Raw genomic sequence first — 72,089 nt, 5'->3', positions numbered from 1 at the left:
CTTTTTTTATTTCAAAAATATACTTTATTCATAAAATTAATTGGATCTCTTTACAATTGGTCATGCCATTCTTGTGCACACATTACATTTTTTATATACAGACATCGAAATTTATTTTTCCTATATACAAGTCTGTACATTTACTATCCAGCTCTTCTGCTGAGGCGTCAGCAGAGCCCAAATGACTGGGTGAACCCCCTGTTCTTCTTAGGCAGGCAGATGTTACACGGTGGCCTTTCCCCACCTAGCCTTGGCGGCAGCTGCCCCAAGCTTCAGCACGTCCCTCAACACGTAGTCCTGGACCTTGGAATTGGTCGGGGTCAACTCCTTCAGCTGGAAAATCAACAGGTTTCGCAGACATGATGGACCAAACACTGTCCTTCTATGCTGTAAATATCGATCAGTCTGTTTGATCAGGTGAGGCTGTAAATTGGGAACCCCCCTCTCTTTCCACCTACCCTAAAATCAAATCCGGAGATACAGAGCAGAGGGCAACCTTCCCTCCCACAGTGCCATTGTGGCCCTTAAGTGAACCAGTTCTGCGTTTCATCCCATCAGTGTTGACACACATTTTTGTTCTGTCAGTCTTTACATTTGGTGATCAAACAACCATGTAGAAATGGAGTCTATGGTAACAAACCAGAAGTGTTCCAACAGAAAGTCATATCACAGAATTGTGGAAAAGAATTACTGAAAGACATTCCATTCACTGGACATCATAAAGTGGGTTTTGCAAAGGAACATCTGCTTGAACATATGGGTAGACTCATTGTAACATGTATAATCTGGTGAGTTTTTCTTTTATTGTCGCAGGTTTCTGTGAGGCTCCATGACTGGAAAATATTTTGCAGTGCTCATACTGGACCAGACATTCTCAGCCTTTTTATTATAAGTTGTAATAAAACAGAAAGGAGAACATATCCCAATGAAATTATAAGCATATGGACCAAAATTAGCCATGGCTCCAATGGTAACACCCCTACTTCTGAATCAAGCAGATCATTACTTCAAGTCCTACTCCAGAAACCCAAGTATAAATGCTTGACTTTAGTGATGGTGAACTTTAGTGTTTGCTACATTACTCCATTAAAAATGACAGCAACGTCTGGAGTTCACACATGCACAGAATAATTTGAGGATATTTTGAAACTGCTGCCAATGTCTTCACTGTTTAGGCTGGGTGCAAATGTGAAATGCCCAGACTGCAAGCAGTGGGAATTTTCTGTTCTTCTGCTATTAGCCTCATTATAGAAACCCTTAAAAAAGTTACATTTTGAATGAGATGGAAGTGGGACTTTAACTGAGTATTAACTTCATAATTAATGTTTAACACGCTGACCTCAAAACTAATTTTATAAAGAAGAATGATATATTTATCCATTTGAACACAAATTCCACATTTTTAAAAATAAATTTACCTCTATTTTAGCTTTTATATTTATACAATCGTAATCATTTGCTCTGCTATCTGAAAATTTAAATTAAAAGTGAAGGATAAATAAATGTTTTACAATTCTTTTTCCTCTGTGTGTGAATACATCAATATGATTAATTTCTTCCCTGCTTGCTACCAGACAGCAAGACATCCCCTATTCGTACCAGATTTAAATTGCCTTTGGGAAAAGTGAAGGCTACTCCACAGAGATCTGCGTGGGCAGTATTGCCTTGAGGTCACTGCTGAATGTCTTGCTTCATCATTGATCTTAAAATCTGGGGCATAACCTTCTTTGCCTCTCATAACAAACCAAAATGAGATGGTATTTCTGTCCCCTGTTATGAATGTGGGAAATGCAACATCAGACAGAAAACACAGCCACTTAATGTCTTGCCCATGATATCTTGCTGGAGTCGTTCACTGGAAATCAAACCCAGCTACACCCAGAGTCATTCCAATAATTAAAGATTTCTTAAAAGTACGCAGAATTCCCCAATTTACCTTATATTCAGACCTAGGTTGAAAGAAAGAATGGACCGGGTTTCTGTACTTAAGAAGAATTACTACTTATACACAGATACAAAAAAGAACATGGCTTTTATGAGCAGAGGGAAATACTGGGAAAGCATTCTGTTGTACCCATCTGCAGGGCTCATTGAAATGATCCTAGTGGTGATCAAATGCTGCTTCTCAATCTCCCTTCTCTAGATACTTTTCACTTGTTTGGAGGAGGCATAGGGTGACTGGACCATACTTAGAAAAGGTCTTTGAACTTATCAGTTTAAAGGCAAAGCTAACAGCAACCAGAAAAGGGAAATAAAACTAAAACTAGCGATCCTCAGGCATAACATGGTTTTTACTGCAGAGAAAAAAGAGACAGATTCTACCCTTGCAGGGAACTAATAGATTCTCCCAAACATTTACAACTGCATGATGTTCAACTACCTGGGAGACTCCCCAGTTTTTCTTTGTCATCAATGACTGGTCAGTAGTCCACGGATTAATCAATCACTTGGTGTTGGCCAAGTCTCCACTCGTACAAACCCCAAGGCTCTAAGACATCTGCAACCTTCCCTCCCACCAATACTTTAACAGAGCAATTGAAACAATAATTATAATGAGTGTCAGGTAACTAGCTTTGAAAAAGTGTATCAATCCTTATTTTTTTAAAAAATCAGTCCTTTTTCTAACTCAGTCCACAAATAAAAATGACATGGTCTTTACTCCAGCCCATGTCAGTAACAAAATCATTTATTTAATTGTGTAATTTTACTGTGTGCAAATTGTTTCCTACATTGAAACAATGGCTACATTCCCAAAATTGTACACCATTGACTGTAAAGCATTTTGGGATGCCCATAAATTGTTATAGAATTCCTACAGTGCAGATAGAGGTCATTTGGCTCATCGAGTCCGCAATGAGCCGCTAAACAGCAGCCCATCCTATCCTTGCGACCCAACATTTATCATGGCCAGTCCACTGAACCTGCACATCTTTGAACTGTGGGAGGAAACCAGAGCACTCAGAGGTAAGCCATGCAGACACAGGGAGAATGTGCAAACTCCAGAGAGTCACCCAAGACTGGAATCAAACCTGGATCCCTGGCAATGTGAGGCAGCAGTCGAGAGTGTGGTACTGAAAAAGCACCACACTCTTGACTCTGATCTGCAGTCCTCACTTTCTCCCAATATAAGGCAGCAGTGCTAACCATTGAGCCACTGTGCCATCTTGCAGACATAATTGTGAAAAAACAATATAAATCTAAGTATTATTTCCTGTTTATTTTTAAATCACCTCAACTGTCAAATTATATAATCATAGAATACCTACAGTTTGTAAGCAGGCCATTTGACCCAATGAGTCCATACTGACCCTCTGAAGAGCATTCCATCCAGACCTACCTGCTTGCACTAATCTTGAAACCCTGCATTTCCCATGGCTAATCCACCTCGCCTGTACATCCCTGCACACTATGGGTAATTTAGCGTGGCCAATCCGCCTAACTGGCACATTGTTGGACTGTGGGAGGAAACTGGAGTGCGAGGAGGAAACCCACTGACATAAGGAGAATGCTACAAACTCCACACAGTCACCCAAGTTTGGAATTGAATCGGGTCTCTGGTGCTGTGAGGCACCATGCCACCCTAAATTTGATTATGGAAACAAATATACCAGTGAAGTTCAAGAGCTTGGAAGAAAAGCTAACAACCTCAAGAGAAATTTCCACACAAAACCATAGTGCTGTGCTGGCGTGTCAGCCTTCAGAATAGGAAGAATGACACTTCTATTTAAAAGACTTTTAAACTAGATGTTAGATGTGTGCCAGTTAGGGGAGGAATAAATGTAAATTGAAAGGTCAAATTAAAACTGCTTTTCTAGAGTCATTTGCTTTAAAGAGATAAAGCAATAGTTCAGTTGAGGACTTCCATTTAACAAATGATCTGACCATTGCTAATACAGAATGCAAAGAGAAAGAATATTCACATGGTATTTCAATCAACAGGTAGTACAACTAAATCAGAAAAATTCATGAGAAGCAGATGGAGCTGAATGTTTTTTTCTCGACAGACATCACAATTATTGATGTCAGACAGACTGAGGATTAGACTAAAGCCTGCATGTAGCTGAGCATGTGTCACAGCATCAAGTATTCTTGTAACAATTAGTTAGGGAGAATCTCTGAGGCAGCAATTTAATACTATTTCAACAATAAAGGCAATGCTTAAAGTATACAATGGGCCAGATATTTTGGTCAACGAAAGCAGTCTTTGTGCATAATGTTTACAGCTGCTCATTTTTTTATGACCTATTGCACGGCAATTTACAGCAAATACAGATCCATTTCAGCATAATGCCCTTTGCTGGGGAAATCAAGCCTTTTCCCATTGAGCAGTGAAGGCAGCAGAGTCTCACTTCAACAAATCAGATTGAAGAATCGTTGCTGAGCAAATCTGCTGTTAAATCAAAAGTTATTAGTTAATATACTGAAACAATGTAAAGTCATATGTAGAAAGCAAAACAGTGAGAAAGAAAAAGAATTTGAATAAAGAAATAGAAACCGAAACAGAAAGAAATTTAACATTGAATGTATTTACTTCTGGAAGTGCTCCAGCAACCATGTAAATCAAACAGAATGAGTATCTGTACATATTAGGTACATTTTCAGTGCTGTAAATGTTGTTTATCAGTAATTGGGGCTAACCATAGGAATAAAAAAAAATATGTTTAAAACAGGCAATAGCTAACTTCTCCTAGTTTGTTTGGTGGGTAAGTATCGCCCATGAATTACAAAGATAATGATGAAGCAAATCCTCAGGAGGAACAGGGCAATATAGAAGCTTCTTTCTGATATTACTGGCTTTTATTGGTAGAGGAATTGAGTTCCGGAGCCCTGAGGTCATGTTGCAGTTGTATAAGACTCTGGTGCGGCCGCATCTGGAGTATTGTGTGCAGTTTTGGTCCCCATACTATAGCTTTTTCTATGTATGGAGTCAGCTATTACGAGGGGGCATAGCTTTAAATTAGGGGGTGGTAGGTATAGGACAGATGTTAGGGGTAGATTCTTTACTCAGCGAGTCGTGAGTTCATGGAATGCCCTGCCAGTAGCAGTGGTGGACTCTCCCTCTTTATGGGCATTTAAACGGGCATTGGATAGGCATATGGAGGATAGCGGGCTAGTGTAGGTTAGGTGGGCTTGGATCGGCGCAACATCGAGGGCCAAAGGGCTGTATTTTCTATGTTCTATGTTCTATGTCCTGTTTAGCTGAGCACATGCAGACATCAGACATCAAGTTGATTTGATTTACTCAGAATAATAGTGACTCCTAATGGCCTTATTGTTATACTTGCTTCAAAATCTGGACCAACAGAATAGCAACAGACCTTTAGGAGAAAATGCAAATACAGGTAAGCCAGTTCTCAGATTATGACACTACCTGACACAGAAAAGGAAGAAATATAAAGGTGTCACAAAACATGTGAACACTTCAAGCAGCAGGAAAACTAATGCAAATGAACGTCAAAATTTTTATTTAAAAAGATCATGATAAAGTGTTTGGGAATTATGGAGGTACAGATTGTGAAAGACCATAAGACTCAGGAACAAGAATAGGCCATTTGGCCCATCGGCCCATCGAGTCTGTTCTGCCATTCAATGAGATAATGGCTGATCTGGTATGAAATGGGAATGAAACACATCCATGGATTTTGGCACAGAATGTTCAGCAGTAACCAAGCAGTGTTTTAGAAATGTAGTGATTAAGGAACAATTCTGAAGAAAGCAATTCAACATTCCAGCCTGGTGTTAAATAAACTGCTGATAATTAGATTAGATTCCCTACAATGTGGAAACAGGCCCAACCAGTCCACACCAACCCTCCAAAGAGTAACCCACCCAGACCCATTTCCCTCTGACTAATTGACCTAACACTATGGGGCAATTTAGCATGGCCAATTCACCTGATCTGCACATCTTTGGACTGTGGGAGGAAACCAGAGCACCCAGAGGAAACCCACGCAGACACAGGGAGAATGTGCAAACACCACACAGAGAGTCACCCGAGGCTGGAATTGAAACTGGGACCCTGGTGCTGTGAGGCAGCAGTGCTAACCACTGAGCCACTGTGCTGACCCAATTCAAAGTGATCTTCACCAGCAGTTAAAATCAAGATCAGCAGAAATAAATACTGGCTAGTTAAACCATGCTTAATGAGTCAAGCTTAAATGGAATGCAATATGATATGTTATTTGAGGCAAATAAATAGCCAAAACCAGATTTTTTATTTTAAAAGCAGTAACACAATGGTTGCCTTCAGCCACAAGGAAATTGGTGCAGACAAGGTTTCTTTATAAATATTTTGGAATTATCACAATACTGTTAGAATATCATTGCAGATGCAAAACAAAAAGCAACTGAAAGTGCACGAAGCTGAAGTTGACAGGAAGTTGAAAGTGGCAGACATGTTTTATTTTGCTATCATGTTTGGAGTAGAAAAGATCATTTAAAAAGTATCAGCAGGAGCTAGAGTGGTGAGATGAAAGAGACTTAACTGAGTTAGATGATGTCTATGACATGCTGGTTGTTGAATAACTCCGAAAAGCTGCAAGTGGGAATATCAAACACAAGTGAATAAGCAACCTACATTGAGCTGAGTATCCATTTAAGGAAATGGAGTGCAGCACAATTGGCATCAAGAGCCTCACATAAAAGTTGCTAAGACACAGATTGAAGAGAGAGGTACAATTGCATATTTAACACATATAGCGACAAGTGATGAAGATGCTGGGAAGAAAACGAGCTGTAAATTTAAAAAATGTAAAGATATTGCAAAATAGTTTAAAATGAGGATAAACAAAACTGTTAATGTTAAAATCAGATTTAAAGAACGCTAGTATAAGAACATTCATAAGAAAGTAGGAAATATGAACAGAAGTAGCCATTCTGCCCCACAAGTCTGCTCTGCCTCCATTCAATATGATCAGGGCTAAACTTCTACCTCAGCTCCACTTTCCTGTTTGCTCTCCATATCCCATGATTTCCTAAGAAATATTCAATGATGGAGCACTCACAGCTCCAAAGATTAACAACCACTTGCATGAAGAAACTTCACCTCAGTCTCAAAAGATTGCCCCCCTTAACCTGAGAAAAACGAATGAAATTTTTCACATTTTCCGAGATGAACATTACTAAAACCTTGTGGTATTTGCCTCCTCTACCAGTCTATAGTACTGAGTAAGGATTGTTTAAGATACATCACTGCCACCAATTCTTCTTTACCTTTGCTTTCTCTTGGGCTTAGGATACGCCATTGTAGAATATCTAATGAATAGGCACTGTTCCTAAATAACAAAGATTTACTGCATGGTAACAATAAGTACAACCACATTTGATCAGTAAAAATTACTAGGACCTTAGAGACCTGGTATTTTTTCTGTCCAAAAGCTAGAGTTGAACTTCTCTCCCCAACTGACAGTGTGTGACATCGGTGCTACCAATGTAAAATGAACACTGACCCCTTCAGCAAACCTTATACAACATCTCTCCTAAGCTTTCTCCCCTCCACAGTTAACCCATTACACAATCATATATAACTATATTAAATTTACCACTATCCCCCACTTCACAAATGTAGAACATTTCACATTTTTCTCATAGCGCACTCTCTCTGGATTTGCAATAATTGTAATCATCTTACATGAGGACTGTTGACTCTGATTCTGCTCTGTGAATCATTTCTCTGCTGGAGGATATAGATCTTGTTGTTGGTCCAATACTTTTCCTGGCAGACACTTAGTCTCCTAAATTTCCTTCATGGAGGAACTCTTCTTTCCTTGCTCAGGGATTGCAACACCTGGTGAACCGTTAGCCTTGAATGAATCCATCATGGAAGACAGCTACTGTGATGAAACAAGTTCTTTCTTCCTAATAGTATGCTGAACTTTTCCATCAGGCAATATCTTTCAAATTGGAAATGGCAGTCCCTTCTACGCAATATCAAAACGTTTAGACCAGGCAATTACTTTCTACTTGATTACATCATGTATGTGCAGACATTGGTCTAGCTCCCATGGTGTCATATGCAGCTTATTTTCCTTGAGGTGGGATCAGAATCAATGTCTTCAGTTGGCCCTGCAGTTCTGTAACTGCTAAAGTAGGCTTTTATAGATTGTCAATCATGTTAGTGAAGGATTGCTGCTCACTTAGCACTAATTCTGTCACTTGCGTTGACCGTTCTGTAGAATTAATTTCTTCACCAGCTAGTTCTGCTGTTTGAACAGCAATAGTTAAAGATTTCTGAACGGTCTCAAGTGATATGTCTTCTCTGGTCACTGCAGCTCTCAGTGACCTCTGGCTGTTCACCTGCCACATATCCCAAGTGCATCTTTCCCAATAAATCTTTCCGAAGTGAAACTGGAATAATGAGCCTCAAGCTACTAAATCATCTATCATTATGAAAAGTTGTCACTGCTTAAAGTTTGTGTTCTGAACCAATCATTGTGTCGAAGGATGGCCAGACTTAAGCACCCTGTGTGGCACCCACAGCATTGGTCATTCTTTACTCTATACTGAATTTGTTTGAGTCGCTTTTTTGTTGGTAGCCATTAATTCTTCTCAGCCATATCGAACATGTCTTTTATTCCACCGAGAGGTTGTCTCAGCAGGTTCATTCTACTTGTTAGATTCTGCCATACGCTTAGAAAGCCAAATGAAATCTTCCATTGTCCTTTGGTTGTCAATGATTTGTTTTCGGATCGGTTATTCTCTGGGAAGTAGTAAAATTACTTCTCCTGTCCTAAGGAAGCTAAATTTGAAAGCTGCATGCAGGTTCAAAAGTGAAGTTGGTCGATTGTGAACAATATAAATATTTCCAACATGCCTATGTGCATAAAATTTCAGTGTAATATGGAGCATTCCTATCCTTTTGGCAGTTATTCCATCCATGATACATAGTTTCATTTCTGTAGGCTGTAGCTTATGATTCTTCAAAGATGTTAACTAGTCTGATAGGATAGTGATCTGTGTACTCCTATCGAGATTTACTTCAATTGAATGTCCATTATTGTAAACAAATTCTGTGAATTCCGGCTCTCTGGGATCATCAGTTCCCCCTAGAAATGTCTTAGTTACCTTTTCTAAAGAAGATGCCTAAGTGTTCCACATTAAAGTCTACCTGTTTGTAACATGCTTCTTTTCCACAACTCTGTAACAGTGTACCACTTCTGCAGCCAATGTTTGATTCTGAAACAATGCCATATCGTAAGACTTACATGAATTGTAATTTTGTGTGCTGTATGGTCCACCTCTGATCTCTAATCAACTAGGAAGTATATATTATTTTAAATTTTTCAGTCTGCTGATTAATCTTATTACTGTAAAGCTATTTTAAATGTCATATTTCATGTAAACAGATGGTCTTTAAATTGCGTTCCTGTATTCATGAATGGAGGAGACACCCCTATCTATATCAATGATGTTGAGGTAGAGATGGTTGAGAGTTTCAAGTAAGCAGGAGTAAATATCACCAACAATCTGTCCTGGTTTGCCCACGTTATACTGCAGTTAAGAAAGCACACCCATGTCTCCACTTCCTCAAAAGGTGAAGGAGATTTGACATGTCCACAATGACTCTTATCAATTTTTATTGATGCACCATAGAAAGCATCCGATCTGGATACCTTAGGCTTGGTATGGCAACTGCTCTGCCAAGACTGCAAAAAGTCAGAGACAGTTCAAAGTTTGTGAGAAGATTTGTAGCTCGGGTGCTCGTTGCTGTGGTTCTGTTCGCCGAGCTGAAAGTTTTTGTTGCAAACGTTTCATCCCCTGTCGTAACGACAAGCAACATGAATTTGACTGGGACAACACTACCATTATAGGGCAAGCCAAACAAAGAACAGCCAGGAAATTCCTAGAAGCATGGCACTCATCCACAAACTCCATCAACAAACACATCGACCTGGACCCAATATACCGGCCACTACAGCGGACAGCTGAAACTGACAACTGGAAGCGGCAGGGACAGGCCACTATAAATGCCGGAGGAAACACCACAGAAGCGCTTCACAGGAGGCTCCCAAGCACTGAGGATGTCACCTAGACAGGGGACGAAACGTTTGCAACAAAAACTTCCAGCTCGGCGAACAGAACCACAGCAGTCATAGACATTTGTGAACATAGACCAGTCCATCAGGAAAACCAACCTTCCTTCTGTTGACTCTGTCTACACTTCCCATTAGCCTTGGGAAAGACCCCTCCCACCCCAGTTATATTCTCTTCCACCAGGCAGAAGATACAAAAGTTTGAAAACACATACCAACAGATTCAAGAACAAAATCTTCCCCACTGTTATCAGACTTACGAACAGACATCTCACATTAGAATTGATCTTTCTCTGCACCTTCTTTGTAGCTGTAACACTATTATGCATTCTGTTCTATTACCTTGTTGTACTTATGGAAGGTATGATTTGTCTGGTTAGCATGCAAAACAAAACATCACTGTATCTCCATGAATGTGACAATAATAAATCAAATCAAACACCACTGTCTTATGAAGGGATATACTAAAAGTCCCACCAGGTAACAACCTAAGTGTTTGATCTGGCATTGGTATTGGTAGGAAGTATTCCACCCACATGGTGCCTGCTCCACTTCTTGAAAACAAATTAGAAAATCCCAGTTTATATTCTCATGGTCTATATTTCAAAGTCAATGGTAAAAAAAAAACCTCTGAAGCCCCTTCAGAGACTTATAAGTTTAAACATGACTTGTGTACAGATCTCAGTGAGGTACAGAGTTCAAGGTTTTTTGTATGTGTGCGTGAATGGGTTTGTTGAAATATACCACAATGTTGTGTCCAGCTCAGATCAATCCAAACATCACAAAGAAGGGTCAAGTCCTGTCATGAAACAGATAATTTTTGAGAGGTGAAAATGACCCACCATCCATCATATCCAGGTCATTCTGCTATAATGCACGTTTCATCAGTGCAAATTGGCAAGAACTTGATTGGCGAATTGTGAACATTGGATAACACAAACTTTCTACTGAATGGATATAGCAGTTTTCTATTAATGATCTGCTACAGCTTGGTTTTTGATTGTACAAGGTTGCAGAGGAACACAATCATCACGTTATAGCAGAATGACCTGTAGGATGATATCTCAGATGCTTAAAGTGTTATACCAGACAGCAACCACACCCACTCATGGTACACACAGTGACAGACAACATGCCACAGAGTGAAACTACAAAACCGAGTTGTGGTAAGTGTATAAGGTCAATTCTGGTCATACTGTACATCACAAAGTGCAGTCATAAAATATGCAGGCAATGTACTGATATGCATCCTTCTACATATCTATTTTTAAAAATCCTATTCTTTAAAGGAAAATGGGAGATGTTGCGTCATTGCAGAGGTGTCAGAGAAATAGAATACCTTTAAGATGACATCATGACATGTGACACTGAAAAGATCATAGAATTCTTAGTGCAGAAAGAGGCCATTTGGCCCATTAGTCTGCACCAACCCTCTGAAAAGCATCCCACCCAGACCCAGCACCCTCATCCTAATCCTTGGCTTATCCACCTATACATTCTTGGACACTACATGCAGCAATTTAGTATGGCCAATCAACCTAACCTGTAGGTACTTGGACTGAGGGAGGAAAACAGAGCGCCTGGTGGAAACCCACACAGACAGGAAGAATGTGCAAACTACACATAGATAATCATCCAAGGCTAAAAGGTTCTATCTTATCCTCTGTACAGTCAGTATCTGATGTAACAAATCGATAAGTAATCAGAGCACTCAGATCATATCTAAGTTTGAGATGTCACTTTAGAGTACATAATTATTTGTTAATAAGCTTCCAGATATCAGTCTGCAGAAGAACATAAGTCTCTGGTACATGTCACTTAGACTAATATGTGGAAATCAGCATTATGCCTCTTATTTTTTTAAACTCTAGGCCTAATTTCAGCCATGTCTCATCATAGGACTTCCCTCTTGTTCCATGAATCAATCTTTGCTGTACTATTGCCAAAGCCATGTTAAAGCATTTATGAAAGTGGAAACTGTTGTTGTTATTTGCAATAGTCATAATGATGATCATGGAAACAGGAGTATGAAAGCTTAAACTATTGTAACTATAAATCAGAAATCATACAGTCTACAGAAAAGGATACACACAAAGTTCATTAAAAAATCAATAATGACACCACTTCTTAACAGTGCCACGTGTTAGATGTGAACAACAACCATTGTTAGATAAATAAAAATGAGAAGCAAGGGTGACCAATAAGAATTAAAGAATGAACAATTCACCAGGTAATTGCTCTCCAGTGGATTCAAGATCTTCCATTTGATTAAGGTCCATTATATTGCAATGTGAAATGCAAACACATAGGCAGCCCAATGATCATGAAGCAAGACTTCTCATTACATTAACTTTATATCTTTACAAATACAAAGGCAATCTAAGTTAAATTTTTTAAAAGTTTTTACTTGAAATTAAGCCAGTTCATATCTAGTGAGGAAATCCCTTGTTTCTCTTTCCCACTCTTTTTGAGGCCTCCTATTGACAAAGATGCATCTTCCTCTAAACAGGGTCCATCAATTGCTCAGTGTCCCCACTCACCATCGCCACCTGCTGCTGGAGGCACCATTACAATATGAATCGAAGGATATCAGTTCATTTCTCAACAAACAGGATTTATGTAATACACAAAGGTGAATTGTCCCAAAATATATTGCAGAGGTTTTAAATAAAAGGATGTTAGACCAAAGAGTGAAATGTTAGAAAAGGTGATTGACAATTTGATCAAAAACATGTGTTCTAAAGAAAGCATAACAATAACAGTAGCAGGAGAGAGGCAGAGAGATTCAGGGAGAAAGTACCAGAATGTGTTATCTGAAGGCATGCCCAGCATGCTGGGACCTTGTACAAAAATCCAGAGAGGGGAACAGAGAGTTCAGAAACCAGTGTGGGTTTGCAGAAATAAGGAGTGACAAAACCTGTGCAGGAGGCCCATCTTAGCAAAGGCAAGGCCACTGAGCAACTGATATTTAGTGTAGAATTGTTTATGGGCAGCAAAACTTTAGATGAATTTACGTTTGACCAGAAATATAACTGCAAGGAAATTTATGAAATTGTAAAATCTGGAAATGACAAAAGTATTGATGAGGGTTTCAAATAGGGAAGCAGGGGAAAACTTCAATATGGAGGTAATGAAAACAATGTTCCACTGAGTCCGTTTAAAGTCACCTTTTATTTGCTTGTGCAGAGTACACTGGCTCTGGCCAGCCAGCTCAGAGTCAGTCACCTCAACTGAGGAGATTCTAATCTCCTGGCGATATTTTTTATAAAAACAAAATCAATAAAGAATACCAAAAGAACAAATACCTTCCCTTGAAAGGAGGGGGGAGGGGTGTGTGGTGAATTGGGGGGGAAGAGAAAGAAAACTCTCCTCCTCAAAACACAGAGCAACAATAGCAGGAACACACTGATTGTGGCCCAGCCAGCACAGTGTCAGTCCCCTAAACTGAGGAGATTCTAAATCTCCTGGTAATTTTTTTTTTATTTTATTAAACAGTACACAATTTACAAACAATTAAGATTAACAGCTGTTTATAGAGAAACAGCAATTTACAAGGGAGAGGAGCAGTAAAGCCAGGCCCCAAATCCCATCATTCAACTAGTTTCTAGGGAAATGAGGACAAACGTCAAATCCCGCTTTCAGTCATCACAAACGTAGCAGTAACAAATACATGTAAGACAGTCCAATTAGATAAGAAACAGTGCATAGAATACAGATTCCACCCCCCTACCCCCCGCCCAGCAACCCACACTCATCCCTCCCACCCTCCAGCCATACTAAGGCAGCCTGCCTCTACGATCTTTTTTTCCCAGTGTAGGGGAGTCCAAAATTAGAGGTGAGAGGGGAAAGATTTAAAAGGGACATAAGGGACAATTTTTTAGCACAGAGAGTGGTGTGTGTTGTGAAATGAGATGCCAGAGGAAGTGGTAGAGGTTGGTACAATTACAGCATTTAAAAGGCATCTGGATGGTTACATGAATAGGAAGGGTTTAGACAGATATGGGCCAAATGCTGGCAAATGGGACTAGATTAATTTAGGATATCTGGTTGGCATGGATGAGTTGGACTGAAGGGTCTGTTTCTGTACCGTACATCTCTATGACGCTATGACTCTAATTGGAAAGGTTGTGGACTACTGTCACATAAGTTGTGAGCTGTGGAAAGCTAAAGAATGTTATTTTACCAGATAGGATAACCATCAAAGTTATCAAAGCTGCTGCTTAAAAGCTTAATCGGTTCTTCAGGGAAGATACTTATTATTCTCACATCTGAGTGTCAATGCTATAGGGTGGTGAAGGATGTGCAATTAATATTGTTTTTAAAGTTGAAGGATGCCTTAAAGTATTTCACAAGAACAAAACCTAAGACAAATTCTTTCCTTGCAGTATGATGATCTGTGTGAAAATTTAGAGAATTTGTTTTGTTTCATCATGCCCTGCCAGTGGCAGGTAAAGGAACCCCACCTTCATTTTTTTTATGCTACTGTCAACATTTCAACAGCCTTTTACAATCTTTCAATCATTGGTCTATCAGAAAAAGTGTAAACAATGACAATACCATTAATCTACAAAACATCTGGGTTGATCTTTATTTGTACATTTTCATTGGTGTTTATTTCATTGACACTTTTCTTTAGATTGAATTTTCCAAACCACTTAATTTTGATTCTGCTGTTACCTCATTTGCATTAAATAGCTTAAATGTGAACAGTTTTTAACATTATTGTAACAGTTAACACAACTGATTGAAGCCTCTGTAGAGAGTTAATAGCCGATGCAGAGCGTGCAAGTGTTGAAATATTTAAGATATGTGAATATCGGCTTCAGTAAGAACACTCCTAACGCTTTCAGGCAGAATATAATTGCAACTCTTGTGAATTGCTTTCAATGTTTTAAGTATATATTTTTAAATGTCATCTTCTCTACTCAGATGTTTTATCATATCTGTATACAGAGACCTGCTCAACAATGATCTTTATGTGGGTTAAGGTTGAAAATTTCATCTGGTAACAGCTTTTGAAGCACATTTGGATATTTACATAATATTAAAATAACTGTGTAAATGCAAACTACTGTTGTCAATCGAAACATCTTGCTAAAAATGACCCAATCCCTCTCAAATTATAAACCAAAATCAAAATATAAAGTAATGTACTGAGCACTAAACGTGGCACAGTCAGGATAAGTTACAACTGCACCAACGTCTTACTCCATCAAGGCACCGGGATAAGGAAAAGAGATGATCTCACACCAGAAATAGTGTCAACAAAGAATAATACTTAAGATGGTTGGTGATGAGACCAAAAATAAAATAAAACTGATGCTGGAAATCATCAGAACATGAAGGGTTGTTGACCTGGTACATTGGGCCAAATCGTCCTGGCCCCTGAAAGTTGTGTGCAATGGCAGACCAGTTGGGAAAACATGTCAATTTTGGAAAATGGTGTTTCTCAGCATTGAGACAGAAAAAGTCAGATGCTGCAAACATGTTTTGAACAGCAAGAAGAGAATCTTGCCAGTGAGCAGCAAAAGGCCTGTGTGCATGTGTTTACATGTCATTAGTAACTAATCTCATCTCATCGATATTAAGTTTCACATTCTCCCATGCATTGGAGGGGAACTAGATAGTGACAGTTCCTGACATGAAGTCAGAGTGGTTACCTTCACCTCCCACTCATTTCATGCTCCTTGGGGCTTTCAGCTTGGACAGCAATCCCCAATGGCTTAGGTTACACTATATCAGCAGTGACCAGCTGCAACCCATCCACATGGTACATCTCCAACTCATTTAGTATACAGACCTCCACATCAATACTGCATTTGGGAGCACTCCAGCATCTTACATTGCAATGCTGTTGTCAGGACACTTTGCATGCAGTGACATGCATCTATCTCAGGGATTGGATGAGGGTCATCTCTTTTAGTGCTCACTCCTTTGTACTAACTTGGATGCTCACAACATCTCTGCCATGCCTTGCCTTGCTTCTTTGCATTTTGATACCCCATTCAGAACTTAAAGCCACACAGAACATTGGTCTTGCCTTTCTCTTCAACTGATTGCTGGCTATTGTGGGGAACTCAATTACTAGGGGTCACGACTTCAATTTGAGAGGGGAAAAGTTTAAGGGAGATATGAGTGAAAAGTTCTTTATGAAAAGGGTGGTGTGTGTCTGGAATGTGTTGCCAGCAGAGGTGGTAGGGGCAGACAAGATAGAGTTATTTAAGATGTACCTGGACATGTATATGAATGGGCAGGGAGCAGAGGGATACAGTTCCTTAGAAAATAGGCAATAGCTTTGGATAGAGGTTCTGGATTGGCGAATACCTGGAGGGTCGAAGGGCCTGTCCTTTGCTGTAATTTCCTTTGTTCTTTGTTCTTTGATTTGCCATGATCGATCCATCTCTTTTACTTCTGCCCTCACCCCTCTCTTCCCTCGCATTACAATGATAGGATCCCTCTGGATCTCAATTACTACCTCACCAGCCTCTACATCCAAAGGACAGTAAACCATCATTTCTATCATTTCTTTCGGAGGAGAAAGTGAGGACTGCAGATTCTGGAGATCAGAGTTGGGAGTGTGGTGCTGAAAAAGCACACCAGGTCAGGTAGCATTTGAGGAGCAGGAGAATTGACATTTCAGGCATAAGCCCTTCAATCAGGAATTTCTCATATGCTGCCTGACTTGCCGTGCTTTTCCAGCACCACACTCTCAACCAACATCATCTCCTACGAACACTTATTTTTTCTCTTCTTTGTCAGCATTCCACAGGGACTATTCCCTCTGGAACACTTTACCTCCATTCCCATCATCTCACACTTCAAAAGCACTGACCTATACAATTGTAGAAGGTGTAATACCTGTCTGTTTATCTCCTCTCTCCCCAATATTCAAGGCCTCAGACATACCTTCCAGGTGAGACAGCTTTATGGAGTCAGGAGATGAGTTAATCATCACAGTATTGCTCGCCTCTGAACTGCTTTTGTGACCATTGTGTTTATGTAGTGAGTCCAGTTGAATTTCTGGTCAATGATAACCCCTAGGATGTTGATAGTGGGGAATTCAGTGAAGGCAACACCACTGAATGTCAAGGGGCATTGGCTATATTCATAGCCTGGCATTTGTGTGGCAATGATTGTTACTTGCGACTTGTCAGCCCAAGCCTCGGTATTGTCTAAGTCTTGTGGTATTTGAACATGGACTGCTTCAGGTTTGAGGCACTCTCAGTGTTGTTATAGGTGGTGCCGATCTGGCCCATTCCCAGAATTTGTGCTGTTGCAGACCTGAGCCATCTATAACTTCATTTGGAGGTCCAAGATGGTCCGTGTTCACAAGGACACCATGAACAAAACTTTTAAGACGGGAATGAAGAATGTACAAAATACCGCCCTCATCCTGATGGCCACTTTCATGTGCGGCTGCATCAAGCTGTGCATATGTATTAAGGTTCTACATTTCCCTGGTGTTGTGAAGAATGGGACTGGCCTCGTTGCTGTGGAATGCTCCCAGTCGTTGGACCATTCTGTATCACCTGACCTTTGTGGAGAAATTTGAAATGAGGAGCACATTTGACCACAAGTCCATCAGGAAGTGGTCAGCAGATAGCATTTTTGAGACATTGTGGGAAAAGGAGAGGGTTGATCCTATTGGGTTGTTCTCAGAGCAGACTGTCAAAGTCATTTGGCAGAATGTCTCATTGCCAGAACTTTTCAACAAACACTAAAACATTATTTGGCTGATGGTGAGAGGGGCACTACCTATGAGATCCTCCATGTATGCCCAGACTCTTTGCACCACCGCATGCTGCCCTAGAACTGGCTGCGGGGGTAGAGTCTGTCACACATCTCCTTCTGGAATGTGCCTTTGCAAAGGAAATCTAGAGAGAGATGAAATGGCTTTTGTCAAGGTTCATCCTAAGCAGCTCCAGAATGCAGGATTGTGAGCTCTTTGGTCTGTTCCCCAAACATCAACTGTGTCTTGATCTTCCAGAGCAAGGAGTTGATCTCTACTGAATGTTATATACTGGCACATTCCAAGGTCCAGGACTATTCAAGAGAAAAAAATAAGTCTGTTGAGCCACCACACAAGCTTTAGCAATCATAGAGTGTTGATCTTTGAAAGAACTTGAATTTATATAGTGCTGTTCTTCACCTCAGGACATCCGACAGGACATCCCAAAGTGCTTTACTCCCAAATTATGTACTTTTGAAGCTGCTCACTGTTGTAATGGATGAATCCTATTAGAATCCACACACAGTATTCTGTTTTTTGTATAAACACATAAAGACATGCTTTCAGTAAAGATATACTTTATGTCAACTAATGATGTTGTTTCAGTACTGGGATCATGAATTGAACTTTGACAAACAGAGATTTGGTGAACAAAGAAACTGCAGGTAACCTGAGATTACAGGTGAGGATGGGTTCCTTCAGTTTGCATTACCATACATTACCAGTCCAATTTGTTGATTTGGAGACAGTATGTCTGTAGAACGCACCAAAATCAATTACCTGTTGGGTGTGGCAACCACAACGTATTAAGGCAATCACCGAGATTTTCTGAGCAATTGGAGTCAAATCACTTGGTCAATGAGTGCTCCCAGCCAAAATCTTTTGAAGGTTTTCTCAGAACTTGCAGACTGTGCCTGTATTTGGATGCCCTGTGCAATTGGCAAGCAAATCAATTGTATGTTTGAGTTGAGTCACCAGTTTTGAGTGCATATTATTTGTACCTTTTATCACCTATTTTGGTCAATTTATCGTTTCCCATTTCGGAGTCCAAATTTGCATGAATGTAAAACATATGTAAACCATATGCAATGTCAGATCATATTGTTTTATTTTATTATATTATTTTATTGTATTATTTTATTTTTTAATATTATTTATTGTATTATTTTACTGAAATCACTTTGACTACAACGATACCTCTTTCAATGGGAAATTCACGAAAACCTTTTTTTATGATCACAGCACATAAACAGTTAAGCACTCAAAGTATTGAAAGGAAAATGAAAAAATTCTAAGTGAAATGTGGGCAAAGCAGAGTGCCTTCTCATCTGATTGTAGCACAGTGATATAGTTAAAGTAAATGCAAACCCCTGTGCATACATCATTTCAAAATGATGCTCCTGTGCATCTGAACTCACCTCAGTCATCTGCCACATCTTTTTCTTATCTCTTTTAATTCACATCGAAACATGCCTGGATTACAGAACAAGAATTTATTACCAATCAGTCTAATCCGAGATAGTTTATGTAAGAGGTGAACCTTGGAATAATTGGATATATAAACATAATTGTTCATAATTTCTTATAATATTATGAACAACAGCAATGTATTTTATTGTGTACTCCTGTACACTTTATCCATTTCCACAGTTGGAATACAGTTAATGGTATTATCAGTTCTGGTATAGTACTTGGAACTGAAAAAATGCTATCAATATCAAGTTAAAAAGGTGTATTAACATTGTTATTTTGAAGCACTTAATTTAATTATTGCAGAACACTTGAAAAATGTACAGAATGTATTATAGATCTTTACAATTGTTCAGAGCCAAAAGAAGGAAAAACATAAATAGCATTTTGAGTTGTGTTTTTGCATTATTGCAGTTTTAGCTGCTTACGATTACTTGAAGATTTGTGTTGGTAAAGTATCATTTTAAAATAAGATGTGTGATTTATTTCAAATAGATTTGTGCATTTTAATTTAAACTGTTTGAGATATTATTCATTTAATAATGTATATTCAATACTGAATATTATGCTCATGATTTTCTGCCAATGTGTGGAAATAATTTACTATATCAGTATTTTGTGCATTATTTAAATTATTCACATTGAAGTGCTGTATTTACTAGCATATGGATATTCTTTCCCTGAAATATCTCATTTTGAAACATAATTGAATTACACAACACAGTCTGAATGTGCAGTAGTGGATTAAAACACCAAACTGAAAAACCTTAAGAAGTTAATCTGCAATGACTGAGATTTCTCCACACAATACTAACAGCTGCTGTATATAAGATACAACAATGCAACACTTCACATTTCTATACTCTGAGGCATCTCAGAAAGCTTTACAGTGTGGGGTGCAACATGTGGTTGCTAAATTGATGGAGTGAACTGTTCTGCGTGCTGCCATTTTGTATCTTATCGGTGGGATCTTTAGTGGCTTTGGTTGTCTAGTTTAGGAGAAGGGAGTAACCTACCAGTTGAACAAAAAGATTCTTATAGTGTAAACAAGTTGCATCCCTGGAACAATTTGCAGGATATAAAAATCATCTCTGCATGACTACAAAGACTGTTGGGAGAAATCAGACTTAGGTCTTTCTCTCATGAGATCCTACTTTAAACTCCCACGACCCATAGTGGCTTCATTAGACCTGGCGAATAAAACTGCAATGGATGACTGTGGGACCTTTGAAATGCCCATAGCCAATGACTGTTCTCTTTCCACTTCTGGATTTCCACACAATTCGTAGACCATTTCCTGGATTCTCCTACTTTTGCAGAAGATAGATGCATGTTGTGGATGTCCATTGAAAATTGTGTGCAGGATTGAGAAAAAGCTCACTTACCAGTCAGTTGACCAGAGTATTACTGAAGTGCTATCTTCTAACTAAAAAAAAAATAATTCTATGCACAGTGTCACTAATAAAGTTTGCCATAATGTTTATTCAAGTATTGAAAACAATATCCATCATTGCACAGATCTCAGAAAGGCACTATATTTAAAAATAATTAGATGGTATCACAAGATGTAATGCTCCTGAATAAAAAAGTCTCTATTTTACTCCCTGTACAGGCCAGCCAATAATTTATTGGCCAGTTAACTGGACGATCAGTCAACTATATATATAAAATGTAATAGTGTAAGAGTCACCATATAATCTACATTGATTGAGATCTTGTGATGCAAAGTCCCTATCTTGGGTCCAGAAGGCCTGGGTTCCAGCTCCATCTGCTCCAAAGGTGAGTCACAATATGTCTGAACAGGTTAATTAAAAATATCTATATCCCAGACTGTACATGCAAGTCTGACGTACCATAGTAGTGTACAATTAGCTGTTAATAAACTTCCAGATATATTCTCAATAAAAATCCAAGCCTGTTTGGTCTGCCTTATGCATTCTAGTATGTAGAAAACCAAACCACATCAATATCTGCGCAATTCTTTAATGAAGAGAATGAAAACCAGGTTAAACCTCCATTTTTGAAATGTTGGTCTCCCTTCCAAATTAAGTGGTAATAGTCAGTATTGAAAAAACAGTATTGAAAAAAACAGGATTGAAGATAGTCAGGAATTCAAGTAGTTGAACACTGACATACAAGGCATAAATTCAATTCCAACAGCTCCTTGACTCTTAAAGCTCCCTGCAGTCAGTCATCTGATGAAGCATTATGTTGTAGCAAAGTCCTTCAATCTGAGAGGAAAGAGATCATTTACATTCTTCTGCTTAATTTAACTGAATCATTCTTTTGGGTGTGGAAAATCCTTGTAGGGGTACTTGCAATTTACATCTGTGCCTAAACACCCCCACCCCCATCCCCACCCAAACAGAAAGATTAGAAAATAATCTGGAAAATCTGGAAAAGTGTAATTCTATCTGCAGCAAATTTAAATTTGCTAGAATTTAAACTTAAGATATTTACATTCTATTTTACTTCACTAAGCACATGCAGTTTAAGTTCTAAATAAGTCTAAATAAACAGTTGCTTCGCAAGCAAATCTCTGATACAAGGATTTTATGGCTCAAAGGTCAGTTTGTAATCTTTACCATGACGATATTGAGGAGGTGGATGATTATCCATTTGACAAAATGCCCTCTGGAATCCCACATTCAATCACAGCTGCTTGTGATAATCACAAGGTACAAACATTTTTAATACAAATGTTAAATCCATCAAACCTGTTGTGGTTTGTTTTAGCAACTAGAAAAAGGAGGTGTGCATTCTGTCTTTTGAGGGTGCAGATAGTCAGCAGTTCCAAAATGCCAAGTCTTGATAGAAACGGATTCATGTGTGGAACTGCAGACAACACATCCTGGTAGACTATGCAAGGCATAATAGTTTTGCCTGAAGGGAAAGAAAAAAACAAAAGAATCTTTTAAAAATACATGAAGCTGGCAAAGGAAGTGAGATGTTCATTTTGTGCTGTCTCACAAAAGGTGCATAACTCACTTTGTTTCTTTAAAGCCAAAAAATGTTTGCTTCACGTTACTTTATAATGTCACTCAAAATGTATCTTGCTATTCTTTAAAGTAGCGCAGTGAGTAGTGTTATGTGCAGTGTAACCTGAGGCTACACACTAAGAGATTTTCTACTTATACTCACAGTGTCACCAAATGACATTTAGCATCTGATCTGAAAGATGTCACCGACCGGAAAACAGTGCTTCTTTAGTACTGCACTGAAGTGTCAGTCAAGATTACACTTCTTACATGGATATTATTTATAAAGAAGCTAGGCTATCTGAATGAAAGAAAAATCCAAGGTTCCATCAAAGGGCTGCTCTAGCTGATTCTGACCAATACAAGATTAAGGGTACCAAAAATAAACTTGGTCAGTGCATTGAGCATAGGAGTTGGGAGGTCATGTTGCAACTGGACAGGACCTTGGTTAGACCACTATTGGAATACTGCAGGCAATTCTGGTCTCCCTGCTATAGGAAAGATGTTGTAAAACTTGAAAGGCTTCGGAAAAGATTTGCAACGATGTTGCCAGGGTTGGAGGGTTTCAGAAAAAGGGAGAGGCTGAATAGGCTGAGGCTATTTTCCCTTGAACATCAGAGGCTGAGAGGTGAGCTTATAATAAAGTTTGTTAAATCATGAGGAGCATGGATTGGGTAAATAGGCAAGGTCTTTTCTCCGGGGTGGGGGAGTCCAAAACTAGAAGGCATAATTTTAAGGTGAGAGGGGAAAGATCCTGCTCCTTGGATGCTGCCTGACCTGCTGCGCTTTTCCAGCAACACATTTTCAGTTCATGTACTGCTAAGGTCCAATCATTCAGTTGAGTTTCTCTCCAACCCTCCAACCACAAGGGATGAACTCAGATTTCTCCAGTTTCCTCATTTCCCCTCCCCCCACCTTGTCTCAGTCCCAATCCTTGAACTCAGCGCCACCTTCCTAACCTGTAATCTTCTTCCTGTTTTCCAGCAACACATTTTCAGCTCTGATCTCCAGCATCTGCAGTCCTCACTTTCTCCTTAGCAGTACATGATACAGGCCCACACATGGTGTCGAGAGTGAGTGATCTGGGCAATGCTCATTTACCTTGGCAATGGTGAATGTGCACTCTGGGCCATAAAACAAATGAGCTTTGCTTATAGGAGTGACCATGGGTGCTATTGTCTCCTCCCTGGATAATTCAATAAAATGGTGAGAAGGGCAAATAACTGGACAAATTGGGTCTGGGGGTACACTTATCCTTTCTTCCCACTTCATCAATTTAGTGCTGGGACAGAGAGTCCACTGGGGCCTTTGTAATTTTGCAATTGAAGTTCTAAAGTGACAACTAAAGGGTCTCATCTCATCACTGGCTCAATTACTTGGACTTTATAAGCATTAGAAGTGGTTTGATTTAGGTGTGTAAAATATTGAATAGTCTTTACATTATGGACATGAAAAGGATGTTTACTCTCATGGGTGAGTCCAGAAGTAGGCAGCACTGTTTTAAAATTAGGGATTGCCCTTTCAGGAACTAATTTTCTCTTGGAGGGTTGTGCGACTTTGGAACTCTGTGCCACAGAAGACATGATGGTGGGAGGATCATTAAGTATTTTGAGGATGGAGGTGGATGGATTCTTGTTAGGCAAGGGAATTAAAGGTTAAAGGGAGTAGATAGGTGTGTGGGATTCAAAACAAACAGATTGGTTATAATCTTATTGATTGATGGAGTAGGTTTGAAGGGCCAATTGTGCTACCTCTGCTCAATTTTGTAAGTTTGAATATATGTCTTCCAGAAGGTGAGAAAGTGGTTGTTTTTTAACTGGGAAGCCACAGGTTATTGGGCCTGTCAGTCACTTACCTTAATCTGATGTCAATCATGAACTGGGATGGAAAGTAGCAGCAGGTGACTGCAGAAAGCCACTTGCTCCCTTGCCCTCTACCATCCCTCGCTCCACGATTCCCACCCCACTAGATACGAAAGAAAATTTTTACTTTCTTAACTTTGGTTTCCCCTGAAGGCGAGGCTTCCAACAATGGTCTCTAGGATCCAACAGCTGCAAGCATCTAATTGGCCAGCGGTTTCTGGTGAAATGGGGGGACTTCAACATAAGGCCTGTGATTTGGTGAGAAGCTCTCAGGTCAGCTCTTAACAATTCGGTAGGAGCTCAATCTGTTGTTGGAGATGAAGACTCAGTCTTCACTGAACATGATTTGGATGCGAGCATAAGAGGTACAGTTAGTAAGTTTGCAGATGACACCAAAATTGGAGGTGTAGTGGACAGCGAAGAGGGTTACCTCAGATTACAACAGGATCTTGACCAGATGGGCCAATGGGCTGGTCAGAGTTTTGAGTACAGGAGTTGGGAGGTCATGTTGAGGCTGTACAGGATATTGGTTGGGCCACTGTTGGAATATTGCGTGCAATATCAGAAAGATGTTGTGAAACTTGAAAGGGTTCAGAAAAGATTTACAAGGATCTGGCAGGATTGGAGAATTTGAGCTATAAGGAGAGGTGGAATACGCTAGGGCTGTTTTCCTTGGAGCGTCGGAGGCTGAGGAGTGACCTTATAGAGATTTACAAAATTATGAGGGGCATGGATAAGGTAAATAGGCAAAGTCTTTTCCCTGGGGTCAGAGAGTCCAGAACTGGAGTGCATAGGTTTAGGGTGAGAGGGGAAAGATATAAAAGAGACCTAACGGGCAACTTTTTCATGCAGAGGGTGGTACGTGTATGGAATGAGCTACCAGAGGAAGTGGTGGAGGCTGGTACAATTGCAACATTTAAAAGGCATTTGGATGGGTATATGGATAGGAAGGGTTTGGAGGGATATGGGCCAGGTGCTGGCAGGTGGGACTAGATTGGGTTGGGATCTCTAGTCGGCAAGGACAGTTTGGACCGAAGGGTCTGTTTCCATGCTGTACATCTCTATGACTCTATGAGCACACCCATATTTAGGCAAGAAAAAAAATCAGGTCTTGGATATAACAAAAACTCATTTCCAACAGGCTCATAGGGTGAGATTTTAATTCACTCAAAACTAAAAATGGACACACTATCACAAATATTTGTCAGTCTGTTCCTGAAACATATGGTTGCTTATCTGATAGAAGGATGAAAAACTGTGCATCTAACATTGCCTGAACACCTGTAATGCAATACTACTGCTGTAGCCTGTAATTTGTTTACAGGCTATAGCAGCCAGCGTTGTCTGTGCATGAACATACTTGGAGCATTTACCTCCCACATGTTGTTTAATCGCATCGATTTAATGTATTTCCCCCCATGTAAAGAGCATACTGAATTGAAGTGACAGCTGAAAGTGAGCAGATCTCATGTTAGAGTTTTTAGAGTTTGTAACTATTCACTGGATTTTACAAAATATTAATGTAAGTTTGGTTTAAAGAGTCGGGCTACAGTGAAATTAAAATGCCTTGAAATTTGCTAAAAAAATAAAAGGCATGATCTCACAGTGTGTTCTCAAACCCAATCAATGAGTTTAACTATCTAGCTTCCCACATTTACAGTGAAACAGTTTATTTTTACATGCCAAATGTCAAGTTATTTTGTGGTTCTTTTAATTACAAGCGATGTAAAACCATATCACAAAGGATCCAGGAAATTAATTCCCAGCATTTTTTAAAAACGATTGATGTTTTTGTTTTTCCAAATGTAGGTTTTGCTGTTTGATGTCTTAGCATCAGATTTTATGCTTTCCACAGCTGTTGGCACAGACACTGCTCACCTGAGGTGGTTAAAACAAGTCTATATAATTACGTGTGTCAGCGATGTGGGGGAGCTCATCCCTAGAATTAATATAATTCATTGGATAAACCTTTGCTTAGGAGACTGATTTTCAATGAGAGAAAACATGATTGCTGAGCAAACACACTGATGTTGTAAAATGAATATTTTATTCGTAGTATTGTTCAAACCCAGTTCCATACACACCACTTTTCACACCAATGCAATTACTTTTCAATCAAATTTATCGCAATCTACATACAAGTGAATTCTGTTTGCGTTAGACACCTGAATTCTGCAGTACCTTTTTCTGTTACTTCAGGTTTTAAGGGAAACGGAAACCATGTCAAACCATTGACACGACAGGAAAACACAAGTTAATTTTTTTTAAAATGAATCATTGTTTTCTGCAGGAGCAGCGCCACCTTATTCAAACTAATTGCTGATTCTTTTTGACAGTAATATTATTTGAAATAATTAATTGGAATAATTTTCAAATTCTCTTTCTTCCTTTTGTTACTGCATTTTGTGCAGTGAATCTGCTTCCTCAGTTATTTAAAACCACTGAAGATGTCGTTTTAAAACTAAATAGTGTCCAAGTGCCATCTCGTGCCATTTAAAAGTACTGCAGTTTGTGAACAGGATTTACATATATTACCAAAACAGAAAGAGGCCATCACAATATACCAGAATAATTAAATTTCACAACGCAAATGAAAAAGTTTTACTTTTTAAAATTTGTTCATTAGAGCCAACATTTATTGCCCAGAGGGAAGTTAAGAGACACCCACATTGCTGTGGGTTCAGAGTCACCAGTGCGCCAGACCAGGTAAGGATGACAGAATGCCTTTCCAAAAGAACATTTGTGAATTATATGCCTTTTTAAATAAAAGTTGACAGTGGTTATATGGTCACCATCAGAGTAGCTTTTAATTCCAGATTGCTTATTAAATTCAAATGCAGATTTGAACCCATGCCCTGAAATATTAGCCTGGGGTTCTGGATTACTGTGCCAATGACTGCACCACTTCTATAAATCCTGTATTTGACAAATGTTTTTATGTTTAACATATTGTTCAATAAACAGAAATAAAAATAACTCAGTGAAAATGAGAACTTCTCTCTTCAGCATGGATTAATCGGCTCATATTTTATAAGCATCACTGACTACTGCCAAAAATTTATTTGAACAAATGTGGTGCTCACTTCAGGCAGAGATATATTTCAGAGCACTTGACAGAATGGCAAGTGGATAATGAGAACAGGGAGAAAGATTTTCTTTCAGGAAAGGAGCTGTGGGATGAGAGGAGAATGCTGTTGAGATTTGTAGGTGGGGCAAGCAGAGCAAGAATATAGCTGTAGAGACGTTTCTGAGGGCTGCATGTCAGATGACAAAAGAGAGATATTGAGAGTAGTAGTTCCAGAGATTGGAACTCAGTTGTTACACGAACCACCAAGGTTGAAGCAGAAAAAGAGAAAAAATGTGGAATGGGAGTAAGGCCAATGTCAGAGGTGCACAGGGTGTGCAAAGCAACATAAAGCTGGAGGAGACTGTGAAGTTAGGAAGGCATAATGCCAGCCTGAGTAAGAAAATCAACTGGAGCTTAGTAAAGACCAAATTGATGATAGTTCAGACTCACTGTGGATTACAGTAGGGTCAAATTTTCCAATCTCCAAATCACTAGAGAATGGGCATTAAACCCAAGATGCATGGTGGGACCTCACCGAAGTCATGATGCACTGACATTTGTGGGAATTGCCCAGAAGGTATGTATTTTTAAAGAGCAAAGTTAAAAATCACACAACACCAGGTTATAGTCCAACAGGTTTATTTGGAAGTATTAGCTTTCAGAGCTCTGCTCCTTCATCAGGTTACCTTCATCAGGCTTCCAAATAACCTGGACTAGAACCTGGTGTTGTATGATTTTTAACTTTGTCCACTCCATTCCAAAACTGGCACCTCCAATCATTTCGAAAGGGCAATAGCCTTAAATCACCAGGCCTTTCCACAAAAGCCTCTAACTCCAAGTTAAAGTTGGATTTTGGACAGTTCCACAGAACTTACCTTGATCATTATTCAGAAAATATCAGAGAGGTTAAAACGGTCTTATTCCAGGGTAATTTGAGACCGGTGTCTCTGACTCCCGACTACTCCTCAGATAGCCCTGATTACACCTAATGATCCCCCCCTGCCTCCAGTCCATCCTGAGACAACTAACTCTTTTGAACCATTGACCAAACCACTAGCCCAAACAAACTACACCTCTGAATCATGTAAACTCTGAAGCAACTGACTAATCCCTCTTGACCTCCACCTACCTTCCCACTCAACTAGCCTCCTAACCTGACTGCATCTCCTGGTCTTATCCAGCTATCCACCAAACACCTATCTACCAACACACGTCACCACTGCTTCGAGGTGCCACCCTATTCAGCTACTCCCCTGCCCACCTGCTACTGCACTCACCTGCCACTATACACCCATATCACTAAATACACCTAATACTCTACTTACCTGTCATCCTACCCTCCTAATACCTCACCACTACCACCCATATACAAACCTGCCTACTACTCTACATATGTACTACCACACCCACTTACTGCAATATAAACCTGCAAATCTATGGACCTTCTACCCTACCAACCGGTCTCCATTCACCTACCAAGCTAACCATTTCATCCACTCTGTCACCTTAGCAATAAGGCCCGTTCGCTCTCATATCACTCACCTATTCACTGACATTCACACTGAACTTTTAACATACCTTAAGGCAGTCAACGACACAAAAAGACGGGGAGTCCCTCTGCATTTCCCCATGACGCTACAGCGCTGTGAAGGAACAATAAGAATTCCTGTAGATGCCAGGCTTTGAAGACCTGGAAATAAATACAGAGCAGTGTCTACATGCAGGGACATTTGAACAAAGCAAACATCGTCTGATAACCGGCCGCTCCATGGAAGATCCAAGCCACCGTGTTGAAAAGGCTGCAAATCTTTCTAGTATCTATTTTTGTTATATACTGTGCTTCAAGTAACAGCAAACTAATTTATACAAATATTATCTTCACAGGCACTTCAGTCTTTGGATTGGCATTAAGCTATTCAGTTACGAGTAGTAGCATTTGGTTCCCACATTGAAAGGAATGATATATTTTCATCAGAAGCAGTACAGTAAATATTCATTAAACTAGATCCTGGGACGATGATATGATTTTCAGTAAATTAGCCTATATTCTGTGGAGTTCAGAAGAACATGCACTGATCTCATTGAAATGTGTAATATTCTGAAGGGGCTTGATAGGCTAGATTCTGAGAGTTTTTTCTTCCTGGTGGTCAGTGTAATGACTCTAATGAGACCGGTGTCCTGTCACCAAATCACCCGATATTTACATATGGACACTGATCTAGCTCCCTCAGAGCCAACTGTCAGGAACAGGATGTTCCCATCAGGGAACTCAATCTATGAGGTCCACCTAGTTGACTTTGTTACAATCTCGACATTCCTTCCTCTCTTGAGTCCGAGGACGTAGGGCAGGTTTTTTTTGCAGCTCCTTCTGAGGCATTTTTAGCACTGGACCAGGTTCCTCTGACTCAGTCTTGATATGGATGATGTGTAATGCACAGTAGTGGCATGTTTCAGACCAAATTCATTCTCTTCTTCAGGAGGCAAAGGCAGCAAGGCAGTTACATCTGCTGTGTGCAGCTCAGATTCTGAGGTATCTTCGAAGCTTGATGGAAAAGGAGAACCCATGGGTTCTAGAACAGTCGGTAAGGCTGTCGAGAACCGGGCACATTTTGCTCCCGCATTGTTTGCAAGTTTCCAGCTTTCATATGGTCCATATGCTTGTTCAGAACTGTCGCACCTATCAAACTTTATATGTCACTGGACCTGACCTCGCATCAACCATGCCACTTACTCATGCAGGGACATTCTTGTGGTTCCTATATGAAACCTCATCCCCTGAAGTGAACTGTCTCACTCACTCAGCATGTCTTGTGTCCAGCATTGGCATTCCTAATGCTGCTTCACCCTGCCCACCCCCAGGTCCAGGAAAATCAGATTTAACCTGGTGTGGAGTCTTCTCCCCATTAGCAGCTCAGCTGGAACTATCACTGGAGTTGTATGAGGGATAGTCTAATAATCAAACAGGAACCAGGACAGTTTGGTATTAAGTGAAGCTGTAAGGCATTTCTTTAAGCCTGCCTTCAAATTTTGGACTGCTCTTTCAGCCAGACCATTGGATGATAGATGGTATGGAGCTCCCCTTACATGATGATACTATTCGACCTTAGGAAATACTCAAACTCCCTGCTGGAAAACAATGGTCCATTATCTGTGACCAACGCTTTCGAGAGTCACTGTATTTCAAAACATGTTGCAGTTTTCTATCATCATCTATGGCATTCACTATGACTAAGAATATGGAGCCTATGAAGGGGCCTGCATAGTCAACGCGTAACTGGGTCCAGGGTTTAGCCAGCTGTTCCCATGAATGTGGGAGAGCTGCTGGCACTAATTTTGGTCCCTTGTTGGCACTCTGGGCGCTGCCCCACTTACACAGCTTTGTTTGCATCCAATCCTGGCCACTAGACATAACTTCTCACCAACATCTTTATTTTGAAAACCCCTGGATGACCCTGATGGAGTTCTGCCAGTATGTGGCAGCAGCCTTTGCTTGGGGCAATCATTCTTGCTCCCTTTAAGAGCATGCCATCTTGTACTGTGATCTGGTCTCTCCAGGTGCAAAAGGTTTTCAATGCTGGTTGTGACCGCCCTTGGTTTTCCTCGTCACCACATTTTGGCATTCCTAATGCTGTTTCACCCTGCCCATCCCCAGGTTCAGGAAAATCAGATTTAACCTGGTGTGGAGTCTTCTCCCTATTAGCAGCTCAGCTTTTTCAGTTTTGTTAGGATGATGTTTCTTGCATCCAAAGTATAATATTGTCAGCTGTCACTGGAAATGTGTCCAGAAAATTTTAAACCCATACCAATGGTGAAGGATCGTAACATATTCATTACTTTTCCTATTCAAGGCGGTAATGTAACAGCTATTACAATTTAATATTACTGTTATTTACCAGCTTGCTAATCTGTTGTTCAACAAGATTATCTGCTGGTTAAATCCTGCAGCAAGATGTGATAACTTTTGCTCTGTCACTGTAAGATCTGTTAGCCATTGCTCTGTTACAATAACAAACCAAACAAGATTGATCCAACTGCTGCAGAAATCTAAAAAAATGTTTGCTGTTTACTGTGTCAAACAGATTCTCAAAATTTCCCTTTCAGATTCAGTGAAGATGTTCTGGAAGCTTCACAGCATGAAAACAAATATGTGGAAACTAGAGATAGAAGGACCAAAAATACCTGAAAATATTTATAATAATCATTGCTGGCATGTGAACTCTCCATTTATTCAAAATAGTTTTGCAACTCAACCTAAATTAAGACAATTACATTGTAAGATAAAGTTTTTTTTAAAAAATACATGCTTTCTCATAAAGTTGCTCCTTCTATTCTCTGCAGTCTGTACATTGGTTGCAATGCTTAGCTACTAATCTAGTCTGTCTCTTTAAATTCACTATGTCGGTACCTTCTTGTAGAGAAGAGGTCTAAGTAGTTCCTGAAGTCTGTTAGATGTTCATTATTTTGGATGGGTCGTTCTCTACATTGACAAGTACTTGGCTTATTTCCTAGACCAGCATATTCTCAACTTCAGAAAGGAAGCAAAAAGAGCTGGGAATGCTTATTTCTGAAAAAAAAAAGTGGTCAGATATGGTGTCAATCGTGTGCCAGTTAGATTTTGAAGATACTCAAAACTTTTAGTTATAAAGGTCGATTTTACATATTAGTTGTACATTCCAAGGACATGTAATATTAATTATTATAATATTCAAAAAAGTTTTGAATAAATCATTAACATGGTTTTCCTTCTTCCAAGAGGTGAATAGTTTATTCTGCTTAACTGCCTCTATCTTCACTACTCATTCCCACCATACTTTTGATTGAGCAGAAAGGTAGAATCAATAATGAACAATATAACTGCCTAAAAAGTTAATTTCAATAATTGTTTTGTCATTTAATATAAGCTGATCTTCAGCATCAATGAGTATGGATGGCCTGGGAACTGAAGCATGGATGTGATATTTCTCTGTTTAACTTAGTCTACTTTTCAAAGGAAATCAGAAAAACTAACAGATCCAGAGGTTAATTGAAGATTAATCAATGAGGGATGTTTTCATGGATTGACTTGGTTTGTAAATCCTAAGTTCCTGACCTTGGTTAATTGCCAGGTCATCGATGTGGGAATATCAGCAAGAAATTAGAACTTTCTTTTTCTTTTTTTTAAAAAGAACTACTTTTCAGATGCTGAATTATAACATCTGAAATATGTAAAGGATGTGCACTGGATTCTTTGACTTAATCACAGATCATATATTATTGACCACTTCAATGTGGCATGTGTATTTATTAACAGTATTTCTGCTCCAAATATAAAGTAATTGCACAGATCATGAGAGGTATGATTGGCATCTCCTGTATGAAATACACCAGTTTACTTTTAAATACAGGATTATATGTTTTCTAAAACATAAACTGAGAAAGACAGCTTGCACAATTTATGAGCATGTCAAACAATGATTTGCTGCCCCCTTCAGTAATTTTGTGAAATGACTGATCAACAACATCCTTTTACTATTTCCCTCCTTTCCTGAAGGTGTTAAGTGATCCTTTCATTGTCATTAGTCTTCCTCATGGTATCTTGCTCAAGTGGGCATTTTTCATACGTGGCCTTGAAAGATGTTAGAAAGCTATTTCACTAGATGGGTGTTGGTGAGGAGGCAAGCTCCTCTGCTCTTTAAGAGTAAAAACTTAGGATTATTTACAATGACCCAAAGAGGAAGACAGGAGCTCATCCAAAAAAACCAGCATCCCCTCAGTTTAGGTTTAGCACGTCAAACAGGGTTTTTGTGTTTAAGTTTTTTGGTTATAGGACTTAAACCCATAACTCTCTTGAACTAATTGCATGAGTGTTACCCATTAGACCAGCACTTGTAAATACATTCTGGAATCTGCCTTGTTGTCCTTTGATGACTCACAGTTAATGTGTAATATACTTTTTTTTTTAAGAACTGTTCAATGTTTAAAGTTGAAATTTCTTTTGTAAACATTTCCTTGTCTGGATGATCTATAAGGGCAAGGATGCACATCCCCATTAGAAAACATTATAAAAATGTTCTCCCCAGTGTCTGCGTGGATTTCCTCCGGGTGCTCTGATTTCCTCCCAAAGTCTAGGTGCAGTCTAGGTGGATTGGCTATGCTAAATTGTCCATAGCATCTAGGGATGTGCAGGCTAGGTGAGTTTTGGCCACGAAAAATATAGGGTGCCAGGGATATGGCAGGAGAGTGGATCTAGGTAGGTTGCTCTTCGGAGGTTCAGTATGGATTCAACAGGCCAAATGGTCTGTTTCCACATTGTAGGAATTCTATGGAAAAGAAATTGAAGTCAGTGAATGTGAGCAACAGCCATTTCCAGCATGTGAAATGCAGTTAATAATATGACATCTCCAATTTGGTATATGTAACTGATTCCTACATTTATGGATCGGATCTAATGTTAGCAATGTGGGCTTCATTCAATGATTGGGGAATCGTCCATTAAATAAAGGTTTCCAATATGCCCAGCAGACGGTGCAATTAAATCCAACAGGGTTGGAAGTTCGCTATGGGTTCAAGACACACATTTTTCCTCTGGAGAAAGTGAGGACTACAGATGCTGGAGATCAGAGTTGAAAAGTGTGGTGCTGGAGAAGCACAGCAGGAATGCAAAGCTTATGGCGAAACATCGACTCTCCTGCCCCTCAGATGCTGCCTGACTGGCTATGCTTTTTCAGCACCACACTTTTACACATTTATCCCATTGACTGCAATAAGGGCTACACACAACTTCATGTTTTTAAAAGATCGCAGCATCTTGCCAGTATTGGCCACACTGTTCACTGGCTGGATATCAGAACAAGAGGGCAATATTGCAGTGGCCAGCACTGCTTACAGCTAGTTTTCCCCTCTCACAGAGGAATGCATTGTGGTTGAAGGAGTGAGTGGCAGTCATGCTGAAGTTGAATCTGAACATGTGTTATGTCACATAAAGAGAACATGATGGACAGTAGGCTTCTTTAGGAGGTTGTAAGAAAGAGAGATATCTTTAGCTGAAGGGACTTGGAAAGGCAGTCAACCCATACTTAGAAAGCAGTTGGAGCAAATAGCCATGGGTGTCAATACCATAATTCAAGCTCTGAGAAGCTCAAATACTTTACATAAGTGATTAAGATGCATTCAAATACCATGTCCCCACCAAGTGAACCACTCACTTCCAGAGATCTTATAGTACATTGTTAGAATATCTATCTCTAGGCCAGAAGCACAATTTCTGCCTTGGGAGTTGGTGGCCACAGAAAGTATATCATAATATGGCCAAACAAGTTACTTATCAATTTATAAATCCTCCCAGTATGTCTATTATAGATGGTAAGAGTGGAAGAGTTTCCTGAACTTCTTGGTAGCTGCCTTTGCACATGAACAAAAGGCAGGAGCAAGCTCCTAAGCCTGATCCACCATTTAATAAAATCAGGGCTGATAGCACTGTACCCACAAATTTACATTCTCATCTAACTCCCAATAACTTTTCACTTCTTCACTTGTCAAGAATCTACCCTCCTTTGCATTAAAATATTCAAAGACTCTGCTTCCATTGCCTTTTCAGGAAGAGAGTTCCAATTGACTCACAAACCTCTGGGAGAAAACAAAAACTGCCCCTGTTTTAAATGATGACTCCTTGTTTTTAGTCGGTGGCCCCTAGTTAGTTTCTCCAAATCCTGTCATAGCTTCTTAAGATCTTACACATTTCGATCAAGTCACATCTCATGGTTCCAAACTCCAATGGATACAATCCTCGCCTAACCACTCTTTGGTCAGAAGACAATGTCAAAAAGAGCAGAAGAGTCAATGTTTTGAGCATAAGCTCCTCCTGATGAAGAGCTTATGCTCGAAATGTCAATTCTCCTGCTCCTCAGATGCTGCCTGACCAGCTGTGCTTTTCTAGCATCACACTTTTTGACTCTGATCTCCAGCTCACTTTTTTCCATAAGACAATATGCCCATTCTATGTATTAGTCTGGCAAACCATCTCTGAGCTGCTTCTAATACATTTAGATTATTTCTTAAATGAGATGAATAATATTCTCACAGTACTCCAGATGTAATCTAACCAATGCATTGTTAACTGAAGCATGACCTCACTACTTTTGTATTCAATTCACCTTACAATAATTTAGAACACTATTAGCTTTCTCAATTACTTGCTGTACCTGCATACCATTTTTTTGCAATTCATGTTCTAGGACACTCAGATATCTCATCACAGAGCTCTGCGAGTTTAGATTCGATCTCTTGTTGTTACTATTTAGGTTAAAATCCTCTACAGTTATGCAGCTCATAAGAACACCGGCCCCAGCTCAGTTCAGATGGAGACCGTCCCAATGGTACAGATCTCACATTCCTCAGTATTGGTGCCAATGCCCTACAAACCAGAAGCCATCTCTCCCACACCAGACTCTGAGCTACCTATTCATCTTGCTAAATGCTATTTGCCCTATGTCAATTTGGTTTTGACTCAGGTAATAATCCACAATTTATCAAACTTGGTTCCACTTTCGAATTTGGTGCCACACATAGCATATTAATGATGCAGCACTTCTTTCTTCATTCTACTTATGGCGTTGGTGACCTAAATGGACCACAAAGGCTTGATGCTCCCTCACCATCTCCTACTCTACTGCAAGTTTCTCTCCAGCTTCAAGCAGGTGATCAAAACCCTACCACTGATGGGACAGCACAGCTATCTGGACTCACACTTATTACTATGGAGAACCATGTCAATCCCTCTGACTATATTGTTCCCTCCTATCACTACATTACTTTTTTTTATCCAATTGCAATGGATTCCTGTACCACAGTGCCACTGTTAGTTAGCTCATCAATCCCGCGGAATCCACTTTCATCCAAGCCGACTAAAAGAACCTCAGACTTGCTGGATAATTGCAAACACCGAGGCTCCTACACTCCTGCTTCCCTCACAGGAAACACTAACCAAACCTGAAGACCCTATCATAAGAGGTGTGACTGCCTCCTAGTACAAAGAATCCACGTAATATTTCCCCTCTGAGGCGTCACAGTGTCTATAGATCAGCTGCCAGCCCATAAACTCTGAGCAGAAGTTGCTCAAACTTCAATCACATTTGCTCTGGATGAAACTGGCATCTAGAAGGCTCCATATACTGCAGCTTTGACACATCATGTCCTTCCATCCTCAATATGTTATAATTAGCTACTTTATGATTTTGCTCACTTACGTTTTACATTTATTTTTATCCGAAATGATGCGGATTCTTTCTGGGTCCTCCTATCACCTTCTCTATGTTAAAGGTCTCCATGGACATGTTCTTGTTATGAGCAAGCACCATCCTTGCTCTGAAGGACTACCACACACAAGTGTCAGATGCTGTTCAATTCACTATATCAGCATCGCTCATTTACAAACTATCAATCAAGAGTCATACTGGAAGCTCCAATGTCTGCCCTATCTTTATACACTTCACAGTATTGCAGATCTCAAATCCACTCTCACAATTACACAGACTGCCAACTGTTCAATCAGGACAAACACACCTGCTGATGAGAAAACATGAGAGTCATTGACACACATCTTGTCCATTTGCAGGACAAGGAGGCAACAGGAGCTAAACTGAAGGAAACATATGCTTCAAAACAGTCACTTTTATTCAACAGGAGCAAAAGCTAACAGAAAACAAACAGAGTTCCACTTGCCTTGGACAACAGACAGGGACAGCTTGTCTTTTGAACAACAACAAGAATCACAGAATCCCTACAGTTGGAAGGAGACCCACTGAGCCTGCACTGAGCCTCCAAAGAACATCCCACCCAGATCCAGCCCCCCACCATATCCCAAAGCCCTGCATTTCTCACGGCTAATCCAGCTAACCTATACATCCCTGCTCACTACGGAACAATTGAGCAAGACCAATCCCACCTAACCTGCATATCTTTGGTCTATGGGAGGAAACCAGACCCTCCGGAGGAAACCTGCGCAGACACAGGGAGAATGTGCAAACTCCATGCAGACAGTTGCCCGAGCGTGGAAATCAAACCTGGGTCCCTGGCACAATAGGGCAGCAGTGCTAACCACTGAACCACTCTCCCACACAAACAAATTTACACTCAATGAATGAGAACTGCAACCTCTCCTCTCTTCCCCCCCCCCCCACTATCTACTAGAACTGGCTATCGATTAAGTCCTTTCTGACTCGGATCATCTGATGTTGGTGTGCTGTATCATATAGTCAGTGATGTTCTACCAGCTTAATGTCCTCCTCCTCTCTCAGAAGACTGCTCCCACTCTCCAATCTCATCACCCTCCATCACATCCCATTCTTGCCTGCTCCAGTTGTGTGGAGCACAAATATCTTTCAATCTGCAATGACTAAAGACTTGATCAAGATTGCTTTTGACTAGCACTTGTACCCAAATACTGCATGAATTTCACAGGAATGATGATATAATTAGAAATGACTTCTAACAAAAGGATTTTGTGAAGAAATCTATGGTTTCATTGCTTGTATTTATTTTAAGATAGACCCTAACTGAGAAGGAAAATTGAGAAAAAAAAACTGTCCCTTCAAACATCAAATGAAACTAAGACTGAAACTGAGATTAGAAACCAAAACCTTTGGGCAGATTGACACTCCATGAAATCAGATCAGCTCAGTTAATGATGATCCCAGTGGTGCAGTATAGGCCAGCTGAAGATGAAGGTGACTAGATCTGGAAGCTGAGAATTGAACAACATACCATTGCTGAATCTGTTTGTTACTTGAAGGTGGATCTATGCCATCCAGATTGTTGAAGGCAGAATTGAGAAGGTTCTGTATAAATGTGCTATTGTTGGAGACGGTCATATCTGTAGAACTTGGGTTTTTTTGTGCATTGGATGGAAATCCAGCTAAAGCCTGGAAGAAGAGAAGCTGACATTCTTTGTGAGAAAAACTAAACTTTGAAGGACGTTATAACCAAGACTGATGATACAAATGCAAAATGAACTGCCAAGCCCATTTATAAGATCTGCCTTAGTTGTATCTACTATTTAATATGCACTGTATAGTTGTTAATAAACTGTAATCTACCTGTTAATACATGTTTAACCATTTTTTATTCTGGGTTTTAGATTTTTACTTATCCAAGATAACATTTAACATTTGGTGCTCTACAGTGAAAATAAAAGTATTTTGGATTAAATGTGAAATTCACTAGCTTCATTCTTTCAGTAAATGAATAAGATTTTAGATATCTTGTTCTTGAACCTTTTTTAAATGGTCTCAACTAAGATCACAATGGCTTTACAAGAACATTTCAGTTACGATTTATTCCAACACTAAATCTTTCACAAACTCTGTCTTCTGGAACATGAGGGTATTTAACATATAATCTGAGAGCAATAATTTCATTAAGATAATTGACCTTCGGATATAACTAAAAGTTGTTTGCTGATATTTGAACAAATAATTTAAAAGTGAATAAAATTAAACTTAAAGAAAGATAGGTTAAGGCAACAACTTCGAGCAAACTTCAATTATTTTCAGAGTTCATCCTTAATAACATGTGGAAGCCGATTATAATCTCATTAACTATCCAGGTTGGTAGGATACATGTGAAAGTCCCAATTCTTTCCTGTCTCATGTTTACAAAAGAATAATTGTATTTAAAAAATGTGTAATGCTTATCAACAGCAATAATTAGGTACAAGAAAACTGAAACAACTATTATCAAAATGCCTGGTACAGTTCAGGAATGCCAAATCTCCATTGTCCCATTCTGAAAAAAATGATTTTAATGTTCCTTTCCGCTTTTACATAATTGTATTTCTGTATTCCATCACTGAAAGTATTTAAATGTGAGGAAGATAGACTTTTGAAATATCAGCGAGTTTACAGTGATGCTGAGATGGCATAAAAGAGGTGGTGTTCTGGCCTTAGGCAGATCAGCCATTATCTTATTGAATGGGAGGGCAGGTTTGAGGGGCCAAGTGGCCTTCTCCTGTTCCTATTGCTAATGCTTTTACATTTATCCCCAACACCTATCAAATCTTGTTAAAGAAAGGCAATGCCAATTAAACCTTACAGACTGTTCTTAAACAGGTTTTGGAGGCAACAATATGTTTTACACTTATCTTGTCACTTATATTATGTTACATTGAATATGATAAGTGACAGCCAATGCTTCTGAGACATTTTGCAGCTGCTGTCTCCCACATCTCTCTGCACTCTTCGCTGAACATTTACCCTCAGTGGGCATGGCTGGATTATGATGTCTGCATGTGGACTTGCTACTTTCCGTGTACATGTGAGAAGCTAAAACTCACAGGAACACTTCTGTGAAACAGTATTGTATGTGTTGTGTGCAGACAGGCTGAAGGAAAATGGCTTCATTGCTTCACAAAAATCTGTATGCAAGTCAGTTCCAAAATGTTTGTTGCAACACAATTTAGAGGGTCACTTGTAGGGATTGAAAAGAACCACATTGTTTAAAATATTGCACTTTATCACTCGAGGTGCTTAAGAATATATAGTTTTCATTTGGTTCCTTGGGGAGCACAATTTTTTTTTTAAAAAGGGTATTACAACACAAAAGAGGGATTGAGTACTTCAGCTTATTATAAAAGGAAATCAGATGCATATACTAAAAATACATCCTGACTCTATTTTGCTAACATTATACAGTTGGTATTTAACATCTTGTGAATTAGATGTGGTTTTCACTTGTTCCCAAAAAAAACCTTGGGTTCTTTTTACCAAGTCTTTATCAAACAGTGAAGAGGAGGAAACAGCCCATGACCTACAGCATAACTTGATAATTCTCAACTGCTTCTTATCAGTCCATTAAATGTAGAAATAGAATGACACCTTGTAAATGCAAAATAGCATTAGATAACGAACATAGTTGAAGGGCTTAAAGCTCTTCCCTGTTGAGCACTGCCATGTTTTCTGGTGGGTATGCTTTTCTTTTCTGTCCTGGAGGTCTAGGTGGCCCTTTCATCCAAGCTGTGCTCCAGTCCTTTATCTTTCCTGGATGAGTGAAGGCCCTGCTAGGCCTCACTGATAAAAGATAAAGCTTTGCTCTCACTGCTGGCTTTAAATGACAGTCCAATTTTAATGGGTACTTTTTTTTCCAGAATGCTAGCCAAGTGAATCATGTGCACAAGAGTACTAGTGACCAACAGTGGACAGACTTCAGACTTGAGGATGCATTATGTCAGTGTGCACCTCCTTAATATCCAAGTAATGCTGGTTAGTCTTATCAGCAAAGACCGAGTTGCTTACCATATGCTGAGAAATTGCCTCCTAGTGAAACAATGAAGTTATCTAATGTAAAATGTTGAAAATATTCATAAGAGTTTGAATGATACAAAGGAGTAGAAACAGGCTTGTCAGGATGAATGATGATGCAGTCTTAAGCAGATTTTTAACTCTCTCAGAAATGATGTACCGACTGTACCAATTCTAAATGGGACAGTGATTTCAATGAGAATTTACATAACTAAATAGCAATGTGACCAGTACATTTTTCCATTCTGTGAAGAATTGTTACACATGATGTAAGGGGTTTCCTGCACTATAGGTTGAATGATGAAAGAGAGATTTCAATTCTGTTTGATGTTCTGTTTAAAATTTCTGTTTTAAATTTATTTTTACTTGGCATATTCAATCAGCCTTTGAAGTGGAATATGTCTATTGAAAGGAAAAGATATTGTTGCATTAATGCAGAACTCACCACACCACTCAGTAACATCTCAATATGCTTCAGAGACAATTAATTGCTCCGTAGTGCACTGACTACCATTGTTCACTTTCGCACATTGTTCTGACTCCAAGCATCCTAAATTTCTTTTTGAAATGTATTATTTTTAATTTTGAAAAGGCTTAAAGCCAATTCATAATTAATGAAAATACAGTGAAATTCTCCTGACTGAAAGGAACGTTAACATCAGTTCAATGTTAGTTTTACTGTTTGTCTTACTGTTGCAATATGATTTACTCACCTGCAGTGCCACTGATCTAAGTGGCATAAATTTCATCGACTCTGTTTAAATTCCTTCTTACACACCTTACATTTTACTGTAATATTAATCAGCTGTCTATCTCCACTCTGTCAGAGTCAGTGCAGGTGTAGACATATTTATTGTGTGGTGCTTCCAGAGCTCTGTTTAATCCCTTCATGAATGCTATTCTCCTCAGCTGAAAAATGTGTTGCTGGAAAAGCGCAACAGGTCACGCAGCATCAAAGGAGCAGGAGAATCGACGTTTCAGGCATAAGTCCTTCATTTTCCTGAAGAAGGGCTTATGCTCGAAACGTCAATTCTCCTGCTCCTTTGATGCTGCCTGACCTGCTGCGCTTTTCCAGCAACACATTTTTCAGCTCTGATCTCCAGCATCTGCAGTCCTCACTTTCTCCTGATATTCTCCTCAGTCAATTTTCGTAATTGTTAAATGACTCTTGGTTGAGTCCAAAATGACTCCATCTCATAAGATTACATGAGATAATTTGGTGCTTTAACCATGAGGCTTGCAAAACTGGGTTCTGTATTGGTGCTGGTACTGGCACTTAGGAACCCCGACATCTGTACAATTAAACTTTCAGCTATTTTTGGTGTGGCTTGTATGGTCTAGATCACAGGATTATGGATCATGACGCCAATCAGCTGTTCTGGCATAAATTTTGAAAACTTTAAATGTGCAGACACAGCGTATACATTCACAGAATACTTCCAGCATGGAAGCAGGCCATTCCGTCCATTGAGTCCACACCAACCCTCCAAAGAGCGCCCCACCAAGACTCATCGCCTGATCCTATAACTCTGCATTTCCCAAAGCTAATCCACCTACTATGGGCAATTTAGCATGGCCAATCCATCTGACTTACAAATCATTGGACTGTGGGAGGAAACCAGAGGGGTACCAACCCAGACACAGAGAATGTGCAAACTCCACACAGACAATCGCCTGAGGCTGGAATCGAACATAAGTCCCTGGCACTGAGGCAGCAGTGCTAACCACTGAGCCACCATACCACTCCCTGTGCCAACGAGCTAATCACTCTCAGCTAGATATATGTTTAGCTGTATGATGGAGCCCCTTACCAGAACAAGTGCAGAATAAACAGAAAGGCATCCAACTTGCTGGTGAGATGCTTTTGATTCATATCAGTGAATGCAAAGTTTGCAGCTTGCTTTTGGAGGTCATTTGGTGGGTTGGTGCCTCCACTCTGGGAGGGCACAAGATTTGGTCACCTACAGACTCCAAAGTCGGCAAGAGGCATGAGAATGGTAGGTGCCACGTTGACAAGCTAACTCAGAAATGGAGCAGAGGCTGCAAACTAGGGAAACTCGGTGAAGAGGGGTTAACAAAAAAAGCAATGTTGCAATGTTGCACTGTGACAGATTATGAGAGTCTTGTTTCTTTTGAGTGGAGCATTTGGTTGGTCAGGATTATGGGATTCCCAGTGGTACAAGGAGACATTAAATGCACTCACTTGGCTCTGTGGTTACCACCTCATCAATGGGGAGAGGTACAGGAACTGCAAAGCCTCCCTTCCATCAATGCACAGTTGATAGGTGATCTTTCACAAACCATTTTGTCAATAAGTGCTTGCTATCCGGGCATAGTCATGATGCCTGTGTCATGAGTGTGTCTGTTGTCCCACCATCTTAGGACCTCCAAGGACAGCCAGACAGTCGCTATCATGACACAGGGATCCGTTGATAAACATGGTTTATCAGCCCCTCCCTCTGCCATCCAGTCAAGCAAGGACAATGGACATTTAATAAAAGCCATGCAGCCATCATAAACCTTATAGAGCAGACCATCTGACAGTCAAAGCAACGCTTCCACTGTATGGGCCAGTTGAAGGGAGCTCTCCATTACACACTGGAAAATGTCTCCAGGTTTGCGATGATCACCTGCATCTTCATAATGTTGTTATCACAGCTAATATTATCATGTCATCTCAGGAGGAGTGAAAGAGAGTGTGGCAGAAAGGATACATTCAGTTCCCTTCGTTCAAGGCAGACTGTCCAAGAATAACTGCCAAGACTTTGCTTCTCTTTGGGGAATATTGCTTTTCCATCATGGCTGCACCATTACCATCCATATGGGATATTACCTCACTACCAACTAAGATGTTTCAATAAAAGCTATTGACTTTCCATGACATTTTTATCCAAAACATTTGCAATAAAATGAATAATACACTTTTATGCATTCCCTTAGTGCCTGTCTTGTAGGTGTGTGCCTTTCTGAATGCCCTCGGATGGTTTCACTCCATTCCTTGCAGCATAGTGTTTGAAGAGCTGTTGACTTGCAGTGGGGAAGACCACAGGTTGTCTTGCAGCACATTCTGAAACGCGTTCTGAGAGTCTGACTTTGGACCTGAGGCACTACAACTTACAGACAATAGCAAGGGCACTGGAAGTGTGGCAGTAGTGCGACCATGAATATAGTCATAATGAGACAGGCAACAGGGCTTCATGCTCAATGACCTTCACAGCAACACCTCACAGACCCACTAAATTTCCAGATGTCAGATTGCTGGACTGCAGAGAGACCTTCAAAACTCTGGTGAACATATGGGTTCACACCCACAATGCCAAGACTCTGAGCTGTTTTTAGAAACAAACATAATCTCATGCATCTCAACTCCCCCTGCAACCCCTCTCTCCCCATCTGACTAAAATTCACATAGAATCACCAGCAAGGCTCTGTGGGTGCTATGTGTTATACTGAGTGACGATGCTTCGTTGACACTGGTGTAGTGTTGATCTCCTTTTGTCTTCCTTTGCAGACTCCTATTGCTGGGCAGGTAGCAGATCTTGCATATTTGAAAGCAGAAAATAATAAAAAGGAGTGTGTTGGGGTGAGGGAGGGAGTGGAGGGTGGAATGCATTGGTCATGCTATCTCTAGGCCAGGCAACAGGATGGAGGGTGAACTAGAAGTTGAGAACATTAAGATGCTCTGGCCCATTGTTCTCTGGGGCACAGGGTGCAATGGGCTCTGTTGCAGTTGGCCCCATGATTTAGATCTCCTCCATCAAACTCAGCGAATGCACTTTTGCCTATCCCCCACTGCTTCAACTCTGCTGCCCTCTTACAGAGAAAAGCTTCAAATGATTGCATTGCACTATGTTTGAATTATATGCCTGCCATACCCAAATAGCTGAAGGGAAGGAAGGTAACAAGAGCTGGCTATGAGACTGGCATTACTGTAAGGTATAAGGAAGTGAAGTGGGGAACATCTGAATGGCATCCCTCAGGCCCGACCTCTGAATGAGCCTTACATTTTTATGGCATATTTCAAAAGAAAGCTAGAAGGAAAAGTAGGTATAAAAAGTTATTGATTCACCACAGAAAATGATTATCTTTACCTGATCTAGTCTGTGTCTCCAGTTCCACACAAACATTATGAACACTTAACTACTCTCCGAATATCCTGAAAAGCCATGCAGATCTATTAAACATCTGCAAACTTTCATATCATGGACTGAAAATGATGCACCAGCCCACTTGCAGATCAATAGGATAGGGTATTAAATGCTGACATTATCAGCAGTGCCCACATCCTGACTTGAAATGATGAAAGGAAAATCTGAGATTTCTGCTACTATGATGCATGCAGGAAGAATAAATTGCTGAGGGAGGTCTCAGTGATTTCAGAGTACAGAGGAATTTTGATTATCCGAACAACACAGGCAGAAACTATTTTGTCAGATAATTGAATGTTCGGATAATCGAATGCCAGATAACAGTTTAGCCAAACATCGGGACCTTGCAATCTTTTTCGGTTAATCCGAAATTTGGATAATCGAATGTCGGATAATCGAGGTTCCTCCGTAATATGGAGGTAGGGAGGAAGCCAGCAGTGATTGACCAGTCCCAGTGCAAGGACTGCAAATCAGGGAATGTAATTTACAAGAGTTCACTTAACGTTGAATTGTGTACAGAAAGCAAAATAACAAGAGGGAAAGAAAGATAGAAAGAGATAAAAGTGACACAAAGGTGAAGGAAAAGGGTTTTTTTTCCAGGTGTCCAATAACAATTAAAATCTGAAGGAAGGAGACTCCACTCAAGTAGAATTTATTTTTGAGTGTCAGAGACTTTGTTTGGAAATAATTAAGATTTGTTATCCTGTAAACAAATCTATTTATCATAATTTCATAGATAAAGATTTCATAAGAACAACACCTTTAGATATTCCATACTTTTCAAGATGTGGAGGTGCAGGTATTGGGCTGGGGTGGCCAGAGTTTAAAAAAAAAATCACACAACACCAGGTTATAGTCCAACAGGTTTATTTGGAAGCACTAGCTTTCAGAGTGCTACTCCTTCATCAGATGTCCTATGATCCTGTCCCACTAGCTACCTGACAGTGCTCCAAAAGCTCGTACTTCAAAATAAACCTGTTGGACTACAACCTGGCGTTGTGTGATTTTTAAGCTCATACTTTTCAAGTCAGAGGTTCTTGGCCGAGATAGTTGTGGCTAACCTTTTGGGTGGCTTGAAGGCAAGCTCTGGATTTCTGCTTCTAATTCCATCCTTCTAGACTGGAAGTTGTCCAGTTTATTCTTCCATAATAGTGAGTATTGATAAACTCATTGGGGTGAATCTTAAGTGATTTTTGCAACGTGCAACTTGTGTTGGGCTTCATTTTGGTGGGATTCTTACCTTGATGCCCAACAAGGTTTACCATCTTATCTTTTCACTCTCCCATGCCTCAGTGACTATCTACCCTGCCCCTATTGCAACCCTCACATTCAATTCTGTTCCCATCTTACAATGCACCATTCCCAGAACAACTCACTAGTCACTGATATCTGTTGAAAGAGGTGTCTCCCTTTCACCCTTACCATCATTAAAATCCCAGTCAGCCATTGTCCAGCTGGAGCTGTCCTGCTAACGTTTGCCACTGGACACAGCAAAACAGGGTGAAATTGTCACCTCGCTTTGAGGGCAGAGTCCTGTTGGATCGGGTGTTGCTGATGTGGGACTTTCTTTTCGTTTACAAGTCGAGACTAATACCATGCCAGAGTGTCCAAGGTTGCCATACAGTTTGGTGAAATCAGCCACCTGGAGGAATACATTGAAGGAAGAAGGTCAATGACAACTCTACTCTGCCAGCGAAAGTGTCACCATCTTCTCTCCAATAACCCACATTCATTCTATCCCTGTTACTGTGCCCACCCTTCTACCAAGTGTCATGCTTTATCGCTCTCACATCATTCGCTGTCACCTACACCAACTGACACCGATGACCCTGCATGCCCTCAGCATTGGCAATACACTCACTCGGAGCATCTCCTTATCTGCACCAAAAGTAAAATCTGTTTTACGCACTTTCATCTCTATTTGTATTTTTCCCTTTCTGATTCCATAAGGAAACCAGTCCACAATAGACAAAATAGAGGTAGGGTGTAGGCTGGCTGACACAGGACTCCTTACTCCCTGTGCGAAGACGAACCGACTCTGAATGTACCGATTGGTGATTGACTGTATACAAGCTCCTCAAATGGTGGCGGAGGTTTCCCTTGATGTTCTGTGCTGGGACTGTCACAGCAATGGCTGCCTCCCTTGACAAACTTGCCTGCTGACAGCGATGACAGCTTGTGTCTATTTTAAATGGCAGAGCAAGACAGAAGTAATATGAACCTGCTAACTTTGGCTGAGAGAGCAGAGTGCACGAAGACAAGGTAAGAGAATACAAAGCCTGATGCTGTGAGCAGAAAGATAAGCTCAGAATAAGTCAGCACTGTGACAGCAATAGGTGCAGCCTGGGGCAGTCCATGAGCTGAGTGTCAATCCAATACAATGATAGCTATGGATGCAGTCCAAGGTGAAGCCCATGCCCGGAGATGTGGCAGCCCAATAACCACCATGGTGGATCCTTGGAAAAAGCAGTGAGCTGATATTGCCAAATCTCCACTCTGACTTTCATCTCAATATTGCTTGCTTTGGCATGTTTGGTAAGACAGGAAGCTGAATATTACTGAAGTGGGTCGTGCCATTAATAAGGTATTTAACAAGTAATAATCCTTTCCACTTGGCAACAGCGAGTTGCCAAGTGGAAAACTTGCCCCGTCACTCAGTAAAAGGTGGAGCAAGACACTCCCAATGTCGAAACAGGCCTCACTGAGCTTTTTATCTGATAGTTGTGGCATAACTCTTACCATAACCTGCTTCAGTTAGAACCCTAGGAGATTCCACCCGTTCTTATTTTTATTCCAAGCCACTGGAGACTCCAGGACAAACAAAAAATGTAAACCCAAAGCAGTCCAGGACATGAAACATCAGGATAGAGTAAGGCAAAAAAAGTTGCAGAATATATTGAAAGCCAAGATTGTCTGGACTATATTTAAGAGAGCTGCATTGTGATTGGAACAGAGTCTAAATTAATGCTTCTACCAGCAATGCAAATTTCCCATGATTTAAATGTGCCTGATGTAAAATTCAGCATTACCTTTATCTGACAAAGAAATTTCACCCTTGTTTTCTGCTTTCTGTTATGGGCACAGCCTGACCTTCTACGAAGCACAGCTACTGTAATGATTTATGGCTTGAAGTCTGTTTATGTTCTTTTTCATCTGTCATTAAATCCTTGCGCATATATTGAGTTCCTTCATTCTCCAAATGACTAATGGTGGTTTCCAGTGTGTACCAGTGTCAGAGAGTGATTATGGAAAGTGCTTTAAGTGCAGTTCAAGGTTTAAGGTAAAGGAGCAAATGAAGGAAAATGGAAACACTTGCTTGTTAAACATATGCAAGTTTATACTTTGGGATTAAAATTTGATTCCAAGGCAGCCTATTGCTATCCAGTGTCACAAATGGAGCTTGCCATCAATAGCTGGCTCCTGCAGCTGTCTGAACCTCCCAGTGCAAGTAATGTAATTGTGATATTAGTTTATTCACTGGCTACAGTATGTTGTAAGCATTTCTTCAAATACAATTTGTCATTCATAGACCAACTTATCTGTTAATATTTTTTTGGAGTGTGCACTTGATTTGTTTTTCTGTGTGGTCCCTTTAACTTACCACATACACATGCATGCTAAGTTAACGGGATTGATTTGTGTTTAGCCTGCACAGAAACCTTTGGACCATTGCCACCGCAGTTCAGAGGGAACACAGATACAGATGTGCCAAGCCAAATTCTGAACCCACTCCTCTCCCCCGTTCTTCATAAGTTCCAGAATTACTCTGACAACTCAAGAATCGGTGTATTTGTCAAGTGGTATTACCTTCGTAAATTGTCAATGAAAAGCTTCTGTAAACAATAACTAACCTCTAAAGGCTGAGAAGATATACTGTAGAGACTGTTAAGGAAATCTGCTTTCTTATTAACTTGTGATGCGTGGAATCAGATATGCACTAATTATTCATTGAACCATGTACCTCTTGGCACTCCTTATGTATGGTATCAATGAACAAACTAATAGATCATTCATATATTGGAAGCATTCCCAGTACAAAGTAAACTATTGCAATTATGAGTAAAACAGTATTTTTCCTTATGGAATGTAAAATCACTACTTTAGAAGCTGACTTTGCTACTTGAGGACAAATGATCCTCTACAAAGACATTAGGCAATGCTTGATGTACTATGCTGCTGTTCACAGGAGAGTGACTCCACTTCATAGAGTATCACATTGTATAATTCTCGAGTTATGGATCTGTAAATGAACAATGGTTAGAACCCAAAAAGAGGGCAGTCAGCCAATTATATCCATACTGGCTCTCTGGCAGAGCAATTCTCCTATTGCAACTGCCACAGCCCTGTAAAGTTTTCCTTTCTAGTAATAATGCCATCCCTTTTTGAGTGGCATGATTGAATTTGCCTCTACCCCAATCTCAGATCCTGACCACTCACCAAATGGTTAGAGAAAAGAGAATTTTTCCTCATGTTTACACTTCTTTTTTTGACAATCACCACAATTCTGTGTCCTCTGGTTCTAGGTCCTCCCACCAACGGGAGAAATTTCTCTGTCTATTCTAAAGCAAAATGAGAATATTTGTTGAGACTGACCGTGAGGAGGTTAAACAGAGGGGAGTTGATTCTCCCTCCACACCTGATTATTACAGTATATACTGGTTCAGTATAAACAGGGCAAGCTTAAAGTACATTTTACAGAACTATTTCAGTGGCACAGTAGAATTCTACAACATAAACTTTCCTTTTTTGTTCAGATTCTGTTACTTTAGCAATGAGCAATCAAATTGTCACTCTAAATATAACACCCTAAATAGGAGTTTGGAAACTATTGCACTGCAGGGGCATTGCAAACAAATGCAATCCCACCTTTACCTGATGTAAACACACATGCGCAGATTTCCAGAATTAATCATTTGGCCAGTTACAATGCCACCGAATTCAGTTTAGACTTTGGTATCACGTTATTTGCCAAAGAGAAAATTTCTACTGCTCAACTAGGAAGATGATGCTTTTGTGTGTTTATTTGTTGACATGTTTCCAACAGAATCCACCAGCAGGGCGAAGTAATTGCACAAATGTAAAATAAAAGAGGTTATTTTTGGAGACAGACTCAACTGATAGGTAATTCTGAATCTGGTTTGTTTTACTTCTACCCTTGCTCTGCTTAGTCCTACAATTGTCAGGATTTGCTGGTGACAGTCATTCATGATACCGGTACCCTAGTGGATAGCAGAATGGGAAGTGTTGCAAATCTGCTATGTCTATTTCCATGTGGGAAAGTGGGAGTGCAAACATTGGGAAATCTACTGCTTAGCTATCGATTTTCCTGATGCTTTAAAATGGAGGATGGGAGGGGGATGGTGCTGTGGGCAGTTATATGACCAAGAGATTGATTTCACAGTGGATTGAAGGTGCTGACATTCTGAAGCATTTGTATACTTGACAATTGGTGGGAACAATGACTAAAGGTTCCACTTTCATTACGATTAGATGGATCACACTGTCTCAGCAGCCATTTTCATAATTGGATGGAGTGAACCCACTTCACAGATATAATTCGCTCGATGTGTAAGAGTGACTCTGCACCCCAGCATGGCTTTGTGAATTCACCTTATTTCCTTGCCAACCTTTGTAAGTCTAGAAATAAATGATCACAGTTTCTTTAGGGGTGGGGACAAAGCAGAAAGAAACCCCTAACACAAATGTGTAATAATAGAATCAGTGCCCAACAAAACATAACAAGCATCTACAATACATCTGGAACAAGTTTAGAAGTCAACTTCTAGTTGATTTATTTGAATGTTTTAAAGTATGCTGGTTTGAGGAGACTCCAAATGAAGATTTTTTCAAGTGATTTATTTCAAAGAAAAAGACAAGTTTTAAAATTGTGTTCTTTTGTAAATATAACATGTACATAAAAACTGGGGTCTCAGTGACAGAAAATGATTGAGGGAACTTTTCCTGAGCATGCTGTAGGACATCTATAACACTAGACTTGATCATTTAAAAGATAAAAGACACTCTGGTTTTGTTGTTGCTCAGCATGTTGCCAGGTTACTGACATTACAGAACTTTCAGAATGTCAGAATGCCCTTCACCTACCAAAAAGCATACACTTAGTTTGCTAGTAGCTATACATTTCAATAAAGTTACACAATTCACTTTTGAGCACAGCAATTTACTGGGAAACAAATCATGGTATGATATCAAACTACGTTACATACAAAGCTTAAGACAAGTATGTAGCACAAGCTACATGGCTTCTCCCATAACGTAGTATTTGGACCAGGTAATTATTTATGTTAGAACTGCTTATCTTCTCTCCCATTATTTACACAAGTGATAATTCCTGCTGGGAGGTTGACTCCAAGGCCCCATTAGCTACCCTCCGCTCCTTCACACTTGTGATTTTGTTCAGATTGTGCACCTACTCTATAGACATAGGTTAGCTTTTTGTCTATGACAGGGATGGACCAGCGGACCCTGGTCATGTTCATATCTGACAAGCATTCAAGTGGAATTTATCAGTAAGGGTCAGTGATGGGACTCACCTGCCCAAGCCCATTCGATCTGTGACCAATTATAGCACCCCAGTGCAGTGCAGCTGAGATAAGATAAATAAATATAATCCAGGAAATCACATTACTTTGTCTGGTTCAGGCCCAAATTGTGAATGTTTTGCTAAGAACAGAGCTGTATCAAACACTAACTCTTACCAAAAAGGATTTCCCTGGTGGCATTTCCTCTTACAGATTTTTATGGTCATTGGGAAACACTCATTCAAAGTCCATTCTTCCTTTTAAAGTCTGAAGCATTATGTCATCACTTTTAAGGTGCACAGAAAATATTGTAGTTCTGTTCAATCATGTGTACAAACTAATGTCCCCATGTTTATGCAAATCCATAATGTCCCCATAAAGTTTTGAGTTATATGAATTTATTGAATCATGATCTTAGAGTCATAGAGACCTACAGCATAGGAAAAAGCCCTTAAGCCCATTGCATCCAGTCTTATCCCATTTTTCTGCACTTGGCCCATAGCCTTGGCATCATAAGACCACATCTAATTCCTACTTAATTGTTATGAGAGTTTCTGCCTGTACAGATAGTGATTTCCAGAATCTCATGACCCTTTGGGTGAAAAAGTTATTCCTCACATTTCCTCTAAACCTTCTGCTGCTTTCCTGAAACCTATATCCCCAGTCAGTGATCTCTTTATCAAGGGAAAAAAAAATTATTCCTGTTTTTCCTACCTAAGGCCTTCATAATTTTATACATCTCAATCATGATACTTATCAATTTTTGCTGTTCTAAGGAAAACCACCCGGGTCTGTCCTATCTCACTTCATAACTGAAACTCTCCAGCCCAGGCAACATTCTGCTAAATCTCCTCTGCACCTTCACTAGTGCAATCACATGCCTCCCGTAATATGGATTCCAGACTTGCACATAATCTTGATGATCGGATAACTCACTATAAGTGCAAGTCACAGTTTGATGTCTACACCTGCTGGGAGAGCATGGAATAGAAGGTTTTTTTTTTATTCCTCTGCAGTAATTTTACATTTATTTTAAGTGAAATATTGTTCAGATCAATGACATCTCACATTTACCAAATGTGCATTTAAAGCATTGGCTTGATCTCTCAGATAATCTTTACCGTAATTCTAATCAACAATAGGGAACACAGTCACTGTGGTGAGATGCTGTAATTTCATCAATTGCAACTGCCATTTTCAATGACATTCTTTTTTCTGTCAATTTCCATGTTTCATTGGAAAGGGAGTCTTCGCGAAGATGTGACTTATAACCGCCTCTGGTCATGCTCTGCAATTTCCACTGAATGGTATTACTGGCAGGCTGAATGACCGTGGAGGCAGCATACCAAGCATATCAATCCTCACATCTCCTCACAAACCAATTATACCAAAGCAGGAGTGGGATAATGAAATTGCATAATTAAAAATCATATAGAATGGTAGTGTAGGCTCGAAGGGCTGAATGGCCTATTTCTGCACCTGTTTTCTATGTTTCTATCCTTGGCTGAACACTCAAACACTTCTCATCGGAGCAATCTGAAGTGGGATATTTTCATTTGGAACCTGGAGTCAAATCAGCAACTGGCCCCACTCCCACACTGCACATCTCCTCCCTCACTTCACCAGCATTGAGTGATAACTCCCTGTGGAATACAAGTTAAAACTTGGAATCGCTTGTCTGTTTGGCTCATTTTCTCCCTGGATTCATTTACTGAGTCAATGGATGTTTTTGAAATTTCATCCTGGCTTTGCCATGGCTGCCAATATTACAAATGTCTGTTTCAGATTATTCTCAAAAGTTCTGTTCACCAGATACATTCCACTGAGGCATAAATACATGTTTAAAACCAAAACTTTTCTTTTGTAACCTATTCATTATTAAAGCACTATGTCTATCAGTTATTCACTTCATGTAGAATAACAGTTAGAATTCTAGCTTGTTTAAAAATATATGAAACTATTTGGGATTGACAGTATCCTATCCTCTGCAGCTTGTTATCCCATGCCTCTGAAACCACAGAGGGTATAATTGGATGTGGTGATTGCACCAAGGTCAGCTAGATGGACCTCATTGAATAGGAGTTCCCTGATTGGACCAGGTTAACAGCCCCAATCAGATCGACAGATAGAAGCAGGAGGGTCAGGGATTCTGTTCACTCCAGGAGCTGATTCTGAGTTAGCTGGGTCAGTGTCATCTACTATGCATGTGTAAATAAAGGGCAACGGGATACCAGCCTTCATGAATTTATTTCACTATATTATTTTATTCCCCAATAGTTTATCAGATTAGGTCCAGTTGGTAGTAAGTCAGGAGTCATGAAGAAAACAATACCAATAAATACCATTTGAATAGTTTCAACTTGCAGTGTAAGTGTCAGTATTCTGCGCAAGGAAGACAACCCTTTGAAGAAAAAAAAAATCTCATTCAGATTAGTTTAAAATATAATTTTCCTTATCACATGTAACTGTAGCTTTAATGGTTTTAATAATCTTTCTGTTCTTGGCATCGATATTATTAGGTTCATGATTCATTGCGTCTCCTTTCAGCCTTAAACAGTAACCATTTCTCTCCCACTGCTGAATACAACTATTCTGTCAATGATACTTGGCAAGGAAGTCCTGCAAACTGTCAAGGAGAAATGATTTACAAACAAAAAAGCAAATTTGGCAAATGCACGCAGAGAATGCAAAAATGAAAAATGTTCCTGTCACTGCCTACCAGAATTACGGTATACTCCTTAGATGCACAGTAGCTGAAGCAATTAAAATCAACTGACCTCACTGGATCACCTCACCTCAGATTTGGGCGCCAGGACTTTATCACTTAGAAAGTGAATGATTCTACCAAAAGCTCGGTGGAATTTATAGGCTACCTGGTCCCTCTCAAACAGATTAAAGACAGGCTGAAGAAAAGCCTCATGGTCTTCAAAAGGCAGCCTACGGTGCCCAGAGATACTAGAAGGCTGTTTACCCTCCAAGAAGTTTGCATATTCCAGGTTTCACAGAATTATGTGCACAGAAATTACAAGACAGGAACAATCTGCTCAGTTGAAGAGTCCAAAACAGTGCAGATACTCCATACATACCTCCTCCTAACCTACCTTTTCAACATTTCCTAACAGCCTTTTCTCCATCAATTTCTTACCAAGCTTCCCCTTGGCTGAATCAATACGATTTGCCTCAACTGTACCATGAGGTGGCAAGCCCTACATTCAAACAGGTTTGGATCATTGAAAGTATAGTTAAGTGAGCTGAATAGTATTGCATTAACATATTCCAGCCAGGTATTTTTGCTTCACATCTCCAGTTCTCCATACGACGTGAAGAAATTCCAATAGATGAGACAGAATATCTGTTGCTTGGAATATTGGTCCGAACCTTCTCTAAATGCTGCCTCACAGAGAATCCAACATGTTTTGCAGCCACAGCAGTTTTACCATGTTGCTTCATTATCTGTTTATCATTTTACTTCCCAACTGCACGTGTCTAGAAACTTCCTTTTGTAAATCTGCTGGGAAGAGAGAGGATCTCTTAGCCTCAGAACCTAGCACCACTCCACCCACTGCCACAATCCTTCAACTACCAAACCCACATCATCCCTTTCATTCGAAGAACTCACAACATTGTGCCTGCATGAACAGTTTTTATTACATTGCATAACAGACTGGTATATTCAGGACCATCTAGTTTTTCTGTGAAGTGTAAACTGCAGCTATTAGGTTTTAACCAAGTTTGTGCATTTGAAAAGGTCGCATATATTTTGTCATGTTTTAACATCTTTCTCATGGGATGTATCTGTTTGTCACAGAGACTAGCTTCTGCTCCACTGAGGGTAGGCAATGATCCTGGGCTTAAGTCAGGAGAAATTGTTACCCATCTGTAAGAGCCAATTACATAGTAACCATTGTACACAACCCAGTTTGCAAATGATTTTGCTGGTCATAAATTACATCAAGTAATTTGCTGCTGGACTGAATAAGGCTGGATTTCCTCATGGGGTTGAACATCAGGCATATGCAACATACAGTGCATTCACAATGTTCATGATGTGAGAAGTATGCTTGATTTCCCTGGTCAGGACCATTTGCTTGACATTATTTGGCCCACTCCAACGGGATGTTACAGTCCTCACTCTACAACCATTGTGTTTGCTGCAAATGGTTGTAAAGTGACTGACTGCGGCTTACAATAGCCCATGTGACGTCGATGAAAGATCGTTGAACATGGTCATTGGGGTCATCTGTCATCAGAGTCATATCACTCAATGAAGGCTTCCATATAAACAGCAGCAGCCTTGCCCACTCTGAGTGTGCTCTCAGCCATTTTCTTCCCAACTGCAAACATCCGATTTGCATCACGATAGAAGATGACAGCAAGTGCTCTTTGGCCAGTGCCTTCCCACCTTCGCCTGACCGTGTCAGTGAGATTCCCCTCCACAAGCATCCACATCCTGGGTAGCCCTTCCTATAAGCCCCACATTTTCCCAGAACCCCAGCCAAGCTGTCTCCATTTGCTTACACCTGCCCATACTTCCCACCAGCCCCTGGCATCTGAGCTGACCATGCCATATGGGTCATATGCTGCTTCACACCTTGCAGCTCTTATGCTCCTGACGGTGGACAACCCACTCCCGCATGACCCCTTTCCCAGCTGTGACTTACTGTATCCTTCCCTTTCTGCCCTCTCTTCAAAATTGTATTCTGCCCTTCCCCAGAATCTGAAGGCCAGAGAAATGAAGAATAACACATCAAGGCGTAATCCAAGGGCAATAGCTGCCCCCATTACTCCTAACAATAGCTTACAACCCTTTTCTGCTAATTTGCTGCAGACAGACCTAATCCACTAATTGTGGTCCAGTCTTTCAACCAACCTAACCAGTCAAAATGTGTCCAGACCCGAGTGATGCTCATAAATCTGTCAGATGGTGACAGCCTCCACCTGCATTATGATGCCAAAAACCTGACATGATGTATTCCCGAGAGAGCAGAGGCACACATTCTGCAGAGGCATGCCCTCCTGACTGGGACCACTTCAGCGGAATGCCTGACCACAATAATCCCCTGAACTGGTGATGGAGGCCTCTCTTGACTCATGTGCTGGGTTCACCCCCACCCCCACCCCTACCCCTCCCCACCCCATGCTAACTTTGAGACAAAGCTGTTTGCTTGCTAGCTGCACATGGAGTGTCTTCACCACAGAAGCGGATAGCACATGGAGCACTTGAGGGGTTGATATGGCCACAATGCCATACACCCCCCCACTGAGGGCTGCTGACAAAGTAAGCTGCCTCACAGTGTAACTGTCCAAACTGGCATGAAAGAGCAAGGCAGGTGGGCATGTAGGCAGGTGTGAAGCAAGCAAGTGGCTTCAGATGCAGCCTGGTCTAATTCCTGATCTGGGTGTCTGCCCTGTGTACTATGTGTCCCAACTGTAGCTTTTCAATGCTAGGTGCCAGTATGTCCTGCAGTGCAGGTCTTTGTTTCCACAGTGCACTGCATTGGAAAGATTTCATTCCTGAAGAAGGGCTTATGCCCGAAATGTCGATTCTCGTGTTCCTTGGATGCTGCCTGACCTGCTGCGCTTTTCCAGCAACACATTTTCAGCTGCATTGGAAAGGTGACAGGATGTCTGAGAGGGTTGTTGAATGGTATATGCCAATGTCTGTAGAGGAAGAGTGCAAGCCGCTGGTGCCCGTGGATTTTGACCTGGGCTGAGCTTCTCTTTTTTATTCACTTGTGGAACTTGGGTATTGCTGGCTGGCCAGCATTGATAGCCCATCCCTTTTTGCCCTTGAGAAGGTGCTGGTGAGCTGCCTTCTTGAATCTCTACAGACCACTTGCTGTGGGTTGACCTACAATTTAGTAGGGAGGGAATTCCAGGATTTTGACCCAATGACTGTGAAGGAACGGTGTTATATTTTCAAGTCAGGGTGGTAAGTGGCTTGGAGGGGAATTTGCAAATGGTGTTGTTCCCAAGTATTCACTGCCCTTGTCCTTCTAGATGGAAGTGGTGGTGGGTTTACAAGGCACTGTCTAAGGATCTTTGATGAATTTCTGGTGAACTGCTGCAACTGACGGCCGGTGATGCAGGGACTGAATGTTTGTACATGTGGTGCCAATCAAATGGGTTGTTTTGTCCTGGATGGTGTCAAGTTTTTTGAGTGCTGCTGGAGCTGCACCCATCCAGGCAAGTGGGGAGTATTCCATCACACTCCTGACTTGTGCCTTGTTCAAATGCATCATGGAGGACATTCAGAGCAAGGGGAAAGTTGATTTTGCGAGGTACCCACTCTGATTTTCATATCTCATTTTCCCAACAGCAAGCCTGTCAGACAAGTTTAATATGAAAGGAGGCTGAATATTAGTGAGGTGGACTGCTCCATCAACAATGTATTTAGCAAACGGTAATCCCCCTGAATTGGAAACTTACCACTGTCCAGCGAGAAACTCACCATAAAAACTGAACAAACTGAGTATGCTGTAAATCAGAAACAGAAGTTGCTGGAAAAGTTCTGCAGGTTTGGCAGCTCAACAGTGAAAAGAAATCAGATTTAACGATTCGGGTCTGGTGACCCTTCCTCGGAAACTCATCATGCTGCTCATGAAAAACATTAAAAATGGGGCAAATTGCTCCTAATATGGGCCTCACCAGAATTCTCATCCAATTCTGCCACACATCTCACCTTTGTCCACATCAATCAGACCATTACACAATTCTGCCCTTTACTTTAATACAACAGGCCCTAGTATAAAGGGAATCATAGAAATTGTAATGTGAAGTGTCAGTAAATTTTAATACAATGGCCATTTTATTGAAATACATTAGAAAATAAGTATTGGAGAGGTGGAAGAAAAATAAACTTCATCATTTGAATTAAGAAATTTCAAATGTTTTAATGATATTCTTATTATGTAAGTGCTAGAGTTTTGCAGGGTGTAAGATCAACAAGAGGAGGACATTTGATCCTTCAAATCATTTAATATAATCATGACTGATCTAACTGAAATTGCAATAGTCAATGAGACAAATAGTCAGGTACCTTGAGGAACTGGAACATCACTTAATAGCAACGCTGCTCTGTTTAATAATAAAAGCTAAAGAGTGAAAGATGATCAGAGTAAAATCAATTCTGTAGACTGGAAGAAATTTGTATGATTAGAGCCAGAGCATTTCATATATTAATTCCAATTATATACATAATACTATATATATGCAGTAATTGTAAAAGCTATATGATATTCAGTATCAGCCTGCAGCAGAAATATATTTTGGTTGAAACACTCCGTTACTTTTTTGTTAGAATATCAGCAAGTGTTATTTCCTGCACCAGGAAAGCCCCCTCATGTGAAAAAATTATCTGCATTTAACAGCCTATAACAGCACATATCCCAAAAGGTGCCCAACTGTCTGTTGTCTCCCAGTCTAAACTGTTTCTCTATTTTTAATAAAGCTCTCAACCACATCAGTCCATGACAAGTTTGTACAAGAATGCCAAATTGCTGATTTAAGAACTGGTGTGGTTTACAGGGAGCCACAATTAAACATGCAACTTCAATGCACCTTGCATGCACTTGCTGGCCTCCCACTGGAGATGTGTAAGATTCTATAAACATTCTCAGAATAGTTATGTTGGGTAGTGCACTGCATAGTACAGCAGTTAGCACTAAGTAGAAATCTCTTCTCAGCTGGTATTATCCAGCCTTCAGTGCTTTGTACACAAGCCATTCAAATAGCACACATCATTGCCAAACCTCTATGAAACTTACCCTTCATTTCAGTACCACATTGATTCAGGCAAATACTGCCTGATAAGTATCACCTGGCTTCCTCTGAAATAATTAATTGATTTCACAGCCACTACCTCAGAATTTCTCTCCAATCGGAGTACTATTTCCAAAATCAGCATTCAATCCTTAACATGCACTAACCCATACACTTTGCCTAGGATAAAGTTCTTTGAGTAAAGGTTCATCCTCATTACCTGCTGTGGCGGAAACAAAGGACTGCAATCACTGAATAATTAACCATTCTACTAAAAAAAATGCAAAAGCATTTGAGACAAAGCACAATATTAGGACACCTTTGGTTGACTAACATCTTCAAATTCCATTCATTGATAAAACCACAAAAAACCTGCAGATATATTCATAAAATTCAACATCTTAAAACAGGAATGAGAGAAGTTATATTCTTTTGTGATCAGCCGGCAAAACATTGCAAAGTTTGCTGAGCGCTTATTTCAAATAATCTTCCTTTCATGGAAGGTGAACTTGTCTTTCAAGGAAAATGCCCGTTCTATTCTTAAAGTAATAACTGTACAGGAGAATTTGGCTTTGAAAGCAGCAATTTTAAAAATTCAGTTTTGCTAACCATCACTGGTTATGGAGAATATTGGGCATTCTGCCAATTCCCATTAAAGAGAAGAATCTCAACTCATATCATTTATTAACTAATATTTTTAAATCCTTAATCATTTCATACATAAAAGGTTAATATCCTTTAATAATCTTGAAGAAAATCTCTAATTCTGATTAAAATTGTGTTACCGATCAGTTCACCTCTATGACAGGATTTGTGACTATTCTATATTTTCGGTCTGAGACTCAAAGAAATCAGGAGACTTATGAAGGGGTTAATAAGTTGTAACTACATTTGCTGCCAGTTTCAGGTTTGAGTTTCCGACAAATAATGACACTATATGAAAATTGCTAACAATTGTTTTTTCACTTCTGGACTAACATGAAAATAAAACTGGGATTTAGCTATTGCAGTGCCTACGTACAACATCATGGGGAAAATTATGGACTTTATACTGAAATGCTGACAAACATTCTCTGAAATTGCACGTCACATTGTGAAACCGTACACAATATCAGAAAATACACTAATATTGCACAGCAATACGGAAAACGTGATTGCAAGTTATAATAAGAGATTATCTGATTGAAGGACTTTTAGATAAAAGTCCTCCTCAGAGGTCTAACACATAAGTGCTCTGTAGTTTCTCACCCATCTACTTCTCCTTTGATCAAACTTTTTTTTTCTAGCACCAATCATCGCCTCCATTCAGATTCACCTCTTCATCAGCGTGTGTTGACATCTCATTCAAGTGCTTGATGAAAGACTCAACCTCAGTTTGGAACTGGAGTCCCTTCATGATGCCCCAACATCCTCCCTCAGTAATGTTAATCCCTACAACCACATTAAACCTCCTGACTTCTGTCAGTTGAATATTATCCCGGGACCCCCTTGATCCGTTACCAATGGTAGAGACTTGAATTTACAATGTTGTAATTGTGGGAAAAACATAACTTAAAATTAATGAATTACATTAGCAGCTATTATTTGGAATTTCTTGTCAAAAAAGGTTATTACACCACTGTAGGAAGCCATTTGGCTCAGTGAGTCCATCACTAATCCTTTTAAATTTTTATTTTCTCTTTAAACTTGGCATCTCATTGACTCAGGAACAAATTGGTGGAGCTCGTTATTGTTAGGATGTGAGGAGTTTCTAATTGGAATTTCTATCATGTAAGACTGAAATATTAAATTCCTTTCATAATGCAGTATTAATTCTGATTTCCCCATTCCAGTGTGAATAATGTTATAAATAGCAGATGGGCAATCTTTCTACGCAGCTCATGCACTTCATTCCTCAGTTCATACACTCGGCAAACTGCAGATTGCTCAATTGTTCAGCGTAGATTCATCTTGATCTTGTATGAAGGAGAATGACCCCTGTTACGAAAAATATACCATTGCGTCACTCTATTAACCCAGATATTTTTCTGCTGTTCATATGTTAATCTTGTCACAAATCCAATGCAAACAAATGGAGGTAACCTAAAAATGATGAGTCAACCTGGTGAACCTACAACACAGGACTATTACATGCCAAATAGCATGTGCAACTAGTGACAGAGACTCAGACTCAGAGTTATACATCACGGAAACAGACCCTTTGGTCCAACTTGTCTATGCCATACAGATAGTCTAAATTAATCTAGTTCCATTTGCTAGCATTTGGCCCAAATTCCTCTGAAGTCTTCCTATTCATGTACCCATCCAGATGTTTTTTTTAAAATGTTGTAATTGTACCCAACTCCATCTTCTCTGGCAGCTCATTCCACACATGTACCACCCTCTGTGTGAAAACCCACCCCCTCAGATCCCTTTTAAACTTTTCCCCCTCTCAACTTAAACTTATACCCTGCAGTTCTGCCACAACCAGTCCCGCCACAACCAGTCCAAAATCGTGATGGCAATTAAACAACTTATTAGAAAAGGAAGCTCCACATAGGGGAGACAGTCCAGCAATTCAGTGCAAAAGACAACGCTGAAGCGTTTGAAACAAACTTCATCTCGAAGTGTCAAGTGGAAGGTCCATTGCGGCCTCCTCCAGTGGTCTCCAGCATCTCAAATACCGGTCTTCAGCCAATTTGATTCAAAGCGTGATATTAAGAAATGATTGGAGGCAGTGGATACCACAAAGCTTAACGGCCCTGCCAGCATTCTGGCAATAATACTGAAGACCTTTGGTGTCCCTAACAAAGACATTTCATTGTAGTGACAAAAGTGGTATCCAGTCAAAAATGTGGAATAATTCACAGGTATGCCCTGTCCACAAAAAGCAAGACAATTCCAGCACAGCCAATTACCACTACATAAAGCATGTGCTGTTTTCATGAGTCTTTTTTTTTGTTAAAAGAAAGATAAAGTCACCATAGTCCCAGAGAACCATGGAATTTTTCTCATATCTGAGAGAGAAAGAGAGAGAGAGAGAGAGAGAGACTGGTTGTGAGTTTAACATGAAGATCACCACGCCTTAGTTGAGGGGCAGGACCTTCATGGTGACCTCAGCTGGTATGGGAATTGAATCTATATTGTTGGCATCACTCTAATATGTAAACTAGCCATATAGACAACAGAACTTAGTCTTGATCCATTGTTTGTTGGTCTTGTACTTATTCATTATCACAAGATTTAGTAGAAGGAAACTGCTGAAGGGTCTGTCTTAAAATAAACTAGAGCAAATATTTTGTGCAAGAACTTATTTTCATAAAGGTTATGCAATTGTTCGGTTAATTGTATAAGCAAATTCTGCAAGGGTCAATGATAGATAACACATTCAGCTCCACCTCAACGAATAATGCCATACAGTTTTGGATGAGGGTAAGGTAGAACGCCTTAGGATCCCCAGGAATGAAGACTTATGTCCTAAGGTCTCTTTATAGTCTTAGTGACGACGTATATCATATTAGAATCAGAGATTATTCACTATCCATTTGAAACCTTTTTTTATACAATAAGCAATTAGGTGAACACTAAAAGAGAATGTTGATTTCTAAACAATTTTTTAAACATTCATTATATATTATAATTTGCAAATCAAGAGAGGAAAGTTATTTTCACTGTCTGCACATCATCCACAATATATATTAATATTTATTTAATTTTAATATTAATTTGAAGTCATTTGACATGACAATGAAACTCTCCCATAAAAGCGCATCTTCCATAATGTTTATTTTCCTTCCTGTTGTCAGAAGGAGAAATAGACTTTGTTGAATCATGCTTCATAATGGATGTAGTCTTTGTGTACTTTCAGCAATACTTCACAAGGCTCCTTTCCCTACAGTCCCTACCCTTCTAAACTGGTTAAAGCAGTAATCAAAGCATAAACCATACTCTTGAAAACTGGTGGCCTGAAAACAATAAGTACCTTGCGGCCTCAATCATCTTTCATGGGCTCTATTAGAAATCCATTGTAAACCTTTGTAATTAGTGCATTAGTAAATGTCACAGACAGCAGCTAAAGCATTTGCTTGTGCAAAATCAGTCAATGAACCAAGAATTGGTTTGTAAACCCTTTAAGATATTTCTTCTTTAATTTGCAGCAGGCAAAAAGCATATTAACAATTCTGCTTTTATAATTATAGTTACAGCTATAGGAAGCAGATTAAAATCAATTACCAAACTAAACAGACCTACACAAATTGCTAACACCTGTGAATTTACAATTTATTGCTTTTTAATAAACACAATCAGTACAAAATCATTACAATTCTAGTTTATCCTAAGTAATTCTGCTTTCTAATTGAAATAGTGGTCTCTGTTTTGCAATGTTGTTCATCTTTCATTGTTTCGACAAACACAGGAAACTTTAAGAAACAGGAAATTAGCGGACAGTTAACTGAACAATTCTTTCATCTTTAGTCTGAAACAAATATTTCTCCCATTTAACCCATGCTTCAGTTCACTTTTGAGAATTCAGCTAACAAATGGCACACGGGACTGAAACTTACTATTTATTTGGTTAAATGCAAGTGAAATAATTTTAAGAGGGATTCTCACGATGAGCCAGTGAGGTTTGTCACCACAGTTTACCTAGATAAATGCTCAGTTAGGTATGGTAGCAAAAGTAGAGTAAGCATGAGGTATTGGAAAGAAGATGTTAATACTTATGCTTGTGGAGTGAAAAAAGTCATTGACATTCCTCCAGGCAGCTAAGACTAAACTGACTCAAGTGTCAACCTTGAACCAAGCTGTCATGGTCTTCTTTTATGACTTACTCTATTAGTCCTGGGGGAGGAGGATTGCCAGTCTGTGCACCACCCTTTCACCAGGACCTCTAGGTCCCTGCCTGAAAAGCAAGGTGCCAATTTTCCTTTGTCTGTCATGTCCTGAGCAAATGTTGGGAATGGTGTAGGGCAGCTTCAGACTAACAGTGTTTGTCTGGGTGCATAATGACTTTTTAAAGAAGCCAATGGAGGCAGGATTACTTTGGCAGTACCAAGTTTTTCCAAGTATGATGATAGTAGAATGTGGCTAGAACTGGACTGCAGTGGGGTCGAAGGGGTGAACTATGCAGGTAATTAGGCAAATTTGGTCAAGTGCAGTTAGAGAACTCATTCGGCCTCTTGACGAGAAACCTTTCATGAAACTGAGATTTAACCAAACAAAAGATTCAGCCCATAGTTTCTTGGGTCAAACTCCATGCCAGTATGAGATGGTCTGAATGCTTTTCTATATATTAGCTTCCATAACACATACCAGCAAGACTGTTTTTTTTATTGAAACAGATTAAAGTTTATTAGCAACACTTTTATTAAGTGGGGAGGGAATGGTTTAATGGTGTTGTCACTGAACTGTTAATCCAGACCCAGATAATGTTCTGGGTCTTCATTTGAAACCTGCCACAACAGATGGTAGAATTTGAATTCAGTAAATGTCTGGAATTAAGAGTCAAGTGATATCCATGAATCCATTGTCAATTGTTGGGAAAAGCCCATTTAGTTCACTAATGCCCTTCAGGAAAGGAAACAGCCATCCTTACCTGGTCTGGCTTATATGTGACTCCAGACCCACAGCAATGCAGTCGACTTATCTGCCCTCTGGGCAATTAAGGATGGGCAATAAATGCTAGCCTAGCCAGTGACACCCTCATTCTATGAATAATTTTAAAAAACTATTTAAATTGATATAATGTTACTGATTTGCACATATTTTGTGCTTAATGATATTAATGGTAAAATAGCCAGAGTCCCAAATGATTATAGGGTTGCTCTCACATCACAGAGACAGAGATATGACTGGTCGTGGTGTTTAACTTGAGGGTCACCACATCTCAGGTGAGTGAGGATGTTGAGAAGGCAGACCTTCACAGTAACCTTAGCCAGTATAGGGATTGAACCCATGCTGTTAACATCATGCTGCATCACAAACCAGCCATCCAAGCTAACTGAATGTATGGCATTGACTTGATTATATTGAGAGTGACTAAAGGTGAGGTAGGTCCTTTTTACCATAATGTCACATGTTGTTGCCTTGCCATGAACAGAAGACAATGGGACACTGCCTGTCAGACCAGAATCTATTCAATAACCAAGATTCAGAAACTGTCTAATAGTATGAACCCATAGAAAACTATAGTCAGAAGAGGGCTTTAAAATCTAGTTTTATATTGTGAATCAGCAGAGGGACCATACCTGAGATTTTAGCACTCTGGGAAGAATGTGAAGTATGTATTCAGTGTTAATCTGCTGTTTTTAAGCAGAACTATTTATTCATATTTTGTAATTTTATGAAGAGACATTTGTAAAAGAGTAAAACAGTATTTTTTTTCTAAATTCACTCACTGCAACCTGCCAGAAAAGATTAAGCTTTTTCTAGATGCTGGCCCGGGAATGGCAAAGTGCAAAAGAGCGAAGGTCAAAATCAAACGTCATCGACTGGGTTGCCTGCAGCTTGCAAGTGAACTTTACAAACCAAACACGTCTGAGCCTGAAACTGCAGGGCAAATTGCAGTAGGGGGTCCTGACGCTGAAAAATTAAATTAATCCAAAAGAAGGTAGTTTTGAAGATTTAAATGTTGGCTGCGTGCCAGAGCCCTCTCAGAACGTTAAGCGATGCGACAAGGAGTGCGATGCAAAACTTAAAAGATAAATGGTACAAAGTCTTGGCAAGTCAATCAGAAATGAGTGCTCCTGCAGATAAACATTTCTACTAAATGTTCCCCACAGGATGACAAGTGGGGAAGAGGGGGTTAAACTGACAAAGCAGCAAGTCATCATCTGCTGTTCTTCATATAACTCACAAATCAGAGGTATAATTGATAAATCATTTAGTGAAACAAATAAATATTATTTACATTTAGTAACGGTAGCATTTTCTTTAATGTGCTTAATTTTCCCGTATTTTGCATACAATCAATATTATGTACTCTGCTACTCGAACACTTAATCATCGCTACTTTAAGCATTTATTCCACTGCATCCACTTCCCTCTTCAATGGATTCAATTTGTTCCACATCAAGGAATAAATATAACCTTACTTCTTTCTTAAACTGAGTAATGTTCGATGCTAATAGAGCCATGTTTTATGTAGAATGCCCAAAAGACTGAAGTTCATAACACGGTGACTTCCTTAATTAGCCATATTTGCATAATATTTATGTGGGGATGAGGGGAGGAATTCTAATGGCCAAAAGAAGTTGAGTTTGCATGAGGTGGGATGCTAAAATGATAACAATTTGAAACCTGATCCGAATTAGCTCCAAACCCTGCCTCACCCACGTCTACCACACATTTCCTATTTTAATAGAGCCAGGTCAGAAGACAGCCTAACGAATCACTCATGGGAAGCATGTTGACATTTTAATTATTCTTACAAGACAATATAACATGTAACTAGCCATTATTTTAACTTTAACTCTGACCAGCTGAGTTTTCTAGCCTTCAGCAAAACCTATGGTTAATGGGAGACAATGACCACTGAATCCAGCTTGTCAGTGACTTTCCACATAGATTCTAAATCCATTTTACTTTCATTCAAAATTGGAGGTGTAGTGGACAGCGAAAAAGGTTACCTCAGTAGAATGGGATCTTGAGCAGATGGGCCAATGAGCTGAGGAGTGGCAAATGGAGTTTAATTTAGATAAATGTGAGGTGCTGCATTTTGGAAAGGCAAATCAGGGTAGGACTTATACACTTAATGGTTGGGTCCTAGGGACTGTTGCTGAACAAAGAAACCTTGGATTGTGGATTCTTAGTTCCTTGAAAGTAGTTGCAGGTAGATAGGATAGTGATGGCGGTGTTTAGATATGTTTGCCTTTATTGGTTTGTGCATTGAATATGAGTTGGGAGGTCATAGTGCAGCTGTACAGGACATTGGTTAGGGTACTTTTGGAATACTGTGCACAATTCTAGTCTCCCTGCTATAGGAAGGATGTTGTGAAACTTGAAAGGGTTCAGAAAAGACTTACAAGGATGTTGTCAGGGTTAAAGGGCTTGAGCTATAGATTGATGCTGAATAGTCTAGGGCTGTTTCCCGTGGAGTGCCAGAGCCTGAGAGGGCACCTTATAAAGGTTTCTAAAATCATGAGGGGCATTAATATGGTAAATACACAAGGTCTTTTCCTTTGGGTGGAACAGACCAGACCTAGAGGGCATAGGTTTAGGGTGAGAGTGGAAAAATTTAAAAGGGACCTAAGGGGCAACCTTTTCACGCAGAGGGTGGTGAGTGTATGGAATGAGATGTGAGGGGAAGTGGTGGAGGCTGGTACAATTACAACATTTAAAAGGCATCTAGATGGGTATGTGAATAGGAAGTGTTAGAGGGATATGGACCAAGTGCTAGCAAATGGGACTAGATTAATTTAGGATATCTGGTGGCAAGGATGAGTTGGACTGAAGGATCTGTTTCTGTACTGTACATCTATGACTCTATAATTTTATGACTCTATACTCAACCTCCTTACATAAACATCCATAATCTCTTTCAAAGTTTCCTGTTCAACTCTCCCTTAAGTCTCTGATCTCCACTGTCTGAGCCTCAAATGTTGCCTGGATCCTGCTGTGTTTCAACCACCTTAATCTTTTACAGCTCTTCTCTGCTTCCCGGTTATAGTCAAATGCTATATACCTAGTCACCTGATAGCCAGCCAGATCCAACCTGGTTGCTGAGCTAGTGAACAGGGCCAAGAGTTGCAAATTTGGTGCTGCATTAAATTTGGCAGAATTTTTCAGGAAATGCATTCTTAAAGTTTTCCAATGTACATCCCTATCTCCCTCCTTGATTAAAATCCAACCTCTAAAACAATCAAAAATTTGAAGAAATATATTGCATCATTAAACAAATATTTAAAAATACACTAAGGTGAATCATTGCACTCACCAAAACATCTCTTTAATTAGGCATTGAAAAATGCAGCAAAATTATTCTAATGGTGGTAGTGAGCTACTATTACTGTTGGGATAGCTGTTGTTTCCTGTACCATTGCCACATACAGTGTTTACTTGAGATATACCATTGATCATATCTTATTAGTTAACTGAATATACAAAATAACCCTAATGTTTCACACCAAAAGTCTTACTTTTGCATATACTTGACATATAACATATCTGAACCTTTTTAAGCTATGAAATGCCATACTGACATCTTAGTTGACCTCAATTTTCATCTGAGGAAATGTACGTTTTGCTTACCATATGCTGTAAGTTGACCCATGACATCAGCAGGTTATAAGGGCTGTGTATGAGGAAAATTCATTGCAATTTAAGACAAACCCACAAAGAATACTTAAGTGCACCAAATCAAATCATGAGTCTAGTAAAGGATTCAGACCCACAACCATTTGATAGAGCCACTGCATGGAATAAAACAGGCTGTAACAGAAAATAAGAATATTCAAAGACTGTCAAGAGACCTTGATGCCAAATTGCAGGTAATAGTTAATTAACAGGTAATACAAAAAACATGAGTACTCATTAAGATGAATGAAATACTCATGAATTTTGTACCATGGAGTGTGATCTGATTATAAATGATATTATTACTGAACAATTTAGATTCCAGACTAAGATCTGGGTTGCTAGATGTTTTTTGGTTTTAATGACATGGTATTTCACTGAAACACAAGCTTACCATGTTGAATATTTAGTTTTAACAAAAAAACAGAAGTTCATTGCACAAAAGAAATAAAAATAAAATTGAATAAATCAAACTATTTACAAATAGTGTACATTTAAAGATTTTTCAAATCAAGATAAAATGCAATCCTATTAATCCCAAAAGCAATTCTTTACTGTACTCACACCACAGAAGATTTCCTTCTCTGTCACAAAGGGCTTGATTTAACTGCGATTCTAATTCCAGTCTCGAGGCTCTGATAGCCTCTTGCTTGAGTTTTTATATAATTGTGCTTAGACTTTCTCAGCTGCAAATAATTGCTTCAGGTTTTAATCAAACACTTCTGGTCTAGAACTTTCAAATTAACTTTTTACACTGAGGTAACATATTTGTTAACAGTTCTAAACTCTCCCTTCTTGCAGCTTTAACCAAGAACCTCTGTAAAACTGAGAAAAGGCTTTCTATTGAACCATCTGCTGAATTCTAATTAACTATATTGTTTATTCTTATTGCATGTAAAATGCCCCCAACACAGACACATTTGAATTGGCCTCCAAAGACTCCTGCTCTCATATATTTCAAAAAGAAGTCAAAATGGCTGCAGAAATACCTATAAAACCTTTTTAAACCACTTTTTAGATAGAAACCAAATCCAACTGCCACTAGTTCAAAATCCAAATTGTAAAATAAAAAAACTAAAACATGTTTTTTTAAAGCACACAATTTACATTACAAGTGGTCAGATTCCGAAACAGCTCCAGTGAAAAATAAGGAGGACATGAGAAGAGAGGATTCATGGTGGGAGAAGCCTGAATGAGCAACATATGACATGAAAGCTGATGGTAATTTTAATACGTAAAACCATGCTCAACATCAAGTTCCTTCAAAGTGGTTTTGTGCATGACCATGAAAATAATTGAATATAGGATGAAGTGATGTGATTTTATTAATTTATAATGTATAGTATAGCCATGGGCAATGACTCTGTAAGAATGGAAGCGCCTTGAACATCCGCAGGGCAGGGGAGACAGGAAGGAAAATCAGTGATTATGTAATTAAGATATTTTGCACAGAAACATTTGACCCAACTAGTGTTTATGCTCCATTCAAGCCTCATCCCTCTATCAGCAATACCCTTTATTCCCTGCTTCCTCAAATGCTTATCTAGCTTCCCGTTAAATGTACCTATACAGCTGTGCCATTCAATGAGATCAAGGCTGAGATATAACATTCAGCTCCACCTTTCTGCCTTTTCCCCATTACCTTTGATTCCCTTGTTGATTAACAATCTATCTCAGTCTTCAACATACTTAAAAGACCAACCTCTGCAATCTTCATCCGTAAAACGTTAAGAAGCTTCACAAAAATAAGCAACTATTTTACAGACTTTGTAAATGTTAGCAAGCTCTTTCCAGAATATTGCCAATAAAAGAATCTGGAGAACATCTGAAAGAGCTCATTGTGTTACACTTACACTACACTGTTTAATGGATTAGCATTTATAACATCAATAATAGAATAACCAACACAACATGACATGTTTAAATCATACAATTCAAGAATATTTAGCTTTGCAAAATCATTTTAAAATAGCAGTGTAAATCTGAAAAGCTAAGCATGAGGTTCAGGTTTACCAATCTTGTGTAAGTATTTCAGTTCACCACACAACCAGAGACAAAACACTTGGTTTATTTCAAATATTGTGAATGCACAGAAAACCTTTATCAATTACTTTGGGGCAAAAATAACTCAAAAATTCCTGTTGAACTTAAATATTGTCATGGACATCTGGAAATTACAAAGATGAAAACCAAACAAGTCATGAGAAACAGAATAAGGTTACTGTGCATTGAAGCAATGGTGTTTTGAACACTAAATGTTCTATTTGAGCTCCATCTGCGATAGCATGTGTTTCTGTGTACTTTAGCCCTTGTCTGACAATGAAACGTATTGTTCTCGTACCCTTTTACGATTGAAGTGAATCTTGTTCTTTCTTTACTTGTGACCCATGGAATTCAAAACTTGTTAAATGTAGCCCAATAATTTCACTCAATATTTGTCAATTTTGTGAATTTGCAATGGCGTAGTGGAGATGCCATGGGATGTGTAACCAAGAACTCCAGGCTAATGTTGTAGGAACAAGAGTTCAAATCCCATCATGCCAGATGGTAACATTTGAGTTAAATAAAAAAATGTTCTGGACTAAAATATTAGCCTAATAGTGAAGATGTAGCCACTGGCAATTCTCATAAAAGGGTGTAGCTTTGCTCGCTGAGCTGTAGGTTTGATATCCAGACGTTTCATTACCTGGCTAGGTAACATCATCAGTGGCGACCTCCAAGTGAAGCGAAGCTGTTGTCTCCTGCTTTCTATTTATATGTTTGGTGAGACCACATCTGAAGTGCTGAGTACAGTATTTGTTATTCTTGTAAATGCTTTGGAAGCAGTTCAAAGAATGTTTATTAGAACAATACCTGGAATGAGTAAGTAGTTTTAAGACGACAGCCTACGCTGTGCTGGAATATGAAAAAGTAAAAGGTTACTGGTTGAAATGTACAAGTTCCTGAGCTGTCCTAACAGGTTGTATGTAGAAGAATGTTTCCTGTTTTGAGAGAACTAGAACTAGTGGTCACTGTTTAAATATCCATGATTGCCCATTTAAAGCAGAGATAAACAAAAATTATTTCTCAGACTGAGTCATGAGTATTTAGAATGGGGTTCCTGGGGTTTGTGGTGATGTCATTTCCTGTTCGTTTTCTGAGGGGTCGATAGATGGTATCTAGATCTATGCGTTTGTTTATGGCGTTGTGGTTGGAGTGCCAGGCCTCTAGAATTCTCTGGTATGTCTTTGCTTAGCCTGTCCCAGGATAGATGTGTTGTCCCAATCGAAATGGTGTTTTTTTTTATCTGTGTATAGGGCTACGATGGAGAGACGGTCGTGTCTTTTTGTGGCTAGCTGGTGTTCGTGTATCCTGGTGGCTAACTTTCTTCCTGTTCGTCCTATGTAGTGTTTGTGGCAGTCCTTGCATGGAATTTTGTAGATGATGTTGGTTTTGTCCATGGGATGTACTGGGTCTTTTAAGTTTGTTAGGTTTTGTTTGAGAGTGTTGGTGGGTTTGTGTGCTACTAGGATTCCGAGGGGTCTTAGTAGTCTGGCTGTCATTTCTGAGACTTCTTTGATGTATGGTAAGGTGGTTAGGATGTTAGGCCTGCTTGTCGTGGCTTGTTCCTGAGGAATCTGCGGGCTGTAATTTTTGAGTATCCGTTCTTATTGAATATCTCGTATAGGTGGTTCTCCTCTGTTTTCCGAAGTTTGTCTGTGCTGCAGTGTGTGGTGGCTCATTGGAATAGTGTTTTGATACAGCTTCGTTTGTGTGTGTTGTGATGATTACTGGTGTAGTTCAGTATTTGGTCAGTGTTTAGCCGTTTTCTGTATACGCAGGTTTGTAGTTCTCTGTTATCCATTCTTTCGACTGTGACGTCCAGGTTTGCAAGTTTGTTGTCGGTTTCGTCCTCCATGGTGAATGTTATGCCTGTGAGGGTGTTGTTGATGATGTTAAATGTCTCTTCTATCTTGTTTT

At 39.7% G+C, this 72,089-nt stretch overlaps 1 long non-coding RNA gene across 3 annotated transcripts; it reads right to left on the bottom strand.

The window, feature by feature from the left end:
- Positions 1-20,749: 20,749 nt before the first annotated feature.
- Positions 20,750-68,766, bottom strand: LOC122562476. Of its 3 annotated transcripts, XR_006315320.1 has the most exons (6): positions 68,694-68,766; positions 45,979-46,198; positions 31,543-31,701; positions 28,716-28,827; positions 21,948-22,113; positions 20,750-21,461 (listed from the first exon to the last, which is right to left on the bottom strand). It is a non-coding gene; the product is annotated as an uncharacterized LOC122562476 (long non-coding RNA). The 3 variants fall into 3 exon arrangements; XR_006315319.1 differs by lacking the exon at positions 20,750-21,461 and having other exon boundaries at positions 21,796-22,113; XR_006315321.1 differs by lacking the exons at positions 20,750-21,461; positions 68,694-68,766 and adding an exon at positions 68,085-68,187 and having other exon boundaries at positions 21,796-22,113.
- Positions 68,767-72,089: the final 3,323 nt, after the last annotated feature.

The sequence above is a fragment of the Chiloscyllium plagiosum genome, chromosome 25, assembly GCF_004010195.1.
Source record: "Chiloscyllium plagiosum isolate BGI_BamShark_2017 chromosome 25, ASM401019v2, whole genome shotgun sequence".
Classification (NCBI taxonomy): domain Eukaryota; kingdom Metazoa; phylum Chordata; class Chondrichthyes; order Orectolobiformes; family Hemiscylliidae; genus Chiloscyllium; species Chiloscyllium plagiosum.
This window is presented reverse-complemented; position numbering and strand designations above follow the sequence as displayed.